This window comes from Meleagris gallopavo, chromosome 1, assembly GCF_905368555.1.
Source record: "Meleagris gallopavo chromosome 1, MGAL_WU_HG_1.1, whole genome shotgun sequence".
In the NCBI taxonomy this organism is placed as follows: domain Eukaryota; kingdom Metazoa; phylum Chordata; class Aves; order Galliformes; family Phasianidae; genus Meleagris; species Meleagris gallopavo.
This window is the reverse complement of record NC_139404.1, coordinates 110,655,479-110,727,388: the sequence shown is the minus strand read 5'-3', so window position 1 is coordinate 110,727,388 and position 71,910 is coordinate 110,655,479. Positions and strand designations below refer to the sequence as shown.

Here is a 71,910-nt window from a genome sequence, read left to right as displayed (position 1 = left end):
AATGTGAAATCTCTCTGTTTCCTTCCCTCCCCTCCCCTGGCCTCACCTTCCCTTCCCTCCCCTTCCCTTCCCTTCTCTTCCTTTCCCTTTTGCAAGAAAGCTGTTAAAATGCTAATGACAGAGCAAAAGCAGAGGAAAAACTCATCTGTGCAGCCTTCCAAGAGCCTTAAAGCCAGACATGCTGTCCCCGCCAACTGGAAGTGCTTGCCCACGGCAACATCAGGACCTGTGGTGCCAGCCCATGCTGTGAATCAGGAGAGGATGTGGGGTTACCCCAAGCCTGGGGGAATTCCCCGTCCAGTCATGAGCATTAGCTTGAGAGCTGCCCAGCTGCACAGCCCAGAAGAAGTGAGTGCCTGCCGGAAGGGAGCTGAGAGCAGCACAGCCAGGTTGCATCCCGCTCCTCTGCCCCCACATGGCCCAGCAAAGGGCCTTTCCCCAGGGAGGATGGCAAGGAGCCCAACACCTCCGTCCCCTGACCTCTGCCGCGTGCTGCCTGCTAAGCAGCGCAGAGCACAGGCAGGAGCGCAGCACCCTGGTGACTCATGCAGCGCAACCTTTTGTTTTATTAATTTTTTTTTTTTAAAGCAGGAGCGCTGATCCATCAGTCAATTACTCGAAGAGCCACTCTAATTTGGTACCCAATTGTTTCCCCAGCTGCCACCGCGTCTAATCGCCGCTGTCAGCAGCGGGAGCAGAATGCCTGCGAATGAGAAAACGCACGGGTGCTGGGTAAAGGAGGAACGTGCTCACAGAGAAAATAAGCACTGAAAACATACGCATCAAATACATCGCAGGGTCACGGGTGAGAACCAGGTAATAAAACGCTGTCAGGGGGCAGGGACCCCTCCTGGCCGTGCAGCCACAGGGATGGGCTGGCAGGGACGTGTCCTGCAGTGCAGAGCAGCCTGCTCCAGGCTTCCAGCCAGCGGTGGCTGGAGCAGCCACACGTGGCTCAGCAGTGAGCATGGTGTGGAGTTTGCTGCTTTTTCCACCAAGAGTCTCAAATCACTCCAAACCAATCCTTCATAAGGGTTGCTTAATGGCTCTGTCCCCCTCCCCTCTTCTTCTCCAACTTAATGCTTGCCTGAAATCACATGAGAAGTCAGCGGCCAAACAAGTTCCCTGACCTCTGTTTCCTGTCCTTTAGCCCCTGAGTGCTCCTTTTTTTCCAAGAAATCCAAGAATAGGAACTGTACCAAAACATCTGGTTTTGTGTCAGGGAGGAGTTTCGATTGAAAAAGAGGAGCCCTGATTTCAGCTGGTGCAATGCCAAGACACCCTTCTGCTTTCCTCCTCAGACCTTTCAAAGGCAGGATGGAGACACAGAATCGTTAAGGTTGGAAAAGACTCCTAAGACCACCGAGTCCAACCAGCAGCCCATCACACCATGCCCACTGCCCATGCCACATCCACACAATTCATGAACACCTCCAGGGACGGTGACTCCACCACTTCCTGGGCAGCCTGTTCCAATGCCTCACCACTCTTTTGGATAATAAATTTTTCCATGATGACACCAACTTCAGCCTAGAGCAAAGGAGAGGTGAGTTTGTTTGCAGTAACCCATCCGTGCTGCAGGCAGTGCAGAAGAGTGGTCTCTGAAAGAAGAGGCTGCAGCAGCTCCCCAACAGAGAGGAGCAAAGGCAGAGATGAACAGCAGAGGCTGGTCATTCTCCACCTGGACAGGCGAGAGTTTCCCGACCAGATGGAGCCAGCAGACAGCACAGTGAAGTTGTTGGCCAACTTAGGATACGATGTTGGCTTCACAGGGAAGCTACTTGGCTGCCTCTCCCTGAATCAAGATTCAGTGATGCCAGGAGACAAGCACAGCAGGGAAACAGAAAGCAAAAAATGGCAGAGTGGATGGCAACTCGACATTAATTCATTTTTACCATATGTCTGACTATTCATTACACTCCGCCATTCTGTTCTACAAGACTCCTGGGGGTCTTGATGCCATTTTATGGTTAGTGGGGTTTTTCCTAGCTCGCAGCACAGTGCTGTCGTGCCCTCCCTCCCAGGTTCATTGCTTAGAAGGTCTCACAGCAATGCAGCACCATCCCGGGCAGAACCAGTCACTGGATATCATGTGCCCCGCTCTCACTCCCACAGCCTGTCACTTCACCTGGTGCAGGGAGCCATGGCCCAGGGGCAGCACCTGCTACAAACATGCTTCGGCACCTGCCAGCAGACCCCGCTGCGCACAACGGTTTTTATGGATTTGCAAATGATTCTGTGTTTCTCTGCGGTCTCCCTCTGGAGCGTGCTGCTGGCGCGGGACCAAGCCCGGCTCGGCAGCCAGCGTGAGCCATGCTGGCACAGCGCTGCTGGAGCACAGAGCCTCCGGCTGGAAGCGAGCAGCACGGCTCCACGCACGCTGCTTGCTGCAGCAGCAGCTGTTTCTCCTTGTAGGTAGGAGGGCTGAATTAGTGGCCCCGTGCCTGCATCCAGCTGTCCAGCTCCCCCCGCCCCATCGCGGCTTCCCACCCTCGCTCCCATTACGCTCGCGTGGAGCAGCAGTGAGCTGCACACAAGGTTGAGCTCCCATCCGGAGCCGTAACAGTCCCGTGTCTCCTTCGGGCTGCGAGCCGAGCAGCCCCTCGTGGATCATCCTGAGGGACGTCTAGGGGAATCAGAGGCGGCTGCACAGAGGAGACCCCCAGATCTCAATAAGAAAGCACAAAAGTAGGTAGTATAATTATAAAGACACCTAATTACTAAGAAAATAAAGAAGAACATAGATAATGAATAATCTTTCTGTCCCTTTAGATCACAGAGCCCCATTTTCACGCAGCATTGTACAGACCTCAGGTAAACAGCCAGGACATGCTGCCCAGATGCCATCATGAAGTTCAGTCTCCCACATGTAACACGTGCCTTTTGCTTCATGCACCAAACAAAATCCTCCCTCTTCTCCTGAGGGGTGGGGATGCTCTCTCTGTAATGACATCCACCAGAATGCAACACTGACTGGCACAAGACATCTCAGCACATTCCTTTACATCACTGTGTACATGGAAAATGCAGCAGCTGCTCATGTCAACACATGGAATTCTCAAGCCCTTATTTGGGGTCCAACAGAGCAGGAAGATTTAGTTCAGAAGAAATTCTGGGAAGAAATTCTTTCCCCAGAGGGCGGTGAGGCGCTGGCACAGCTGCCCAGAGAAGTTGTGGTGCCCCATCCCTGGAGACGCTCAAAGCCAGGTTGGATGGGGCCCTGGGCAGCCTGAGCTGGTGGGGGGCAGCCCTGCCCACGGTTGAGGTTGGGGTGGGTGGGCTTTGAGCTTCCTTCCAACCCAAACCATTCTGTGATTCTGTGATTCTAGGATTCTATGACTCCTTCAACACCATTTACTCTGCAAGAGTCCCTGTTTACCTCATCCTTTGCTCTTAAGCTCGACCATGCTTTTTCTCTATGGAAGGGTAATTTTATTATGCATATTAGCAAATTGCTTAGCAATATAAGTATTACAGATGTACAGGGTGGTTGCCACAATAGTAAGCACACAGTAACTGACAGAAGGACAATGCTGGGGTATATGATCAAGTATTTAACAGCATTAGAGCTGGGACTGTTCCCTCAAAGATGTACTACCACCCAGCCTTTGCAATGCTATCTAAATATTTAGTCATTTGTGTAAGTTGTTTATTCTGATGGAGCATGCATATTTCAGTTTGATCATGTTCATGACTTCCCTCAAATAACAATTCTAAATTTAATTATAAATCACAATTGGATAACGTTTTGTATAAACTCACCTACTTCAAATCCAAGAATACTCCAAATAGGAAAAAAAAAGTGTTTATTAAATCCATACGGGCTATGTCTGAGTGCTGTGTGTAAAACGTAGTTTCCCACATTGACTACTGTCACTCTGTTTACATTCCTGAAGGACAAGGAGGGCTGCACTCCCCAGTCTCCATTCAGCAGGGAAGTATACAGGTAATACATGAGGATTTCTTCCATTTTATAAGAATTGCCACTTTTTCTTTTAATGCAAGCAACATACACATTCTTTGGTCTTGCCCTGGGCTTACATCATCACTGGGCCAGAATTTCTGGATGACCCACACCTCATTCATAGTGAGCCCAGTTGGTGCATCAAGCCAGTGAACTCACCCATGTGTAGTGACACTGACAGTACACAGCCTGACTTTTCAGCACTTGCACTATAGACTCCATGGGTAGTTCCAGCTCTGCAACATTGGTCCAGTGGTATCCATCAGAAGTGCCTGACAAAGAAAGGCTGAGGTAGTTGGTCTTGTTCCATCTGGAGAAAAAATGTCTGTGGCTCAGAAAGCAAACGGTATCCTGGGGTCCATCAGAAGAGGGTGGCCAGCAGGGAAAGGGAGATGATTGTCTCTCACTACTCTGCTCTTGTGGGGCCCCATCTGGAGTACTGTGCCCAGGTCTGGAGCCTCCAGTACAAGAAAGACAGAGAACTGCTGGAGAGGGTCCAGAGGAGAGCCACAAAGATGATCAGGGGACTGGAGTACTTCCCCTACGAAGACAGGCTGAGGGAGCTGGGCTTGTTCAGCCTGGAGAAGAGAAGGCTGCGGGGTGACCTCATTGCAGCCTTTCAGTACCTAAAGGGAGCCTACAAAAAGGAGGGGAGCCAACTCTTTGAAAGGGTAGATAACAGCAGGACAAGGGGAAATGGTTTTAAGTTGAGGGAGGGAAGATTTATGTTGGATGTCGGGGGGAAGTTCTTTACTATGAGGGCAGGAAGGTGCTGGAACAGGCTGCCAAGAGTGGTTGTGGATGCCCCGTCCCTGGAGCTGTTCCCAGCTAGATTGGATGGGGTCCTGGGCAGCCTGGTCTAGTATTAAATGGGGTGATTGGTGGCCCTGCATGTGGCAGAGGGGTTGGAGATTCATGATCCTTGAGGTCCCTTCTAATTCCAGCCATTCTATGATTCTATGATTCTATGATTCTATGATTCTATGATTCTATGATTCTATGATTCTATGATCTTATTACAGTCTTCTATGATTTTATTACAGTCTTTTAATATTTAAAGGAAGATTATAAACTAGAGAGAAATCAGCTTTTTACATGCGTAGATAGTGATAGGACAAGACAGAATGGTTTTAAACTAAAGGAGGAAGGATTTATGTTAGATGTTAAGGGGAAGTTTTTCAGAGATTGTGGTAAGATGCTGGAACAGGCAGCCCAGAGAGGTTGTTCAAGGCCAGGTTGGATGGAGCCCTGGGCAGCCTGTAGTTGTTCTTGATCTAGTGGTTGGGAACCCTTTCCATGCCAATGGGGTTAGAATCAGATGATCTTTGAGGTCTCTCCCAACACAATCCATTCTATGATTCTATGATTCTACGATTCTATAATATAGGGTAATCCCATCTTCCTTTAACATTATCAGGGCCACAAGCTCCATATTTGATATTTCATATTGATGGAACAGCTTATTCTGGATGTAGTTGTCAGGAGTAGTCAGCATGGATTCACCAAGGGAAAATCACGCTTGACCAATCTGGTAGCCTTCTTTGCTGCCATGACAGGCTGGGTAGATGAGAGGAGAGCAATGGATGTTGTGTATCTTGATTTCAACAATGCATTCGACACTGTCACCCATAACACACTCATAGAATCATAGAATGATCAAGGTTGGGAAAGACCTCCAAGATCATTCAGTCCAATCATCCGCCCATACCATTATTTTCCACTAAATCACATGCCTCAGTACAACATCTAAACATTTCTTGAATACCTCCAGGGACAGTGACTCCACCACCTCTCTTGGCAGCCTATTCCAGTACCTGATAATTCTTTTAGAGTTTTTCCTAACACGCAACCTGCTTCTCCCCTGGTGCAATGTGAGGCCATTCCCTCTTGTCCTATTTCTAGTTACATGGGAGAAGTAGCTGACCCCCACCTTGCCACAGCCTTGCTTCAGGTAGTTGTAGAGAGTGATAAGGTCTCCCCTGAGCCTCTTTCAGACTGAACAATCCCAGTTCCCTCAGCTACTCCCCAGAAGACTTGTGCTCCAGACCTCTCACCAGTTTTGTAGCCCTGGACTTACACTAGGGCTTCAGTGTCTTTCTTGTAGTGAGGGGCCCAAAACTGAACACAGTACTCAAGGTGCTACCTCACCAGTGCTGAGTAAAGAGAGATGATCACTTCCTTGTTCCTACTGGCAATACTGTTTCTGATACAAGCCACGATGCCATTGGCCTTCTTGGTCCCCTGGGCACACTGCTGGCTCATGTTCAGCCAAGCATCAACCAACAGCCCCAGGTCCATTCCTCCTACAAAGTTTTCCAGCCACTCTGCCCCAAGCCTGTAGTATTGCCTGGGGTTGTTGTGGTGAAAGCACAGGACCCAGCATTTGATCTTCTTGAACTTCATCCCCCTCAACCCAGTGATCCAGCCTGTCCAGATCCCTCTGTAGGGCCTTCCTTCCCCTAGGCAAATCAACACTTCCTGCCAGTTTGGTGTCATCGGCAAACTTACTGAGGGTGCACTCAGTGCCCTCATCCAGGTCGTCAATAAAGATACTGAACAGGACAGGCCCCAATACCAAACCCTGGGAACACCACTCATAACCAGTTGCCAGCTGGATTTAACTCCATTCACCACTCTTCTCTGGGCCCAGCCATCCAGCCAGTTCTTTACCAAGCAAAGAGTACACCTTTCCAAGCTATGAGCTGCCAGCTTCCCAAGGAGAACACTGTGGGAGACAGAGTCAAAGGCTTTACTAAAGACAAGGTAGACTACATTAACAACCTCTCCCTCATCCATCACATGAGTTACTTGATCATAGAAGATCAGATTGGTCAGACAGCACCTGCCTTTTGTGAACCCATGCTTGCTGGACCTGGTTGTCCCACACATGCCATGTTATCATCCTCCAGATGATCTGCTCCATAACCTTTCTGGCACCGAGATTAGGCTGACAGGCCTGTAGTTTCCTGTATCTTTCTTGTATATGGAAGCCTCTTTGGCAAGCCTCCAATTCTTTGGGATCTCTCTGGTTGACTGGAAATGCTGATATATTGTGGAAAGTGACTTTGCAACCACCTCTGCCAGCTCCCTCAGTACTCTCAGGTGGATCTCATCCTTCCCAATGGACTTGTGGCAGTCGAGGTAGAGTAGTAGGTGTCTAACTCTTTCCGTCTGAATCATGAGGGATTTATTCTGCTCCCTGTCCAAGATTTCCAGGTCAGGAGGCGGAGTACCCGAAGGAGTGAGTGGTCAAGCACTGGAATAGGCTGCCCAGGGAGGTGATGGTGTCACTGACCCTGGAGGTGTTCAAGGAACGTTTGGATATTGTGTTGAGGGACATGGTTTAATGAGAACTATTGTGATCAGTGGATGGTTGGACTGGGTGATCCTCTGGGTCTTTTCCAACCTCGGTGATTCTATGATTTTATGATTCTATGATAACTGGTCTGACTTGTAAAGTTAGCCTTTTCCTGATACTCAGTAGTCATGTTCCTCTATCCAGTAAAGGATGGAGATTCTCCTTAGTCCTCTTCTTACTGTTAATATATTTGTAAAAAGTTGTTTGTTCTCTTTCATGCCAATGGCCAAGCTGAGTTCAGGCTGGGCTTCTGCTTTTCTAATATTCTCGCTGCACATCCTAACAAATTCTTTGTACTTTCCCCAGGTTGTTTGTCCCTTCCTCCACAGGAGGTAGATTCTCTTTTTCTCCTGGAGCCTCAGGAAAAGCTCCCTGTTCATCCATGCCGATCTTCTTCCCCACCAGCTCATCTTGTGGCAGCCTGCTCCTGCGCCTCTAATACTTCCTTCTTGAGAAGCAATCAGCCTTCCTGGACCCCTTTACCCTTCAGGACTGAATGCCAAGGGACCCTCCCTACCAGTGACCTGAACAGTTCAGTCTGTCCTCTGCAAGTCCGAGGTAGCAGTTTTGCTATCCCCCCTGCTGACATCACCAACAATTGAGAACTCTACCCTTTCATGATCGCTCTGTCCAAGACAGCTCCCATCCTACACATCTCCCACCAGTTCTTCTCTGTCTGTGAACAGTATGTCTAGCGGGGCTCCTCCCCTGGTAGTCTCTCTTACCAGCTGTGTCAGGAATTTATCTTCCATACACTCTAGAAACCTCCTAGACTGCTTCATCTGTGTTGTATTGTATTTCCAGCATACATCAGGGAAATTGAAGTCCCCCATGAGAGCAAGGGCTGGCAATCATGCAACTTCTGCCAGCTGCTCATGGGATGCCTCATCTCTCTCTTCATCCTGGTTAGGCGATCTATAGCATACCTCCACCATGATTTCCACTTTTTTGGCCCTCCTCCTGTTCCTTACCCATAACTTAAGAAGTGTGGGATAGAAGAGTGAACATTCAGATTCACTGAGAACATGCTGAATGGCAGAGGTCAGAGTGTTGTGATCAGTGTAACACAGTCCAGCTGGAAGCCTGTAACTAATGTAACTGTAACTGTAACTACTCCAAGGGTTGCTACTGGGTCCAGTCTTGTTCAACGTCTTCATCAGTGAAGGGCTAGAGTCCCCTCTCAGCAAGTTTGCTGATGATACAAAGCTGGGAGGAGGCTGCCAGTACTGAAGGCTATGCTGCCGTTCAGCAAGACCTGGACAGGCTGGACAGAGAGGAATCTGTTGAGATTCAACAAGAGCAAGTGTAGAGTCCTATGCCTGGGGAGAAATAACTACATACATCAGTATAGGTTAGGGGACCTGCTGGAGAGAAGAACTGAAGAGAAGAACCTGGATGTCCTGGTAGACAACAGGTTGGCCATGAGCCAGCAGTGTGCCCTTGTGGCCAAAAAGGCCAATGGTATCCTGGGGTGCATTAAAAAGAGGATGGACAGCAGGTCAAGGGAGGTAATCTTCCCTCTCTACGTTGCACTGGTGAGGCCACATGTGGAATACTGTGTCCAGTTCTGGAATCCTCAGTTCAAGAAAGACAGGAAATTTCTAGAGAGAGTCTAGCAGAAGGTGATAAAGATTATTAGATGCCTGCAACATTTCCCTTATGAAGAAAGGCTGAGAGATCTGGGACTGTTAAGCCTGAAGAAAAGACTGAGAGGGGATTTTATCAATGTTTGTAAATATCTAAAGGGTGGGAGCCAAGTGGATGGGGCCAAGATCTCTTCAGCAGTGCCCAGTGACAGAGCAAGAGGCAATGGACACAAAGTGGAACCTGCTTTAGCAGGAGGGTTGGACTAGATGATCTCTGGAAGTATCTTTAAACCTCTACAATTCTGTGACTTGGACAAGCAGAAACCAATGCTAACTTCTGTGGCCCCATAGGCGCTCTGGTGGGCTGTTTTTCTGCAGCAATCCAGGTCTGCTGAACCAGCTGCTGTTGCTGTAAATCAGCTTTCTGCTATTCAGTTGTGGCAGATGCTAACCCATGAATCTCTTGGGCTGATAATTGGCCTACTGATTGCAGTCTGGTTTGCAACACCTGAAAATCTATTATATTCAGGGCAGATCTGCCCAGACCTAACATTCCTTATATGTCTACTCATCTCCAAGGAACACATGGCTTAAGATAAAGAGCAGATAAGGGATGCGTATAGGTTTGTGCATACTAATATTACAGTTCCAGAAGATAAGGTACTCTCTCAGCATTTTCCCATATAAAAATGACTACAGTTAGATGATCAAGTGCTATGGGTGTAGTAGCATTAGCTTGTTTGCATTCCCAGTTGTACCCACTGTTGGTTTGGATCTATGAAGATGTATTGCATATCATTAATCAAATATACTTGTCCATGTTTAGTACACAGATTACAAAAATAATTTAAGGGACTACAGCTACCGCAAGAGAGGTTTAATGCTATCATAATTGACCATGCCTCAGGGAATACTGTTACCATTGTGATATCATCTGCCCAGTGCTATGTGGTACCACCTTTTACTCTCCATAAAGTCCAGTCCTCTATCACCTTCACAATGCGGGCTTAAGTTTTGACCTTGAACACCTACCAGCCATCGGGTGCCACTCGTGGTTCTATGTCTGCTTAAATATTTAGTCACCACCACAGGATCCATTTTCCCAAATGACTTTCCATTCAGAGACAACATTATGCTGAGACCTAACAGAATCACAGAATTATATAGGTTGAGAGGGACTTTTGGGAGTCCGTCCGTCCCCATTGCTCAAGCGAGTCTATCTAGAGCTGCTTGTCCAGAACCATGTCCAGATATCTTTTGAAAAGAACAGTTAGTTGTCAGAAGTGGGTTGCCAGGCGGCTGTGACTTTGAACATTGGTGTAACTTACAGATCATCAACAGATGTTGTTACAGATTAATGAAGTGGTGAGACTTGTCAAATAGGACATCAGCATACAAATTTTGTTTTAAAAAAATTAAAAAAAAATATATATATATATATATATACGCACACACTTCTTTTGAAAAGAGAAGGCTGAGAGGTGACCTCATTGGTTCCTGCAACTTCCTGGGGAGGGGAAGTGGTGAGGGAAGCACCAATCTCTGCGTCCAGCTCACAAATGACAGGACATGCAGGAACTGCACAAAGCTGTGCCAAATGAGGTTTAACCAGGACATTAGTAAAAAATTATTTACTGTGCGGGTGGTCAAACATTGGCAAAGGCTTCCTAGTAAGGTGGTTGATGCCCTAAGCCTGTCATTGCTCATACATTTGGACAATGCCTTCAATAGCATGCTTTAACGTTTGGTCAGCTCTGAACTGATCAGGCAGTTGGACTTGGTGATCCCCGTAGGTCCCTTCCAACTGATCTATTCTATTCTATTCTATTCTATTCTATTCTATTCTATTCTATTCTATTCTATTCTGACATTGTAGGAAATATTTGGGGACATAAACAAACAGTTCCAAAATTAAAAAATGTAGCCCTGATGCTTGGGCTAGGTTCTTAGCGAGGACTAGTTTGCCTGATGGAGGCTGGCATTAAAAGAACTGTCTATCTTGTGCCAAAATTCATTGCTGTTCAGCTTCAGTCAAAACTCTGGTTGGCATTTCTCTGTGGCTATACCCTAACAATAAAAAGTGTATGACTGGACCCTCACCTTATTATTCAAATACATTTCTCTGTTTGTCAGCACTTGGCCAACTCTGCAATGTGTGGGCAGGAGAAAGTCTTCACAGTTATCCTTTTAGTATGGTGTTGTGTGCTCTGCTAAACCAGCTCCCCAAGGATAACAAGGTGTATGATAAATCCCTGTAACCTTGTTTTCAGTAGCCTGCTGCTGGACCATGTGTCACATGAAATGGGAATCATTATCTGATGGGACAGAAGAGGGAATACCTAACCATTGTCTTGACAAGCAAGGCCCTTTAGAGTGGCTTTCTGGTCAGACTGGGCAGAAGGCAGTACAGCCAGGTAATCAGTGCTCATATCTACCATTGCCAGCACATATTGCGTATACTAACTTTCAGGGAATAGTCCAATCTGCCAGATATGGCCTGAGGCCAGCCGTCCCTCCGTCCTTTTTTTGGACTGCTGTGGCAATTTTCTTGTTTTATTTATTTGCAGGTTTAGATTCTTTCTCCACTGAAGGAGAGGAGCAGAGGTTGCAATCATTTTATCCATCATTGTGGTTATTTACTTCCATAGTTGATTTTTCTCTTTCAGTTGCTTGCATATTTCCCATAAATGAAGATAAGTTTTCTGTCAATTCATTGGTAGTTTTTTGGGTGTTTGGGGTTTTTTTGTTTGTTTGTTTTGGGGTTGTTTTTTTTTTTGTACTCCAACCTCAAATAAAGCTATGAACATCTCCGTTTGGGTATCCTTTCTCTTTTGTATTTTATACACAGGGCACAATCTCCTGTCTTTCTTTTCGACTTGGTATTCACTTAATTGCCTCAACATTAAAATTACATCATGGACCAGTTTCCACTAGGGCAACTCCTGCAAGTGATAAAATGACTCACTCCTCTTTAGTTTTAAAGGTGTCTCTGCTAACAATCCAGATTGTATTCCTGATGTAAATAACCCTAAGTTGGTGCTAGGCAGGGCTGTAGACACTCGGTTGAATAGCCAATTGTCTCAAATATTGTCCCCTTCTATCTATATGTTTCAAGGTCACGTCTTTATCATCCCAGCCATATGGAGAGAGGCACTGTAACTTTACTGTCTCCCATAACTAATCCCAAGGAGAATAAAACACATTTTCCTGGGCCCCTTTTGGATTTGGGAAACTGTGGCTGGCCATGTCACTTCTAGATGCTTCAAGCTGTACATTATCTCTTCCTTGGTCCCACACTAGCAGTAGCCATTGCCCTTATCTTTCCCTGAGCTTTAGCAAATACAGAAGACATCCTTTCTTTTCTTTTTGACAGATACGTTCTTTTCTTCTAGTCTTTTGGTCTACTACTCTGTCCTTGGAGATGCTCAAGACCAGATTGGATGGGGCCCTGGGCAACCTGGTTTAGTGACAGATCTGGAAGTTGGTGGCCCTGCCTGTGACACGGGGTTGGAAACTTGGTGGTCCTTGGGGTTCCTTTCAACCCAAGCTATTCTATGATTCTATGATACTATTGACTAGATTGAAGCCCAAAGAGTGGAGTTGCTTTCATTGTTTCCACCAGGGGGACATACAGTTACAGTCATTAGCATTGCTCTAAATAAATAAAAGGCAGGGCAGAATTTTGCTTTCACAAAAAAATTTTATTTCATCCCTGAAATGACAGCATTAAAATCCTCTCACAGGGGAGCTGGAGAGTGTAACAATGATGATAAAAATTTGCTTTGATGTGCTATTTGTCTTTTGAAGGGAACCAGGTGGATCTGCTTGTACATGAAGTCCCGTGATTACCCATGGACACAGCACAGGCACATGCATCTCCCAGACACACTGGGGGATGCGTCTGGTGTGAATGATCACCCACCAACAACTTGCTTCTCTAGTCCTGATGCTCCCAAGACCTGGAGAAAAGCAGCTGAGCAATGTTTGGAAATCTCAGAGGCTGCACAGAGGAACCCAAATCACAGCCTTGTAGTTGCAGGCCATTCAAAGCCCTAAGCAAACACATGCAAATGTTCAAGTGGATAACTGATGCTTTTGGTACTTGTCCGTCTCTAAGGCCCCTTGGTAACCCACTTTTGGAAGGCCTCCCATATCCTGCTTCCTCTCAGCTGAAGCATCTGTTTCCTAATAACTGCTCTCCTTCATGGCCAATTTTCCAGCCAGTTGGTGTTTTGCTGCTTTCACTTAAGATCTCCATTCAAAACTGAACCAGGAACTGGAGCAGTGTTGAGGGGAGAAAACTATTTAAAGAGTAGCACTAATTTCATGCACACAGACACAGTCCTCTGTGGCGGTAGTATTAGAAAAGAAAAAGTAAAGGAGGGGAAAAGGCTGCAGAGATTCCCCGCTGCTTACCTAAAAATCCAGAGGCAGATTTCCCTTTGTGTTCTGTGTGATTTTTCTAACGCTGCCTCTACGTAGTAACAGCTTTTTCTTCTGTGGGAAGGGAAGCGTGCCTGTTGAAGTCTGCAGGAGCCTGACTGTCTTCTGTGCTTGCTTTCGCATTCACCTCCCGCACAGCTCCCAGAGGCTCCGTGCCTCGTGCTGGCAATCCATTCAGTGGCAGGCCAGAGGTACGAGCTAGCAGCACTTCCTGCGGGTTGGGAAATCACTGCTGGGGCTCGGGGGCTGCAAGCAGCACTGCTGCACTCAGCCAGGCAGAAATCTGCCCACCCTTCCCATTGGGTGCCATGTGCATTGCTGATATGCCGAGGGAATGATTAGTGATCCAGCATTCTCCCTATTGCAAAACGTCCATCAGCAGGCTGCAAGCATCTCACATTTATGTCTCCTAGCTTTTACTTCTTAATGAATGAGTTTCACCGGGAGGCACTGTGAAAATTCCACATCTGAATCAGTATTTGCGTTCGTATTGGCACATTTCCTAAGGAACCTGCAATCATTTATGCTGCTTTATTGGCTACCTGCTGTAGCTAATTAACAACATGAATTAGCAGGGAACAATCCCAAATTCAATTTCTGGAAAAGTACCTAGCTCACCTATTTTTTTCCCCGAGATTGAAAGATAGCAAATCACAAACACGGCACAATATGTCTGATGCATGCAATGTAACTGCGCGATGCACATGTACAAAATACAAAGCTAAGCATTATCACAGATAAGAGCTTACTGACATTAATCCGCTTCAAATCATTGTCCAAACTACTTCAGAGTCAAGCATGCATTCAGTGACCTTGCAGAATATGCAGTTCCTTGGCTGGCACTACATAGACATCTCCTGAAATAAATGATGAACACAGTTTTGTCAATTAGACGCGAGAAGGGTGGGTTAGAGAAGCACCCAGGTGAACCCACACAGCAAAGAATATAGGAAAGCATCATACCACTTCTTCTGGCACAGAAAGAGTAGTAAGACTAATTAGCAATTACCGAAGCAAGCCATTCGTGTCAGGGCTGCTCCTGAGGAAGGTCCTGCAGCTGAGGGAGCCATGAGGAGAAGCCCGGGGAACAGAGGTCACAGTCAGAGGCACGCTCAGCTGAGCAGGAGGGAGCCCCATGGCCCTGGGGGAGCTAAGTACCCAGGGGATGGCCAGAGGGTGGGATGCCGTGACCAGCATGTCACGGTCCTGGGTAGACTCTGTGTTAAAAGCATCTCTGCCAGCGCCTTGGAAACGACCGAGGATTGAAAGCATCAAAGAAATAAAGCTGTTGCCAGCTGGAGGAACAATAGGCAAGCGGAGCTCTCTTTAGCCCAGGGGATTAAATTCAAATTGCAAATGTGAAGGCTGCCCTGCAAGGAAAGGCCTCACTGTGTATGGAGCACTAAGCACAGCCCAGCACCCGGAGACCTGGCTCATCCCCTGCTTCTGTAGGGAGGGAAGAGGAAAGGAAGGAAGGGAGGAAGAGAGGGAGGAAGGAAGGAAGGGAGGGAGGGAGGAAGAGAGAGTATATCCTAAAATAATGCCACAGCCCTCACACAGACCTCTGAATTGACCATGCTGATTTCAAAAGCCACTGAACTTGTGATCCCTTTGGTAGCAGCCAGTGCAGCAGGCCTGGAGGAAAGTGTGTGCTGCCATTGCCCCTAGGCCTGTCTGGGTGCTGCCCCCAAAAAGGGCACAATACCCAGTTCAATAAGATATGATAATAAGCTTTAAACCCTGCTCCTGCGAGCATCACACTGGTAGAAGTAACCCGCTGTGCTGAGAGAACTGGAAGTTAGGGACTGCAGGCACAGCAAAAGGAGAGCATACGCGACTTTCTCCTGATAACTTGCTTAATGAATTGCAGACTTCTAAGCTGATTTGTTCAGCTGGGGAAATCCCACAAACATCTCACACCCGAGCGCTCGGAAATTGGTTTAATAGTCTCAGTGCCCGTAATGAAACGCCGCCACGGAGCAGAGGTCCCAGGGCTCGCCCCACGTGCGGCTGCATGCCATAGCAGCCAGCATCCCTCTGATTTCACCGCGTGCTTGGAGGAGGCTTTTTTAGAGTCCCAATAACCATTTTTAACGGCAGCATAAATAATGGCTGCAGATCAGCTGTGCAGCCGTCCGGTGTGCAAGGCTTGCCAGTAGTGCTTTGATTTTTAACTCTGCGCTGCAGTCATCTGTGCTTTTATGTTTGCTGTTTCATTTTTAAGCAGCCATTTAGCAGTATCTGGAGGGCATTTGCTCTTCTAATACTCAGCCCGAATACACGTGAAGGGAAGAGCTTTCATAAGCGACTGAGCTCTTTTAGGAAACGGGAGAAAATCCTGCTCCATCGCTGTGGGATGCGAGGAGAGAGGTGCTGCAGCCCCCTGCCGCTGCCGCCCTCTGAGGGTCAGGGCAGGAGTGCTGACACACAGGGGGTTAATGGGAAGTTACAACTGCAGCTGTTAAAATTCACGAGGTGTAAAATACAAATTGCACGTCGTAGATGAGCTGCCTTTAAAGTTTATGTGTTATTTTCCCCCTCGCCCCGCTTCAAAGTGCTGTTGGCCCACGAGATGATGAGGGCTTATAGAAGGGGACGAGCAGCCTTCATGGGACACAGATTACACGGGGGGGCGAGGGGGGCATCCGGACTGCAGTTACAGATGTTGGGCTGCAGGAAGCTGGGGAGCCCACATCATGTGCATGCATGGGCAATCACAGAGCAGAATTAATGGCTCGCGCTCACTTCTTCCTCTCCTCAGCCTCCTCAATTTTAAGGATATGAAGTACTGCCTTTGAAGTTTATGCTCTTTTGTTTGATTATTCCCACAGCTCAATGTAAGTAATTTTCCTATCAACAAAAGAAAAACAACAGCAAAACATTTTTAATAGCTCCCAAGGCAATAAAGGTTTTGTGCTTTTTTTTATGACTAACTCCGATCCCATCTTTTATGTGCACCTTATGACTTGGCACACCAACATCTCCCAGAACCAAGCTGTTTGCAGTTTTGCTCATGCTGCTCCCTTTCCCCTCAATACCACTCCTTTCTCCACGCTAGGGAGATAAGGAGTAAGTGAGAATCCAACCTTATGGAATCAGCACTCCCATCTGCAAGGGTTTTTCCACATCCTAGCCGACCCTGTGTGTTCTCGCCCAGAAGTCACTCCCTGAGGGGATTTTCTTTACACAATTATTCATGCACCCAAGAAGGAGCTGGGATCTGAGATTCGATACAGAAAAAAATATATGTAAATATCCAGAGCAACTAGAATGAGCATCGGCTTATACATATCTGGATGGATTGAACACAGACAATGATTGAGAATAGGTTGGGCTGAGAGAGAAAATTTAAATTTCTATCCTAAACACTTTCTTTGCATTTCTTGAAATAAATTATTCCCAGCAATTGCAGGCAGAGATTGTTGATTAATTCCAGCAAAGGCAGAGAGATGGGAAAAATTACCGCATATCATCTGTTCCTGAGTTTCAAATGTGGGGCTTTTCATTTTTCTTTGCTGTCTCCGCGACTGGGCTTTTCGGCTCCAGAGTGATCTGTGGGTGGTTTGCAGGGGAGTGTGCTGCTCACGTCATGTGGACAGATATAGACAGCAAAGCACCGTCACGTGTACCAGATGAGTAGGAAGCGCTTTTCACCCAGAAGAGTTGAAATGCAGGCTGCGACCCGGCCAGCAGGCACTGAGGCAGCAGCACAGATGCCCTGGAGACTGCCACCTCCCAGAGCCCCTACAGAGAGGGACTGGTGCCAGGGCCGCTTGCACCCAGAGCCCTCTGAGCCTCTGGCAACAGCAGCAAGCACCGGGAGGAGCGGCTGCAGGGAGGATGCCGTCACGGCTGGTTGAGCCCTGGCTGACAGAAAAGCCCCAGGGCCACTGGCAGCTGGGCATAAATTAGAGCTGCGGTGAAGTCACTTTTGCTTCTCCGTGGGCACCGGTCCAGCTCCAGCTGTCTCAGAACAGAGAAAGGCCTTGGAGCAGCTCCACAGCAGTTCTCCTCACCTAGCACCACCTCAGCCCTCCTCCTGCCAGCTGAAGCAGGCCCCACTGTCCTGCTGGAGCAAACTGCAGCGGGCTGTGCCAGTGTTCCCTTGGATTGGAGGGGCCGCAGCATCACACAGGGTCTCGAGTTCAAGTGAGGCACCGCTGTTCTCTCAGTATGAGCTCGGTGAGGGAGTTATGGAAACTGTCCACGCAGCGATGGAGAAAGGTGCTTTGTAATTCTCTTTCAAGCCTCAGGACTGGGAGCTGAGCCTTGCATGCCCTCTGAAGCTCTGCAAGCAGCTGTGCTGCAACGCACATTAAGAAAGAATGCAATGGCTGAAAAAAAGCTGTCATGCAGGCTAATCCCTCTGATGCCCAGAGAAAGTCTGCACTGGGCCTCATGTGGCCGTTGCCTGCGTGCCCTGTGCCCTGAGGCATCCAGCTGAGACACACCGCAGCTGCAGTGCACTGCCCACTCCCTCTGCTAGGGGATTTTCTCACATGCCAGCCCAAGCCCAAATTAGCCTTGTGTGGTCCAGGCAGGCCCTCAGTCCTCAGCGTGAAGCCAAGCATGCCAAACTATGCCTTCCAAGGGCAGCCAAAAGCCACACGCCTCGCTGGGGGATGTATCCTGCTGGAGAAGCACACTGAGGCTGCCTGCATCACAGCTCAACCCAGCAGCACACCGAGGCAGCTCTTCAAATTGCTTCCAGGCACAAGTGACAGCCACACCGAGGCTTTGCAATACAAGGGTTTCTCCCTTCAGAGTGACCTCCGTCATCAGGACAGCACAGGGCTCCCACACTTCACGCAGCAGAGGGTACTCAGCAGCAGTCAACTGCCTCCCCAGCATCAGCAGGGTCAAACACTATCAGCACTGGGTTTAAGAAAAACTATTAAAACACTAGTGAGCCTATAGGGAAAGAGCCTTACTGGTTCAGGATACACAGGGGGGTTTTAAACCAGGCTTAGGAATAAAAAGCAAAAAGAGGTTGCTGGGAGGCAATGCCTTTCTAGCAACCTGCAATGGTGTGACCACCTGAGGTTAATCCAGGCAGAGTGGGTGGCAGGCATATGGATTGCTTGATTGAGGGGGACGGACCAGCTGAATAAGGGATTTATTTGTGAGAAGGGCAGAAAAGGAGGGCTGGAGGAGCAGGCAACTTGGTGGCAAGCCTTTTCACGGCAAGTGATTAACTGCAGTTTCTAATAAGCAGAGGGAGACTAAAGCTGGCTGCCTTTTTAAAGTCATTTTGATAACGCTGGCCTTGATGCAGTAAGCTATTTGTTTGTGCCTGCCGGCAGGGACAGCAAACCACAGCAAGCGTAATCCTGCAGCTCCACACATCAGCCCCTCCGGACGTGTCAGCCGCAGCGTCTGAGGGGCTCGGATCGTGCCGCAGCATCACTGTTGACACGCCTGGTGTTCTTTTGTGCTCTTTCTCTCACCCTGCCCTTTTCTCACCCCGTTGCCCCCTCAGGCCGGGGGCAGGCTGCCCGCCTGTCGCTCGCGGCCAGGAATCCCCAGATGACCTCCGCCTCGCCTCTCTGCCAGTTCACTGAGCTGCCCGTCCCGATGAACATCACCGCCAGCCGACAGATCAGGCAGGGAGGCTGAGTGCCAAGGGCCACAGGGACGAGTGGTGGGCTAGACCCCCCGCCCTAGATATTTTAGGAGCTTGCCTGATCCTTGGCAGCAAGGGAGGCTGCTGGGAATGCCTGCTTCTCTGATGGCTTTGCCGAGTGCACACTCTGACCTAAAATAGCATGAAAGCACCACACTGCAGCGCAATTAAATGCAGCCCGGAGAACAGCCCTGAACTCTCCGCCCCAGCTGAGCCCTCTCGACCAGAAACACAGTGTTCTGCTAAAGCCGCACATTCACAAAGCAGCTCCGCTTCCCTCCAGCCCTCTCGTGAGCTCCTTCGATGCTGAATCATTCTTTTTCTATTGGTGCTGCAGATCGCTCACGATCTCAGAAATCCCACGGCCCCGTCGCATTTCTCAGCGTGTCAGAGCCGTGACTGCCAGCATCACCAGGAAGCTACTGGAAGGACTGGGGTGCCCGCAGGCAGGGAGACACTACCTGTCCCTCCTCAAAGCCACAGATGACAAGGCTGCTAGTGTTTGCCAGAAACCCCGATGCTGGATCACGGAGTTGCAGTAGGCTATTTTTATTAGATAATTTTACTAATTATTATTTATATTGCCAGAATTCCTTCTCCCAGGAGTTTCTGCAGCCCTCACCTTTGGGTACGAGCCATCTTCTTTCATGAATTGATACCCACATTCCATGATGCAAAACAGAAAGTATACTGCTTGCATGCTTCTTGATTCCAAATCTGCTGAAAGCATGCAAATACACACCACACCTCTCTCTTTGAATGCACAATGCATGATCTGCCTGGAGACGCAGGCATACACAACCACAAGTGATCTCTGTGCAGAGTGCCCACATGTCCCTCTCTTGCTCTGGCTGTCAGATAGCTCCTCTTATACCCCCACCGTGACAAGGGGTGGATCCAAATGGGTCTGCTGAGGGCTGCTACCTTGAGGCAAGGTGACAGTGTCTACCCCACAGGTTTAAGGCAGGTGGAACATCAGAGCTCTGGGAAATTTATGCTGTCAAAAGCAACTAAAAAGTAGTTTTGGGTTCAGCACCACTCGATGCCATCTGTGGCTGGGAGCAAAGCTCAGCTGATGCTGTGCTGGGTGTGAGACCTTGCAGTGGAATTACCAACGTCACCGAGCTCCCACAACGTGGATATAAATAAATCTGCCCGACAGCTGCTGGGCCCCCACCCTTTTCCCTTGCGTGAACTCGTGGTTCCTGCTAACGTCCCTGGATTATTGGAGGCCTGGCTGGAAGGGAGCAGCTGTTCCACAAGCAGCAGCAAAAACTCTTCGCCATCCCATCTAAGGAGCTCCCAGGGCCACTGCTGGCTGACAGCAGGGGTCAGGTGAGGAACAGACATCCCCCACCCAAGAAAAATGCTCCCCTCCCAACTCTCATTAACAACGTCCCACTCTTATGGTTATTAAAATGAAGCAGAAAAATACAGGCTGAAGTAACATGTTTATCCATATAGCTGTGGAGAACAACATCGTAAAAATAACAAGCAAGCTTGTTCCTCCAGTCGTGCCTCCCTTCCTCTCAGTGAAAGATCCTCACTTCAAAGGGAAAATGCAAGTCCCACCCCCCCTTTCTGCATTATTTTTTCCCCTGAAAATGTTTTTCCTCCACATTTCCAAAGCATTGCCCAATTAATTACTTCTAGACAGCATCTCGCAGCACGGCTGAGCAATAACGTACAGATCCTTGTGGCTCACATGCTGGTGGCTTAAAAAAAAATGACTTTTAATCAGCTGAATGAGCACAGGGGCAAAGCCTATTGAACTCCAGCAAAGCAGAAAGCTGGGAGCAGCACCAGGAGCAGCATGCGGTTTCTGTGTGCTCAGCCTGGCTGAGGCAGGATCCTTCTCCCCAGCAGACTCCTGGCTCAGAATCTGGAGGGAGCTGCCTCTCACACACTGCATCCCATCCCTGGCTGCTCATCGCGCAGCAAAACGTTTGTGAAACATCACGGCTCGCTCCCTCGCCCACTCTCTCCTTTTTAAAGCCGTGTTCTTCAAGCCGAGTGATTCCAATGAAAGTAATTGTCGTGTGCTCCCCCTCCCCCACCAGCACAAGGAAAGGTGCAGCAGAACTTCAGCTTTACCCACAAATACACAAAGCAGAAGTTGTGCTTGCCCTCCAGCGTCCCTACTGTTTTTTTATTACGAGCATTTTAGCACCAGAGCTTTTACTCCCTGTACAACATGCATATCAGCATGCTTGCTATTTGCTATTGCAACCTCAGTAACACAGGAGTAATAACAATTCCCACTCCATTTTCTGGTCCTGTTTCTAAACAGGATTGATGGAGTCTTCTATGCAGCACACAGCAGTCTGTGCCCACCTTCCCTTGAGGTCTCACACATTAAGCTCATTTAACATCACCTTGCGACACGCTTTGGTACCTTTTCTCCTAACCAGAACCTGCCATCAGCAGCCATCTTCCACCTCTGTATTCCTGTCTTGCTCTTGTTAGAGAGCTTTGCTTTTTACAGATACTTAAGTTCAGGCCTAATTTACTAATATTCTGGCAATTAGTAACACACCTCTCACTCAGGAAATGCCTTAGAGCACTTTACAATTTTACTTACAGATTGCATTGTCTTTAATCTGACCAGTGAAATATTTATTGTACAGAGTTGGTAGAAATTCTATACTTGGAGTGAATACTCCAGATCCTTTCACAAAAAAATTACCCTTTCCTTGCTAAAATTTCAAAGCAAGCATTGATCTGCGCATAGGTTGAAGATGACCAGCTTGTGAAGACATCATTATGTTTTCCTCCTCCCAAAATCTTAAGTAAACTTTCCAAGCAGCTTCAGAAAAAAATTCAGCCAGATCCTCTGATTGCCAGAGAATCACCTGGCCCACACATCAAGCATTGCCTCCAGGGTGTAATGCAGCGTGTTATGCAAAATTAATTGGTATTGCACAGGTTGATTAAAAGCACTTCCTAGCACTTCCTAGGGCACCAGGCTGCTTCTGCCTTTCCTTTTTTTTTTTTTTTTTTTTTTTAAATACAGAAAAAGAAAGGAAGAGATGACAAGGTTCCCTCAAAACTGATAACTACAAAGCAAACAGGTGACTTTGGTGAGAGATTTGTACCAGCCGCTGCTAAAGTTTGTCTCCACCTGAGAAATGATAACTCTCCTGAAAACCTTAGCCATTTTACTCCAAGAACAAGCTGTGATCTTTCCCATGTTTCTTGTACTAGCTAGGCACGGCAATGCTAAGTCTTGGACTTCCAGTTTGAGAAATTGCTCACATTGTCTGTGAATGTCACAATCACATTATCACCCGTAACTGGCTGTGTATGGGGGAACTTCTTGGGGCCCTGCTAGCTCACCACGCTCTGTCCCTTCTGCTTTGACCATGCTTGATGCAATACAGGGAGTACAAATGTGGCTTGATTGGATTAAGGCCTTTATTTCTGTGAGGTCTGCTACTATTCACAGAGGTTTAATTAAATTTGTGACCTCCAAGTGGTCAGGGAATGTGTGTCAAGGCAGACACATTGGAAAACTGATTCATTCTACAAAAGCTTTGGAGGTGGACAATGCCATTTGAATCTTTCATGATACCGATACCAAGAGAAGGGCCGCAGCATTGTGAAGTGTCAGGGTACTGCTGAGCCTCTGAGACAAAGGCTTGAGCTGGGAAGGTTCAGGAGTCCAGGTGAAGGCCAGAGATTCTCCCTTCATCACTGCCTGATTCCTACTGCTTTGTTTGTTCATTTACATACACTAAGACAGTGAAACCCTTCCTGAGAGACTGCACCTGAAGCTGAAACTATAGAGGGCTTGGTACAGCCTCTCTCACCCCTCACATCCTAACTCACAGACGCTAGCAACACCCTTCCTCAGGGCAACCCCCTCCCTAATCCCCTCTCAGACTCCTGCCCACCCCACACACAGCAATGCTGTCCTGCTCCACTGCTCATTGGAGAAAAAGCCACATGTGGACCCCTCCATATGGATAAGGTTTCCCTGTTGCTAGAGACAGAGAGAGGGAAAACATAACATGGCCTGCAGTGGAGAGATGCCAGGAGGGCACAGGATGAGTCTTGTGGACTTTGTGGCTTTGGTACCCAGTCACTTTTGTAGCAATGGGTAGGGCAGACCTCTCAGACTGCAACACTACCTTGGTCTAAGTGCATTGACCATCACAACATCAAAATCTGTGGGATCACTAGTATGAGTTTGTCAGTAATATTCCAACCCATTGCTTTGGAAAATAGGTCTGGTTTTCTAAGAAGCTGGTCTTCTGTCGTTGTTCATGACAGCCTGGTAGGGACTCTTCCAGAAATATGGATTTCAATGAAAGCATAGACAGGACAAGGATGTTGCCTCCAAAGAGAACGCAAGAAGCCTCCCCTCTCTGTGAAAACATCAATTCAAACATGAGAGAGGAGAGTAAGCAGATGAGTCTCAGCAATTAAGGGAAGGAGATGGTACCTCAGCCTGGAAGTGTGGTTAAGTTTCAGGAAGAAGCAGTATCTTGAATTAAACAAAGAAGTACAGATGAGAAAACAGTCCAGATTTTGGGAATGCAAGCCCTTCATCAGGCCTGAAATACAATCAACAATCTATCCAAGCTAACATGGGTGAGAAGAACTGGGTTTGTTCTAGTTCATCGGACGATCTGAAAGAAATGATAGCTGATATCTGCAGAGCAGGCTTGGGCAAGGAGAGAGAAGAGGAACATTAGCAAGGAGGAGGTGATAAAAGTGAGAGGAAGAAGTCCATCTCTCGCCCTTTTGCCTTTTTGAAAGGGATAGAGTAGATGGGCCCAAGGTGGGAAGGCCTTTCCTCATGCTGAGTAGGGACAGGGCTGAATCCTACTCCTAGACTGCAGCTCACACATAGAGGAGAGTGAGGATGTTGGATGGCCTAGCCTTCAATCCAAAGCAAAAATAGGCATTTATGCTGTGTCAGGACAAGACCTGAACAGCCATATAGTAGTGAGTCAATTAGTAGCAGGACATACCATAGCATGGAGGGTAAATGTGGACAAAGAGGAACATCTGGTATAAACAAGGGGTGTTGTGATGATGGTGAAGGGAAAAAGAAGATGAGGAAATAGAAAAATAGAGCTGGGAAGAAAAGGAGTAACTGACAAAAGCACAACGGAGGGGGATGAGAGAAGACAGACAGGGAGTTGTAAATGGTTGACAGACTGGGAAATGCTCTGTAGGTGGCAAAAGGAAATTATAGAAAAGAGGACACACTTTTCTAGAAATAAGAGAAAGACACTGCAGCTAAAAAATAGCTTGTAAATACTGCAGGGGTTGAGGGGAAAAAAACCCAAGCAAGAATCTATCCAAAACGAAGCCCCCGTCCTTTCTGCCAGACAAGTGCTTTTTCTGACAAAACAAGTTTGGGGGCCCCAAAGGAGCAGCTCAATCGTCTAGAATAAGTAAGAAACATTTAAGATGCCACCAACATTTTTAATATATAAATAAATGGCAAGAGAATCCTGAAAAGAAGCCCTGAGAGGTTCAGACTTGCAGTGTTTCCAATCTGGACAAACAAGAGGACTTTTTTCCAAATGTAAAAAAATACGCTGCAAATAAACACAATCCCAAACGCATCCCAAATAAACACAAAGCAGCAAAGGATATTGTACGTTTTCAGTCTTTTATCTGCAGACAGACCCTCTGCATATTTCTTGTTCCAGCTACTGCGAACTGCTATGGAATTGCAGGGAAAGAACTTGGACAAATGTCATCTTATTAGAAGACATTTAGAATGTGCGCCTGTCATTTAGGATGAATTAAAGCCTTGGAAATGAAATTGCTTGCTGTCCTGAGGCAGCCACTCAGGAACATCTCAGCTTATTTTCGCTATGGTGCTGTATGATAGCACCATTGTGTTGTTCAGAGCATCAAAAAAATTGGTCTTAACAATGGCAAAATTGTAAAATAACCGTATTTTGTGTATTTGTTGTGGCATGCATGACTCTTCTCAAGCTTTGACTTTGTGTCTCTATTGGGTTGGAGGTTTTTCTTAACTATGACCCTAATCTTACTGTCCTTAACCCTTCAATGAAATAATCCCACTTAATGGGAAGAAGGACACTCAGCAAATGGTCCTAGAGCTTTAAGATTTCTCTTCAAGGGCGTTATCAATAGTCTCTTGGCAAAAGAGCTCATGGCTTCCTTCTGTCTGATGGTGCCCAAGTGATTGTAGTTTAAGCAAATAGCTTAGCAAATATACTTCTAGGCAATCATCTTCTACACCAATCTCTGTGCACCAATGTCAGGGTAAGCACAGTGAGTGCTCGACTGCTCAATGGATCCAATATATCCTCCTCTGTCCTCCAAAGCCTGCAGTTTGCAGTAAATAGCCAGCGCTATCAAGTCAGTACCTTTTTCCCCCTCTACGTATTGCCAAGATCTTCACAACGAAGCTTGGGGAATGATAATCCAGTCTTGGAAAAAAAAGACATTTGTACATAGCAGGGAGCCCGGCATCACCTACTTCAGTTAAGCAGGGAAAGCATTTCCATAACTTAAAACAGTCAGATAGTGAGTTCTGTAGCTCACTTTAGCAGCTATCCTGTCTTTGGGTCACAAAAAGAAGAAAGGCCGAGATCATGCTTGGTCCTCTGACAGCGTTCTGCTCAATTCACAAAGCTCCTCAGCTGGTTCACCTGTGCACATTCCATGGGCACAGGAAAAACTCATCGCACAAGCACAATGTTTCATCTAACAGCCACTGTCTCCTGGGGCCTGTGTTGAACCTGCAGGTCTTCCGCACTGTTTAAAGAGTTAGCCGGCCATCAGCTGGTTTGCCAGTCAAGCTTCAGCATAGCTACCCCGCATCTGAGGCAGATGGCCAGATCCACAAAATGCTTGGTAGCTGCCAGCACCTTCCCCATGAGCAGATCAGGTGGACTCTTGCACATAGCTCTTTCTGGCACTGACTCACATTGGATCCTTCAAGGTCAAGGATGATTGAACAGAAGTCATCTCCTTTTGAGGCCACAGAAGTGACTGTCTTCTGAGCAGGTTGCTATGGTCTTTTCTTGTCCTGTCTCAGGAACAATCCCCTGTCAAACAACAGATACTATGTTGGGAAAAGTAAGAATGAAAAGTAAGAAAATGGATGTTCTCAAGATGAAGCCAACTCTCCTCTTCTTTCCAGTGCCTTCCACGTATTCCTATTGTCATTGCCTGTTACTATTTGCCTGAATGAGAAGCTCATGTGCCCAGGTAGGCAGGAAATGACCTGGTTCCCAAAGATGTGGAAAATGTACCTCTCATCAACTCCTTCTCTCTGCACAGTGCAATCAGGGCAGCTCTTGGGGAATGATACATGTGGTTTGGGACATGTTGGTTTGAGTTCATTATCTTTGTTGGCTGAATCTAAATAGGGGGATTAATTTTATAGTAATTCATTGTTTTAATTTCTTGTTACATCCAGTGGCACCAGCAAAGGAGATCTCATTTCTGGCTGCATTTCTTTATGCACTTTACAGGCTTTTGGAGCTAGCAATGGCTTTAGGAGAGGGTTTCTCCAACCTGTAAATGTCCTTGTTGTACTTTTTTATCTTCCAGTTCATAGACTCTGTCAACCATTCTATGTACGAAACCATAAAAGATCCCTTTGTCTTGTTCAAGAGATTGGTTCTTCAATACATCCTAACACTAAAATCTTCATAGTAACAGATGAGAGGGTCATCAGTTTGAGCGTCATCTCTGGTTGCTGACGTTACAGGATATAATCCTGTTGTGTAATCTATTTGCCTGAGCGAGACTTAGAGTACAAGAGTCTACGGGACATATACAATATCACTTTGCATGAGGCTTGTATACACAAGTTTTTTCATCACTGTTGCCAGATAGCATTAAGATAGAGGTTAATGTGTTGCTTATCTGAGGTTTCTGAAGGCCTATTTGACCTTCAGCAAGGAAAGGGCTCCCTGTGCCTCTCTCACATTGTGAAACATGGGAGATGAGGGTTACCTCTTTCTTCCTCAGCGCTCTTCTCATCTGACCCACGCAGAGGAAGTAAACTTCAATGTCTTTCGTTTTCTGGTTTTGATTCTGAAAAAGGTGAGAGGTTACATTTTTCTTAGCAACTGACTGAAGTCTGAGGCCTTCAGTTGATGCTTGCTTATTCTGAACTTGAAAAGGCCTTGACCAAGTAAAACCAAAATAAATACTGATCAGAGTCTTTAGAAATTACTTCCTTCTTTCTAGCCATCCAACGATTGTGTGTGTAATTTCCCTTTTGACATATTTTCCATCTGTTGGGTGCTAGAAGAACTTCCATATTCTTCCTACAACATGTCCACGCCAGAGGCCAAGTGAAGCCCTAAGAATTCTGGTGTTGTTCACTTTCAGCTTCTTTTGAGGCCTCTTGTATTCTCATGGCTAAAGCCTTGAACCCAGAAATACTGAGGTTAGCTTAGAGATGGGGACTCGGCCTCTTCACCCCCTGCAAGATCACCCCACAGCAGTGAGCTGGGCCAGTGTGAGCAAGACATCTTCTCTCTGCATTACCAGCGCTCCCCTTCAGCACAGCTAGTCCTTTGTGAGCTGACACTAGAAGTATCAGCTCCTGCAGAGGGAGAATGCTAAAATGGGAACTGCAACATCACTCTGCTGACTGTCCCTTATCCTCATGAAATGAGCCGTGCACGTGGCTGCCTGCAGTGCAGCAGGTTCTGCTCAGCTGGGAGGTGAGTGTTGCACCCCAGCATGACTGACAGCAGTCCCAAGGCCCTCACTGCTGATGGATACTGGCAGTGCCCCCCATACCATGATAACTTATCTCTTCCTGGATTGGAGAAGAGGAGGCCTGCAAAAAGCACCATCGCTTATAAGTAACTGCTCCTTTCAACTTCAATGACATGTCACATCCATCCTCAAGCTCTTCCAAAAACTCCCTCCTGGGACTTTGCTTTCCCCATAACTTGGAGTGACATGCATTGACAAGAGGCAAATGAGGGTCTCACTTGGAATCTTCTGTGCCGCCTGTAAATGAAAAGGCTGGAGTGGGAGCAAGGAGGGGGCTCTGGCAGAGAAAATAAATGGTGCCCTGCATGTATGATGCCAGCAAAGCTCAAGAGTGGCTCTACGGGCTTTTGCTAGCAGGAGTTCCTATCCTCCCGTTAGCCATCATTCAGGGCCATGTTGTCAAATAGCATTGCTTGGTGTGTGCCTCATCCAGTGGCCTCAAGTATTTTCTGAGCCACCCCACTCCAATCTACTCTCACAAAATCATTTTTTCCTTTTGGGGGAGGAGAGAAAATAGGGAGAAATCCAACCCAAGAAACACATTGAAAAGCCCACCTGAGGGCTGTAGGAGCAGAGGGGAGACAGCAGGGCAGGGATCAAGGATTGGCTGAGCACACCAAGGGCTCTCATGACACAGGAATCCAGTGTCTCCCCCCATGCGTCCTTGTTTGAATTTAGCATGCATTCTCCTATGGTGTCATAATTACTAAGATTACCAAATGAATCTTTTGTTTCTGTACACACCGGGCATTCAGCGGAGCTCTAATAGTTGTCATTAAGTTTTCAGGGAGGTGGGAGAAGATAGATTGAATGCATGCACTCCGGCACTGCGCAGAGCCCATTGATGGCTGCTGAGTAATGATTTTTTTCTAATTGGTGGAGAGCAGCGGCCGTAATGGATGGAGCTTCTCTGTGCATTTACACTGTCTCCTCAATCAATAACCCTCGCTGTGCCTGGCACGGAGGAGTTCCTGAAAGCCCCTTTGCAATAATGGATTGCTGGAGGTTACACAAACCGCTCCCTGCCGCTGAGTCAGCCCTCTACCAGACACCTTGCATGGGTGGGATGGGCAGGGATGTTCCATGGCCATGGGCATCCTGCAAGCAGCACAAAAGGTATTCGTTGTCTGCACTGGCCTGTGAGAGTGGGGACAGCTGGGAGGCTTTTTATTGGTTTTGCCTTGGGAAGTTTGGCTTTTTTATAGGAGGCTTTGTGGTTTTGTTCCTTCTCATCTTCTGAAAGAAAAACCCGCAGGTGAGATCCCAAGTCTTTAGTGAGGCCAAAATCACTGAGAGGTCAGGCACAGGGCCTAGGCTGTGCAGAGCATGGCCCCAGCTAAAGGAAAGCAAGCCTCAACCCTCTTTAGCCATCATCCTGCACTGCATGTGCATGGGCTGCTTGTTTCTTAGCCCTCAGCATCCCCTGTTTTCTGCTTTCCTCTTTGAGAGATGATAAGCAGGTAACAGGCACAAGGTGACTCTTGAAATTCAGCCTCACTGGTGCGTTTTCAAGAGGCATAAAGATCTGGCAGGTCAAGGGGAGACATGATAAAAGAGACATTATAAGACATCTTAAAAGGGAGGCTTCAGCAGTGCGCCAGCACAGCATTCCCTTCCCCACACACCAGTCCTTTACTGACAAAAAGGAGGGGATTTCCATGACTTGTTGAGGTATACAGGCAGCTGGCACTCACTGTCATTCAGTTTCTGGGAGGACCGTGCCTGGGAGGACCAGCACATTTTCACTGTAAACGTCAAGCCCTCCAGAAAGGTGCTCCTAGCTGGGCCCTTTTAGAAGTGAACCTGCCCTGGCTGTGTGGTCTGGACCCCAAAAACTCAGAGTTAAGACACAGGACTTTTGTATTTGGAGAATCTGGTGAGGAAGATCTGGCCTAAAAACTCGAGGCCAAGCCCCAGCCCTAGGCCCTGGCAAGTGGACTGGCTGCGAAGTGCTCTGCTGTGAGAGCGTCTACGAAGCAGGATCTGTTGGCTGAGCACAGAGCTGGTCCCAACATCCTCACATCACTCCGTGGACACATGGCTGGGGACAGAGAGTCAGCTGGGGCTCTGCAGCCACACACACACAACCTCACTCAGCACGTTGCCACTGGCAAGCATCCCTCAAGAGGGAGGGCAGCAGGGGTTGTTTCTGTACACACCATAGTTTCAGCTGAAGGCGTGGTAGGTGAAAGGGCTGTAGAAGAATATTTTTCTTTGTTCTTGCTATCATGAGGGAAAGACTACTGATTTGCTTTGGGAGGTGGAAATCTGATTCATGCTCACTGTCACTCCTGACTTCACAGGGGGAATCAGTCATACATAAGCCAGTTTCTCACTGAGCAAGGAATGTCAGAGGGAAGCAGGTGGCTTTGGTCCCCTGTTTTTCAGCAGCATCTCTCTGCAAGGTGGACCAAAGACTTGCAGAATCCATGCCAGAGCCCTGAGATCCTCCTGCTCCCTTATGTCTAAGATCACCTCTGAGACCCACAAGGTCACCACGTCACAGGATGAAGAAGACTGTTTCAGGGGCATGGGAATGCTCTTTGCCTACACCAGAAACAGCCCATGTGTCCCAGAGGTGCACATCAATGTATATCAAGAGGACAGGATGGCAGAAATCCGGTCAGAGTTGCGTTATCTCATCAGTGCTGCAGGAGTTAAAATAAATACATTGGTTTTCAGAGCAAAACACTGCTTTGCCCGTCATACAGCCTGTGCGTAGGTCAAAGCAAGTCTGGACCCCGCATCTCATCACAGCAGCAGAGATCCTTGCAGTGGGGCTCACTGGTGGTCTCACAGCACAACTTTGGGAGAGCAGAGCATGAGATCAAGAGAGCCACAGGCAGCCTGAAGGAATCCAGCCGTTAACTTGTGCTTCTGCTGCTGCTCCACAGTCTGCTTCCTAGCAGGTGGCTCAGATAAATCAAACTGCAAACACTTCCATAAACTATACTTCCAGCATGGTTTTTGGAACCAGAGAAAACTTGTGGACACCATCCAGGTGCTGAAGCAAGGGGGATTACGACAGTTAAGTCAAAAATGCTCACATTCCCCTTTCCCTGCCCCTGTTTTCCAGCAGTACACCTGCCAGCCTATTTGAGAAACCAGTAGCACTCTGAGATAACACAAGATGCCCTCTCTCACTCATGGCAATGAACTTTTATTCTTTGTTTGCAGCCCTCCTTAATTTAGAGGCAATAATCTCCACCTGAGAAACGTGGCTTGCTCTTTGTTTAGGAGAAACACAGCCTCCTCACCTGCATTTGTGAATTCTCCCCTGCCTTGACAGCTCCTTAGGGACTCCAGACCTGTCCTCTGCAGCTTCTTTCCTCACTAAGCTTGTGCTTTAGGAAAACAACGTCTGCTTTGGACTTCATTACCAGGCAAATCAGACAAACGGGACCTTTCCAAACTATCCCTGAGAACAAGTCCTAAATCCCATAATTTCAATAAAAGAGCTAACAGTGAATAATGTGAGGATATCCATTTCTATTATAGGAAAAAAGGAAGAAAAAAAAAAAAAAAAGAAGAAAAAAAAAAAGACAGGAGCTGTCTGAAAGAAAATTGCCACAAAAGAAAGGAGTGAGGGCTCAGTTTCTTTGACAATCACAGTGACATGGCTTGCATGAGAATTTCTTTCAGTGTGCTTCTTCAGCACACACCAGACTCCCAGGAGGGTGTTTCAGATCTCATTTCCTAACTTTCCTGATTGGAACTGAGGATTGCATTTACTTGGCTCTTTCTTTTCACACTATCGTTTGGGGTCTTGCTCAGTTTCTCACAACCTCTCTGCCCTATGTGTCTCACCTCTTCCCCAGCCCCATTACAGTTGGGAGAGATAAGGAACTTCTGAACCCGTGCCAGTGAACCGCAGTTCCAGAGAACTGTGCTTCATTCTGCCCCTGTCCCAGCAGGAAGCACTCCCTTCTCAGCCATTATCCCGCCCGTGGCTATTTACAGCAGTCAAGAGTTCAGCATTTTTTCCCCAAAGCATGTTCTGACTGCAGCTCAGGGTAAAAGCTCCCCAGGAAAGCAGAAACATCTCTTCTATAATTTTCAGCTGCTGCTTCAGCTCAATCTCTCTTCTTTCAGGCTTTTTTCCATCCGACTTTGGGATAACACCTGTTCCAAGCAGGAAATCCCCATGTTTCGTTACACACCTTAGGGCAGAAGGCCAAAGTGCTACGTGATAAACCGTCACCTCTGCCAAAAGCAGCAACATTAAATCCCGTGAAATGGCCGATTGCTGCAGCGGAGCTAGCTGGAGGTGGTGCGCTGGCAGGGTGACAGCCCATTGCCTCTTGGCAACTGCTAAGCCAGGCTCAAGAGCTTAAACGTGGCTTTGAGGTCCGGCAATGAGTTCCAGAGGCACCTCCTGCCCCAGCATCCTGAGGGCAGTGAGCCCCTTACATCCATGCCTGTCACCCCATCCGGGTAGTGGCACTGCGTCAGCTCCAAGAGCAAGCGGGGAAAGAGAGAGATGTTCACTCAAACTGGCAGCTGCCTTTTGTTTCGCGATGGCAGCTGCCAGCAAGAGGCAGGCAGGGCAAGGGAAAAACGCACCAGAGCAACATGCTAGATGCAAAGCATATTACACGCTAGATTTAAAATAAAATAGCATGCATAAGGAGTAAATATTCAGCATAACGCATGACAATTCGGCCCCGCAACTCTCCTCCCGGTTCCTAAGAACCATGGCACTGGGCTGTGCTGTCCTGAAGAAAATTTTATGGGAAGTGACTGCCTGGATAATGACTTCCTTCATCCACTTGAGGCAGGTGAAAGAAGAAATATCACAGCAGTGGAGAAGGGAGGTCTGTGGCTGATCCTGTAAAGCAGACTCCTTGTTTTTCTCTTCTGGCAGCACGCTTGCCTCCTTTTCTCACAGGAGTGCATTTCAGTCAGCTTAATTCTTTTGTGAGGGCAACAGCTCTGGAGCCTGTCTCCCTCTCTTAGTGTGAGCAGTGCTGGCCACAGTGAAGTGCCTCCCACTCCTTCATACCACGCTGCTGCATGGGAAGCTGGAGATGAGCCAGCAATGTGCCCTCGCAGCCCAGAAAATCAATCGTATCCTGAGCTGCATCCAAAGAAGCGTGACCAGCAGGGAGAGGGAGGTGATCCTGTCCCTCTGCTCTGCTCTGATGAGACCTCACCTGGAGTTCTGAGCCCAGATATGGAGTCCTCAGTAGAAATGTGGACTTGTTGGAGCATATCCAGAGGAGGGCCACAAAAATGATGTGAGGGATGGAATACCTCCCCTGTGAGATCAGGCTGAGAGAGCTGGAGAAGGGAAGGGAAGGGAAGGGAAGGGAAGGGAAGGGAAGGGAAGGGAAGGGAAGGGAAGGGAAGGGAAGGGAAGGGAAGGGAAGGGAAGGGAAGGGAAGGGAAGGGAAGGGAAGGGAAGGGAAGGGAAGGGAAGGGAAGGGAAGGGAAGGGAAGGGAAGGGAAGGGAAGGGAAGGGAAGGGAAGGGAAGGGAAGGGAAGGGAAGGGAAGGGGAAGGGAAGGGAGGGGAGGGAAGGGAGGGGAGGGGAGGGGAGGAGGGGGGAGGGGAGGAGGGGGGAGGGAGGAGGAGAGAAGAGAAGAGAAGAGAAGAGAAGAGAAGAGAAGAGAAGAGAAGAGAAGAGAAGAGAAGAGAAGAGAAGAGAAGAGAAGAGAAGAGAAGAGAAGAGAAGAGAAGAGAAGAGAAGAGAAGAGAAGAGAAGAGAAGAGAAGAGAAGAGAAGAGAAGAGAAGAGAAGAGAAGAGAAGAGAAGAGAAGAGAAGAGAAGAGAAGGCTCTAGTGAGACCTGAAAGGGTCTGTGGTAATAGGACATGGGGAAATGGTTTCAAACTAAAAAAGGAAAGATTTAGATCAGGTATAAGGAAGTTGTTTATTATAAGGGTGGTGAGACACTGGAACAGACTGCCCAGAGAGGTGGTGGATGCCTTATCCCTGGAGATGTTCAAGGTCAGGCTGGATGGAGCTCTGAGCAACCTGATCTTGCTGTAGGTGTTCATTGCGGGGGAGTTGGTAACCTTTAAAGGTCCCTTCCAACTCAAACAATTCTGATTCTATGGGTAGTGCTAGACAAGGTCCCTATCTGCATTGCTGAGCATCCCCAACCCTTCACCACCCTCTCTGTACCAGTGCCTTCCCTCCAAGAGGCATACCAGTTAGGAAGGTCACACATTTCCCTCTCCTTTCCTGAGCACTGGGTTTGGCAATGTGGGAAATCTGGCTCTGGGTCGCTTGGTAACCACAGCAAAAGTGCCTTTAGACACACGGCTCTCACTCTGCCGGCTGGAGTTGGTTTTAATGACTCTGACAGGCCAGCTTTGTACCAGCAGCTTCTTCTGCCAGCTCAGATATTGTTTACCCACCCCAATTTAACTTCACGCCATGTTCAATGTTGTATCTTTGCACAAAGCTCACTTTGTGCCAGATCAGGTATCATTTGTCTTCTCAGCCACTGCCAAGCACTCACCAGAAAGGTGATGGCACACCTGAACCTGGTCCAGACTGCATTCCTTGTGCTGAGCAAGCTGGTGCTCCTGATGCTTGTTAAGAGAGCACCTGCTGTATTGGGCACCTCAATGCTGCAAGAACCAGTGCCCCAGTGCCCCAGCAGTACTGCCTGATGGCTGCAAAAGAAACCGAAAAAACAGATGACTGTGTTTTTCCCATGGCCTCCACCTTCCAGAGCTACCTGAAGCTAGTCAAACCACACTACCAAAACTCCTTTCCTTTATTTACTTGTACTGATCCGGGAGTGTAAACACACCTGCAGTGAGTCTGAACTCCCTTATGATGCAAGGAAACGTTTCAGAGGAATTCAAGGAACCGGGATTTTTTTAAATACGTGGTAGAGAAGAAACATATTGTGTGCAAGTAAAGTGACGCTGAATGTGGCCATGGAGATAAAATGGGTTTTTCAGCTCCTGCATGCAAGAGCAGCATTTCTCAAAGACAGCTTTTCTCTGTTTCATCTTCTTTCTGTTTATTTTAAGTGAAACCCTTTTTTATGTCCTTTTTTTAGGTTTTAATCTTTGTATAGAACATACTCCGTGACCCTGACAGAGGAAAAGAAGCAAAGTCCTAGATCTATGGATGTGTTTAGAAGCACCAAATGATCAAAGTTAACACTGCGCAGCAGCGACTGAGTTACCCCTATTATCTCACGTTCCTGGGTTTGACAGACCACATCACTCAGCGCGTGGATGTATCGGTATTTGATACGTGATGAATATTCAGGGTGCATATTAAATTAACCAGGTGAGAACACTCAGGTTTGTTTTGCATGTTAACTCCGTGTTAACGCTGCCCCTAAGTGGTTAAGTCGGTTTATTGCAAGTTAATTAGCCCTCATTTCGGGCAGTTATTTATTTATATGCCGAAGACTGCCATGTATTTTTCTATTCCAGCTCCATGACTAGGCCTCGCCTCTCTTTCTGCTTTGTGTTTGCATCCCGCTCCCTGTGTGGGTTTCACATTACCGCAACATTTACAGTCAACTCAGCTTGGAAAATAAGCATACGGGGGAAACATGGATGCCTACTACATGTCTATTGCTCGATCCAAGAGAGGCTGTGATCTCGTTAGCAGGCTCCTTTCCCCAAGCTCGTTTTAATTAGCATTTCAAGGGAGGCTTGGTACAGCAAAATGGTGAAGTTTGAAGCTCTGATGGGCTGTTTTTTGTATCTTCGCTCCTGAATTAATGGGCTGCCTTGCAATCGTTTATCACCTGGGCACAGCCTGCCCTCTTCCAAGGTGTTTGGGTAGCCGTGAGGCTGGGAGCTTCCCTTCTCCAAGTGTGTCCTTCAGCTGCCCCCAGGACAGGCAGATGAGGAAGGGAGGGTGCTACATGTAGTTCAATGTCTCTGAAGGGTTTCGTGATGAACCTGGAACCAAAGAGCTGCAGAATTGGTGACATGATGGGCTCCGAGGTGCCTTTTAAAATCACCCATCCATCCATCCATCCATCCATCCATTGCAGTCATCACACCTCCTTGCTTTAGCTGCTTCTGGGCTGTGACTGGGGAGTCTGGGGCCACAGTACCCTTTCAGAAATTAAACTGTCCCACCAAAAGGGTTGGTTAGGTGACCACCACAACCCTTCAAAGTCCAAGCAGGTGAATTCTGCAGCTCCTCATTTAATGGAGAGTTGAATCTTGCAAGTTAAAGCAGATTTTCATCTCTGAAGAGCTCCTACTTCCTTTGGGATGCTGCGCAGCAGAAATGCATCTTGGTGCTCATCCTGCTTTATCCTCCTTGGTGGGATCAGGGTCCAAGCAGGCAAAGCTGTGTGGGCACACTGGGCTTGCAAAGCTGAAGACCTGGAGACAAACTCACAGTCAAGTCTCTAGATGAGCCAAGGAAACCTGGTGAATAATGCAGTGCCTGCACTGCACCACGCAGCATAGCCATCCATCCCTGCTCAGGCTGTGTCTGCAGCATAGGGGGAGAAAGGTGAGGAAGAGCAGAGATAGTACAGCTGAGGACACCTGGATACGTTGGCAGGCTCTCTCTTGATTAACCCTGCACATTTATCAGCCTCTTGTTTTCACAAGCTCTGAAATTCCCATCTAAGACATCATTAAAAATGAAAAGCAGTGAATTTTCAGGAAGGTCTCCTGGCTTCAGCACAGAGCACAGGCTACTTTTCCTTCATGCCACCGCTGCCCTTCACCTTGAAGGAGCCGCATTTGTCTCCTATCCCCTTTGCTCATGAGCATGCAGACAGGAGTCCGGGGAGGCGTCTCGCTGCCTTGAGCTCCGTGCATCCATACATTACCTCCTTGCAGCACGTCCCAGCACCAGGGCCAGGAGGGAGGTGTCCGGCCCTGCAAAGCAGGTGCTGGGGAGCTGGGAGGGGTGAGCAGGCATCCTTCCTTCCACCATGCCCAGCCTGAGCGGCTCAGGGAGGAGCAAGGGCTGCCTTCATCCTGGCCCTGCGCAGCACGGTTGGACGCAGTGTTAAGGAGTCCAGAAGCTGGGATGTGAAAAGGGATGCAACGGGCAGCGGGAGATGAGCTCGCTCATCTGAAAGAGGCTTTTAGGAGGATGTTGCTGAGGGCACTCTTGCAGAATCTCTGCGTCTCCACATCCTAAAAATCTGCCTCCACGTCTCTGCGGTGCTGCACTTCTAATCACAGCTGAGAAGGTCTACATAAAAGCTCAGGGACTACCTTAAATAGCCCTAGCCAAGCCTTCTTAAAACTCCTATTAAAATACAAACGCTACAGTCAAGACAGCAGGCTGGAGATCTGCCCAGTGGCCAAATAAATCAAAATATTACACTATTTGCAAGCACCCATTAAAATCTGACAAGAGGCAGCGTGGATCCAAAAGATAGAAACAACGTGACCCTTCGTGCAAAACAGCCCAGGTTTACTGCCTGCCCTTTCAGAGCAGGGCTCGTAATGCCGTCCTTTTCCCAGGGGCTGCGGAAAGGGATTGCTGGTGTTTACGGCTCCTCACATCCACACAGTCAGCACCAGCCACCCACCAGCCCCTGCCAGGATGCCCCGTGCCCAGAATCACAGCTCAAAGCCTCGTGCAAGGATTCGGGCCAGCAAGAAAAAAACAGCCATTTACCTGCATTCGCTACCTTGGTGATGTTTCTGTGCTCTTGATATGTTTTCCTAAACGAATTAATAAATAAAGGACAGAGAGGCTGGGGGAAAAAAAAAGAAGAAAAAAAAACAGGGGAAAAAAAAAAAAGGACAGAGAAAACGAGGAGATTTTGATCTAGTAAGCAATTTAAATCTGGGCTGGCAAGCTGCATTCGTGCATTCATTAATTCCATCGTGTGCTCAGAAAACCCCAGCAGGACTCCCTTCCAGCGCAAGAACTTCCGACTGTGAAATAAACCCCGCGTAACCAGATTAACTATGAGGTATGTATCAGCAAGGTCTTAGGCATTAATTCAAGTATTTTTGCCGTGCACTGCACATTGCCAGAGCCTGATTTCTGGACCAAGTGCTGCTCGCTGGCAGGCATAAACTCTCTAAAGTTTCCTGCCTTCTACCTCCCTCTGCATTGCTGCTCCTTGCTCAATAAATAAAAAAATATTATTATAGGTGCTGTCAAGGAGTCTTGATTCTGCTGTTAATAGCAACATTATCAATACCTTGTCTTTCAGTCTTACATAACTCAAAAGTGCCTGAACAGTTTTATTCTGGCATTACGGAAATGAATCATTTTTGGGTTGAGCCCAAGCATAGAAAATCTCACCTTAAAACTTCAGCATTCGTAAATTCAGAATATATTTAGCATGCAGAAACTGATGAGCAAGATAGAAGTCTCCGCATAAGCTTAGCGCAGCCTTCCACCTAGCAAGTCTGTGCTGTACTGAATCACCAGATGATTACTGCCTGTATGAATGACTTCAATTATAGCATTATTATGTTATTTATCATTTGACAAATGAAGCAGGACGACGGCCTGTTTGCATCAGGTGCTGTACAAACATTTGGATGTGCTCAGACAAGATCCCGAGGACTATCCATAAAGTCAATGGGACTTGAGTGGGAATCTTCAGACAAGGGCCGCTTTCTGTGAGCAGCCTGATCTACGACCACCATAGCAAATGCTGCAGTCTGCTTTGCCAGCGAGCAGCTTCTTCAAACTTCTGGTTTTCTCTGCATGCTCCCCTGCAAACTGAACACAGAGGGAAAAAGTCAGCATTAAGTCTGTTGGTACAGACAGAAGCTGTGCATGCTTTTGCTTAAAAAGTGGAGAGTGAGAGGGCTTGGGTTGTTTGGGATTTTTTTGGAAAATGACGAAATCTTGAGCTGTCCTGGCTTTCAAACATTTTTATTGTTATAGCCACCTAAAATATATTTTATGACACAGTTTAAAGTCATGTATAGCCTCTACTGCAATTTCAATACTTTATTACAGTTCCAATTCTTTATTTGCTATGGGGGAATCTAATGCATGATAACAACAAATTTCAGTTGGTGGTAAGCTGGGACCATCCCGTTGTCAGTGAGTGTTTACTTCTCTCCTCACAGAGGCAAATGTCAGTAATTGATCACTGTGTTCTGCACTACACAGGCAAGTTCATGCTGCCAACGGCCTTCGTCATACCTGCTCTGCAGATCAAAGAATCATAGAATCATTAAGGTCAAAAAAGGCCTCTAAGATCACTTAGTCCCATGTCAGCCCATCACACCATGCCTACTGCCCATGTCCCTCAGTGCCACATCCACATGGTTCCTGAACGCCTCCAGGGACAGTGACTGCACTTGGGCAGCCTGTGCCACTGCCTCACTGCTCTCTTCCTGAGAAGAAGATGAAAGTCTTTACTTCCCATTTATACCAGTCTGGCACCTTTCAGGCATATTAGCTCAACTTTATGTTTTTCAGGAAGGGCCTTTGCACACAGCGTGCATGTATCTACTATCACTCTGAAATATGGAAAAGGTCACTTACCAACTGGCCCAATTAATTCCCAAGCTTTCACTGAACTGAAATTTGAAAATGCAATGCATTATTTCAGTGTGGCCTGCAAATCCCACTCTTGAGATCTATCCACACAAAGTCCTTGCTAAGTCATTGTTTTTCTGGTGACATTCAGCCATTTCAGAGCCACAAGAGATGGCAGGGATGAAAACGTGCAAAAATTACTTTTGTCCTTTCTCTCAGACTCTGTCAGGAACGAAGGGCTCACAGCTTGGAGAATTCATGTCCATCAGAGCCCTCCGGTGCCATCTATCCCATTTTATTCCAAATGATATCTATGAAGACGTTCAGCTTGTTAGCAATGAAAATGCTTAGCTGACATTGATTCCGGAGCAACACGGTGCTGAATAAAAGCCAGTGCTTTTGCTCGTGAGCCATTGGATATAATGCAAGAGCATGCTCAGACACTGGCCGAGATGAGAGCCTCCAAAGTGCATGTGTTAATGCTGCAGTGAAAAAGCTTCTCATCCCACAGAGAATATCTGTGGCTTTTTTGGTTCTTAGAGATCTGTGAGCAACATCTTTTCTCATGCTAGTATAGCATGCTTTCTATTTTCACAAGACTTTGAGGGACAGTGGAATCATTTCAAGCCAATTCTATCATGTGAAAAAACTATTAACAGTGTTTCCAGAAGAGGAAAACTTTAGGTCTTCATCACAGATTCTGCAGTCACAAGCAGACCACATGCACTTTTCCTTCCGACAACAGTATCTGGAATGGTATAATATTCTGTATTGTAACTTTTATTTGTTAATTCCATGGGCGAAGGATGCACAGCGGCTTTTAGCTCTGGAATACATACATATGTGATAGATAAAAGACAAAGGGCCCACTAGTCTCAGAAATATGTTCCCCCTGCCTGTGCTGAAGTCAAGTCATACTTTAAATATTTTTTTTCTTAAGCTTCATAGAACGAGTTTCTTCAGATTCTCCTTACAGAGCAGGTTTGACAGATTGCAAATCATTATTCCAGACATTTTTAAATCCTTTCTGCTTTTGCAATAGCCTTTGGAAAGCAGACAAAGAGGAGAGAAGGAGCAAAACCCTTCTGTTGTCTACCTTATCTCCTCCCATGAGCACTGCCCAGAGCAGCATATCAGCTCCCACTTGCGCTTACATACAGCTTCCTGCACTGATGGCATGGCTCTGCTCACATTATGAGCAGATGCAGGAGTTCATTTGCTCTCATTCACACTAGAATAACTGTTGGAGCTGGTGCACAGTTACAACCCTTTTTGAAGTCACAGTCCACGTGCCCCCTCAGAGCTGCTACTTTCAAAAATACTCCCTACTCTAGAAATGGGACTAGATTCTTTACTTTCCACCTCACTGTATCAGAAGCACCCAGGCTCTAAGCTCACTTCACCAAGTGATGCAGACTCTGTAGAATTTACTCATATCATCTCCATTCACTGCACCAGCTGCAAACTGCAGCACAGTAGTATTTTCCCCAATACACAAGCCCACATCCAGTGACTTCAGTGGTCAGACTGGTGCAAAAAAGAGCAGAATATGACCTTATTCTGCAAGCAGATGAAAATGACAAGGTCTCTTGCTTTTTCTGCCACAAGGCTTCCTCTGCTGCAAGGGCAATGTGTCTCTCACGGTCCAAGTCCACCAGCTCAGCTCTGCAGCACCCTAGATTTCAATCTTCAGATTCAAACACAGCGGTGGAGATCCAGCCTACAACTTCCGTTCTGACTCCTCTCCAGAGTATGGCTTCAATGGCAGACACAGCATGAGAGCAGCTGATCAAATGCCTTTTTCATTATTCAGGCTGATTTCTTGAGTTCCTCACCAAAACCTTGAGTGTAATGGATAAGATCTCTGACAGTGCATGACACAAACCCAGTCTCCCATTTCAGCTCATACCTGAAGATAAGGTTAACTCAAATCTGTGTCTCAACGCTGCTAACACATCCCACAGATGGAAGAAGTCATCACCACCCCCCCGTCTTAAGAAAGGCTGTGTGTGTCATTTCCTTAAAGGGTAGGTGGAGACAAAGTGCGTATGGTGCATCCAGACAGTACCAGCTTCACCGTGACTGTGCAACAGCAGGAACTGCCACAGAGCCATTAGTGTATTTCAAAATACATTAGAAATCACAGAATAGAGATCAAATATTTTTTTCCACAGGATCAAAACAATGAAAAATGGGTATTGCAGTTGCCTATACAGATTAAAATGAAGAAAACTTAGCCTAAGTTTACACACCACTGTGCTTTATCCATAAAGCATTATAACACTGCAAGATCTGAAGAACTTCAGAAAATCCAGGTAGAGCTCATCTTTTGATATATGGGTTTGCTTTTGAAAACTTCACTTTGGAGGCAGGAGAGATAGCCAGACATGTCCTGCATCCCAGGCTAATTGTACAAGAATATTTATTCCATTCAGTAAGTGTGCATCTGGTAGCAATGATTGCAAAGCCTATAAGAAGGCTGATACTTCCTAGCAAGTGACATTTTTATGGTTAATAGAAACTGTCATAGAAACCACTTGGAGGGGGATATGTACAGGCTTGATTTTCAACTTAACAGTAAATCACTTCAGATTAGAATTAGATATCATGATAAAATCCTTCATCCTGTAAATTTCCAGAATGCAAGCAGCAGAGGTTCTGGGAGAAACTGTGATAAAACTAGAAGAAAAGTTTCTCATTTGGTTTTGTCATCCACTGTGCCTGAGATCATGTCTTCTGCATAAATGATACCACATACAAATGTGCCTGCCCTTTCATTTCTTGCTATTGTGTTAATAATAGGAGATAGTCCTTCTAGCAGGCCAGGGCTCCTTGAGCAAGAGATTGTTCAAACACAAAAGGCAAAGATGGGCATCTTGCCAGAGACATCACAGGCAGCATCAGATCTACGGTGCTGTAAGAATGTGAGTCATCCTCTGGGTTCCTACAAACATGAATGAGTACAAGCCCAGGGACCTAGCAGGGCACACACCATCAGCCTGCAGAAATGAGGATGCAAGGGATGATGCCAAGGGTGATGGAGTCAGGCTGGGTCTTGCACCACTTCAAAGGAGCCCATTGCCCCCTAGCAAGTGCTGGGGCACTCCCAGAGCCCTATGGCGGTTGTATGTCCAAACTGTGGGCCTCCACTCCTGTCCCCTCCTATATATGTACTCCTGGTCTCTCTGACTTCACTCTCCCTTGCTCTTTTTTGGACCTCACCCATGTACAACATGGAGATAAGGCCTCCCTCTTCCACAGCTTTTTTATTGTCACAGAGATGGAAAAGCTCCACAGGAATGTGGGCAGCTCCTCAGAAAAATACCTATACTTATGTATATATGTGCTCTATGGGACAGTGGGACTTCTGCGGTGCTAGCAACGGCACTCTAGCATCAAAGACGCAGGGATATTTCACCAGGAAAACCCAAATTCTCTGCAGCTGGGAGGAAGTTCCATGAGAAAATTCAGCATGAAACCAATGGAAGATAGAAACCTAGGTGTAAAAACGTTTGGGATGGAGCGTAGCTGCAGAGCCAGATTATATTCCAACTAACAAGGGTCCCGGTACACTCCTCTCATGGCCAAGAGACATTCCTCAGCTGCCTTCTTTCAGCCGGGACCTGCATCCAGCAGAGACAACAAATAACCATTTCAGTAGAAGTTCCACTGTGCTGTACAGCTTCTCTGCAGCCTTCGCCAAAGCAGCAGTCACACGCTATTTACCACAAGCTGGAGAATTCACTAAATCTGTCCTATTTTAAGTCAAACGAGGACAGCTTCAGCCCTCACAAGGACAGCCCTGCCAGCTGCCCTCCCTTTTGCAGAACAGGAAGAGGAAGGGGACATCCATCTCCAGCACCCAGGCTGAGAGCAGACAAGGAAGCACACGCAAGGAGACAGGTGGCTGATAAGGAGCTACAGTGGAAAGGCAATTGCATTGCACCTCTCACGGAGTACAGGCACGTGCAAAAGGCTGCTAGCAGTCTGAGCCAATTAATTTCCATATTCCCTTTCAGTCAGATCTGGAAACTAAGTGCGTTGTGTTCAACGCGGGATGCTTAGTACGAGGTGGGGGAAGAAAAGGGGGGAAAAGATGAATCAGCAATCAGTAAACTCAGAGGAGTGGCAGGATGAATCAGCATTGGCTTCAGGTGATGGAGGGAAAGAGGCATTTCTGCTCCACTGATTTGTGCATCCTGATTGAAGTGAGCCTGGCACTGCACGGGAATGGGAACTCTGATAGGCTGTGAATGCTATGAGGGGAAAAATCCAGCAGTCGTGCAGACTACATCTTCATTAAGCACATTTTGTCACCTCCCAGATGATTGGACATTTTTTGACTGACTTGTAGTAACGTTATAGATGTTTGGGGTTTCTTGTTAGATTTTTTTTTTTTAAGTGTATGGTGACAGTGTGTGGGGTAGTGAATTTTAAGCAAGGCTGCATGAAATTCAATCACTTAATCTTAAATTACAAGCCACTGGTTGCCAAAGCAATTTTTGAGATGGAAATTCTTCTGATTCACAGATTCCTTTGCCTCTTTTAAGGAACAAATGAGTAAACAAACTATGAAAATGTTATTTGCTTTTTCAGAATTTGCTAGCAGGGAAAGATTAAATTTCTTCAGTGGTATTTGACAGTGCCTGCTTTCACCTCTGTAGCAGGTAGCTGGGAGAATATGATTCATGATGAATAGATATTGTTTCCAACACTCCTCTGTTGTATAGCCAAGAGATGAACCTATTGTCTAAAATGTTGAAGGAATGTTAATTAAGGTAAACCTCCTCTTGTACCCTTGAAAGTCCCTGAGGAAGCAATGGGCCAAATATGTTTTTGGAACATATATCGAAGGGTTTGGTGATATTTGGAGAGTCCTTAGTCAAACAGGTAAATCCTCTCGGGATTACTCAGGGATTACTCACACAAGTAATTGTTGTAGACTCAAACTCTTCTGTGCCCACTCTCCAGCACTCAAGTTGTTGTAGGAAGAGCACACTTAAAAGGAGATAAATAGCAAAGCAGGAATGATCAAGTGGGTACATAGGGGAATTAGGCCTTCTGAAAACCTGGCCCTGAGTATTATGCCCCCCACAAGACAACCAAGATAAGTAGATAGCTTTGCAGATCCTGTCTTTCTTTAATTCTGATTCTGGTCTCATTCCAGCACAAACCGGAGGCCTGTGGTACTAGTTTCATACATATGCAAGTGACCTTTGCCCTGCCTGCAGCCCTCCTACCCCTTGTACTCAGCAGCCCTCCAAGGGACAAAGATCCAGAAACAAGGAAGAGACCCCAGCTCCCCTCTGGGGAGTTGTGCTCTGGGAGTAGCACATCTTCCCACCTCACCTCATGAGGTGGCAGTGAGGGTGACCAACGCAGCAAGGACTGTTTGGCTCTCTGATGATGGGGCACAGTGAGTGTCACTGTGCCAGGTGATATTTCACAGTAGCACATACGGAGGAAAAGAGAGAAGGCACTATAAACACAAAATAGTGTTTTGAGGAATAAACATCACAAACGAATTCATTGCAGGGAATTTTTGCTCGTTTGTTTATTTTTGAGATACATCAGGCCCGCCTGAGACAGTCCTACGTGGTCACTGAGGCGTAAAATTATTCTCCCAAAGAAATAATTACCAAGTAGGTAATTTTCTCTTAATAAATGATATGTATGTGATCACGTACATCCCTAAATTTTATTCAACCCAGAAAAAAGGCTACAAAACAAACATGGCTTTCTTATTTTCCCCTCTCCTCCTTTATTTCATGAATCAGGGCATCCATGCATTATTGAGGCCTCGTCAACACGGAGCTGCCTTTCGAGCACTCTCTGTACTGAGGATTACGTGTGGATTATTGCCGAGAGATCATTCAGAATCAGAGCTAAGCGTTTACCCAGAAATCATTTGTAATTCCAGTTGCCCCTTATTTTGGCTAATAATGGATGTAAGGACAATTGGATCAGCACTGTGTACCTGTCAGCCGCGCCGAAATTCCCAGTGCAGTCCCGAATTGTGTGCTGTACGATTACTGAGGGAAGCTCAGCGCTACGCCTTATCTTTTTTGTAAATCCTCTTAATGCAGTTGCTGCCGGATCCCCCACACACTACTGAATCAGCACCTTCTGTCAATCACAGGGAGGGGAGCCCTGCCTGTGGAAGAACTGATTCAGCAGGGCTGGGGACCACCACGCACTGCCATCCTGAGGAAAGGGGGTCGGTGAATGTGGATGCGGACACAGGAAAAACAACAAGGAGGAATGAGGGAGAAGGAGAAGAGCCTGAGGGAGAGACTGCAGGAGAAGGGAACGGTGTGGGGAGCAGAGTGCCTAAGAGAGCTGTGACTGCAATGTAATGCTGCCAATGCGACGTCAGACATCCACTGCAGGAGCACCCCTCGCCAGGAGCAGGCCACACACGCTGAGCCCGCTCTTTGACAAGTCAACCTTTCCCAAGCCCAACCAGAAGGATTCCTAAAACCTCACCACCACAGCAGTGCTTTTTTAAACAAATCCTCGCCTGACTGGCAGTAGGGGAAAAGAAAAAGAAAAAAAAAGTTCCTTGGGTGTTATCCATTTTGCATGCACATAAAAGATGAACTTCCCTTTGGAAACAGAATGTGCAGAGTTACGGCTTGAAAGGGGCCTCAATTTGGCTTCGACCGGGTGCAACTAATTGCAGTTGCAAGCGGTGGCAGGTGCGAGCAGGCAGCTGGGCACCCCCTGCCCCCACACAGCCTCCCCTGGGGAGGCAGCAGGGAAATGGCGGAGGGCAGGGTGACAAGCGGCCTGGTTGTGGGGGCACTGTGGGTGTGGGGTCAGCTTGGCTGCTCTGTGTCTAAGCATGGTGCTCTCAGCACGGGCAGGGCCTGACGGCCTTGTGACCTGCATCTCCTCATGGCCTCAGAAGGCCCTAGAAAGCTTAGGAAGGTTCTGGGAGTCCCCAGTAGGCTGAGGAAGGCTGTAGGCTGTTACCAGGTCTCTCCCCTGGATGACTTCACTCCCGGAGGAGGCCGTTTCTTCCCCTGGGAATTTGTAGGCTGCTCCGTTCCCCAGCCAAACCCAGTGTATCGCAGCCAGGTTGTTCTGTCACTGCCCTTCCTGAAAGCTGCTTTTGCTCACAATGCTTTTAGCAGGACAGACAATTGCATTTGCCATCTTAATTCTTTCATTCTTTTCATGTCTTTTGAGAAGTAACTGAATCACAGAGATAATGCATAGGCTTTCACAAAGGTGGATCTACAATCCCAACACCTATAACTTTCCTTCCCATTCCTATCCATCCATCCTCTTTTTTAGCAGTGCAGAGGTGGGACAGAGGATGAGCCCATTGGGCTGGCAGTATGGGCTCCCTGTGCAGTGTTGTGACCAAAGGGCTGACTCGAGCCAGGCCCAAGCTCTTGTAAAACACAAGCAGTGAAGGACATCTCCAAAGTCATTCCTGAAGGAGCTAGAGCCAGGCTCTGAGCAACCTGATGTAGCTGTAGGTGTCCCTGTTCATTGCAGGAGAGTTGAATTAGATGGCGTTTAAGGGTCCCTTCCAACTCAAACGATTCTATGATCTTTCAGGGGGAAAAAAAAGAAAAAAAGAAAACAAAAAAAAAAAAAAAAGAAAAAAAAAACCCTAATCCTGATTTAAAGTCGGTGTTTGTCCCCACAGTTCTTGATAATTAGTTCCACTGGTTAATTACCCTCACTGTTAAACATCTGCACCTTATTTATAGTCAAAATTTTGTCTGGCTTCCAGCTTCCAGTTGGATCATATTACAGTTGCATCAGCTTAACTGAAAAGCCTTCTATTATCACATTTCTGCTCGCTATGTCAGTACTCAGAGACTGCGATCAAGTCATCCTCTCTCTCAACTTTGTCTTCGTTAAGCTAAACAGATGGAGTGTCTCCACCAGTCTGTCACTACACGCCACATTCTCCAATACTCAGTCATTTTGTTCTGTGGACTTTCTTGGGTTCCTCCTCACCCCAGCCACAACCTTCCTGAACTGTTAGACACACTGATCTTTTATAGGGTCTTTCTAGATAGGAAGTCTAGGATTCCAGGTAGGATTACAGCCTATATTCTGTTTCTGAATGTAAGTCTTTAAGTTTGACTGTACAGAACAACACATTTGTGGTTTGCATCTATCTCATTAATCCATCCCACACTGCCTTGGTGACATATCCGTTTTACTCTTTAGCCAGTATTCTCAGCCTTACAGAGTTTTCTGGGACTGGGGGCTCAGGCATCACTTTCCTCTGCTGAAGTTCCTCTTGCATGAATGGATGGAGGCAAGGAACAGGAACTGCAGTGAAGGTGGGGGGGGCAGCACTAAGCTTTTGCTTCTGACTTATGTTGAAGGCCTAATCTTTTCCACTGCAGTCCATAACGCTGAATGGTTCATTCTGATTATAAAATAAGTTATCCTTATGGATGAATAGTGTCTAGATAGCCAGTAGTTTTTGGTTTTCCTTCACCACAGTGTATGACAGAGATATCCTGCCTAGCTGTAAATAACCTGGGTATCTAAAGCACCACTGCATCACAGAGTCTAGCCAGGGCACATGATGCTGTTTCTCACCACTTCCCATGGGAATCACTGCCTCCCATTGATTCCCAGATAGCAGCAAGTATGCCACTAACGGTTCACAAACTGCTTCATGGAGGGCCACCAAAAATCCAAGCTGGTGTTGCTTGTACTGTTTCTCTAAGGGAGACACGAAGCAGCTTTCCCTATGCCTGCACATGACACAGAACAGGGACTGCAGCTCTACGGCACAAGCTACTTTTGTTTGCATAACCACACGCACAGCGTGGGAGCACATGCAGCTCTGAAGCACAGAAATGCATCTCGCCCGGAGGCCTATCTCCCAGCTCAGGAGCAGAACTGTAGCCTTATTTCCCCATGGTTCCCAGAACTGTGTGCTGAACCCTGAGCCTGCACTGCTGGTGAAACCCCAAATAGCAGGATCAATGTTTCTAGGTTGTCAGTCCCCAGGTATCTGGCAGCCGGCCAGGAGTAAGCCAAAAGGTGGTAGTGTTCCTGGATAGCAACAGAGCATTGCTGTCCAATGACTATTGGCAGAAGGGTTTCGGAGGCAATTGCCCTGTTGGATTTGCCCACTATGTGAAAATGCCCAAGGATGCCGGTGAATTGCTGGTTACAAACACTGTGAACACTGCTGCTTTTTGATCACCGTGTTGGGAAAAGCAGCCATCTTGCAACTGGGGGTGACCTGTGTTTTGGGTAATGCACATGGAGCTGAAATTGTGCTGCACAAAGCCTTGTGACTCTTTACATGAATGGGAGCTTTGCCAGTGACCTCACTGGATCTATGATTTCATCATGACATCTGTCATGCATTAGCTACCTCAGTATCAATGTAACAGGCTGAAAACCAAGACCTGGCTTGTGCTAGTTCAGAGGCAGTGGAGGAAAACTGGATATCAGGATTTGGGGCACAGCCAGACCCAGATACAGCATTTTCATCACTGATATAACTGCATCAGGCTTGGGACAGTGGAGCTTTTATTGTACTAACAAAAATGATCCCAAGTGAAAATACATTGGTGCAAAACCACTGGGGAGAGAGGCTTGGTTTTCATGTCAGTGCAATTGGGATGCACTGCCAAATTCACAAGTGCACCCTAGCATTCATTTCACTAACTCTTAGAAAACACTATGACTAAAATAAAAGTACGACATTGTTTCACTACCACATGGACTAAAACTTTTTTTTATAGCATGAGATATAATTTTCAGTTGTAGAATAACGTTTAAAAAAGCAGTGTAAACAACTGATCACAGAGATGTAAGTAAAATTAACCACAGATGCACACACACACACAAAAAAAAAACCAAAAGTCTCCTCACAACTCTAAGAAATACCCCAAATATTGGTACTTAGCAGCACAAGCCTGATAAACATTTCAGTTTTGAGATAGGAAAAAAGTCCTGGCTTGAAAACAGCTTTGCCTTTCTGCATTTTTTTTTTCTCACAGTCCAAATAACAGTGAAGAAGAACCCAATCCAATTCCCATAGGTCTCATTAATGAACCTGTAAAGGGAATGTTTTAGAATTGCTGAGGGCTCTCACTCCATTTAAAGCGTGTAACGAAACCAAGAATGACTTATCCTCGCTGTTTTGAGAGCGTATAAAGTTTGCACTCAGAAAGATGCAGCTGGAAAACTCTGGCACAGACAACATGCTACATCTCCTGGGCTTCCCAAACTCTTGGTGCAAAGCCAGAGTGCCTGCCCACAGAAAGTGGAGAACCTCCTCTGCCACCAGTCCCATTCATTCCAGCAGGATGATTTCCAGCCCAAGGGGTTCAACTTCCCAGCTGTTCCCATGCTTCTTTGTATCCCCACATTGGGCTTGCTTTTCTGAGTTGCACTGATGAAGTTTTGCACACCCCTGCTTAAGCTGAACAAGAATCAAATGGTGTGACACAGCGGTTGCTCTGTCCAGGGACTGGCAGGAGGTTTTGGGCCTGAAGCACACTTTGCTTCTCCCCCTGCTGAGGCTCCTCCTCCTGGGATGCAGTTCCCAGATGCAGCAATGGTACTCAATGCTTAGGGAACTGCAGCCATTCATTCCCAGGTGTGTGAAATGAAGATCCCGTTAACCCACCCACGAACCAGCCTCACCTTTCCTTGCAGCACTTTGAAAAGATGCAGCCTAAGCTACAGTCTGGTTCTCCATGCTATTGCATTTTTCTATCTCTGTCCACGTGGTTCTTATGTGCCAGGCAATACCAGCGTAGCTGATCCAAAAGGAGCTCTCTGCACTGGGGATCCCAGCTCAGCACAACGCAAATAAAGGGCCAGATGCAAACCTTTATTTTGGGCTCTCGCCATCTCCAATTGACATGAGGAGAGCTAATTTTGTTCCAAGGAAAATGAAGACTGTGTTTTACCTCCCACGTCCTTCACATAGTCTGTTTTTGTTTTCTGAGACTGGGGTTACTCAGGCTTTTATCTAGGTCTTATTTAGGAAGGCTGAATTGCTCAGTGTCTCCTGCTTCTTCAAATCCAGTCCTTGCTCTTCTCGGCAATCACGTCTTTTAATGCCATTTATAAACTGATCGAGTGCTGTCTAAAAACTGTTTCTATTTTTCTGTTGTTTCCACTGCTCATGCTGAAAAGATGCTTCAGAATCTCTTATTTCAGTTACGCTTTTTTTGCTTAGCACGATGGCAACTCCAAATAAGGGAAGGCAGTCCGAAAGGAATAAATAATATTGTGTGGAGAAGAAAAGCAACTAACCTACACATTATCATTAAACAACAGGACGTGACAGGCAGTGTAATGTTTCTGGTTTTGTTGTGAGTCAGGAAGATGAAGGTCATGTGATATCAGCTCTCTCTGCAGCACAATAAACCTTATTAACATTATAAGATAAAAATAAATATTCAACAATTATGGGAAAAAGGGTCACACGTTTGCATCTGCTAGGGATTATTGACAGCAGTCTGACATTACCGTCGGCTGAACCCACTACTCTGTTTTGTCCAGAGTTTCTAAAGCCATTATATAATGATCGGTCTAATAAAGTCTAGATTAGAGGCATTTCTCTTGTGTACAAAGAGACTGGCTTTTGGGCTGCCTTGTGGAGAAGCAATATTATCCTTAGGGAGAGAAAGGGTTAGTTGTCTCTAGCAGTGATGAAAAATGTAAACTGTCTGAGGCCATTTCAGACCTCTGGCAATATTTTATGCTAACAGGTTTATGTCTGAATTAACAAAGTTCTCTAACCACTTAGTCTGTTACAACACAGTTATTTTCCAACCCCTTCCTAGGAAAGCGTGTGCAAACCTAAATTTGGATTGTGTTTATTACCATTTGCAATCACCTGGTGTCAGAGGCCACGTGAATCCTGCGAGTTTACCTGATTTGAGTCTGCTGCATCTAAATGTACCTTCCAACTTGTTTCTTCATGCTGTGCATGTCCGGAGTGTTTTGCAGTAATACCATAAGCCCCTACAAGTGCATAGAGTGATAGAAAGGAGCAGAGTAAGATACTGTCCCTTGGGTACTACGTAGCTAGGAGGAAGGTGCTGAATTTGAATCATCCTGCATCCACTGACCCAGCATCAGAATGCAAGCTGCCTTCTTTTTCTTCTTTTGTCCTTAAAAAGGGACAAAGGAGCGCTAGGGCAGAGGGAAGGTCACGGAACTAAAAGATGCTATTAAGGCAGGTAGCACTGAGGTGTAAGTCCTCTCGCACACCACTTTACAGCAGGCGTGAAGATTCAGCACGTCTACCAGCTACTGCCTGCCATAAGAAGGCAAAGTGCCTTGCCTTCTGCTGCTGCAAAGCCTGGGATCACAGACCGAGGAGTGAAAGACCTCAGCCCAGCTTCAGCTGTCCTGAATGAGGCCCATGAGTTGTTCACAGCAGGGGGGTGCCCAGCAGCCTGTGGAGTCCCCAGAGGCAGGAGTTACTAGCAGATACGGGCACTGCGCAGGCACAGCCAGGCTTCCCCACACCGAGCTGGCCCAGCACGGTGCATCACCTCGTGTCTTCTATGGCTCATTGCCAGTTAATTAAAATCTGAAAACTTTAGTCAGCTGGAACACCCATCTTATTTTCGCTCTGTTTCAAGAAACATAGAGCTGATTTCAACCCTGGGGGGATCTATCTGTGTTGGCCTCAGAAACTGTTTTCAATTTAAAAAAAAAAAAAAACTTTGCCTACAAACACTTTTTTTTTAACCTGAGAGGCAATAGCAGTTTCATTCGGCTACCAGAGGCAGGGCTCAACTGTTCTTTGAAGCCGGTTTGTACAAGGCAGTTTTGCAAACCATTTCAAAGAGAAGCTAAGGCCCCATTTACATTAGCATCTTTGTCAAAGAGGTTGTGTTTAGCTTCAGATCATTAGGGAAATTATAAGGCATTTTTCCTCTTGCCTGCTCAAGCCAGACCTGAGATCTGCGCTATAGATTTGGGGCAGAAGGACAATACTGCGGTGCTGCAGTCTTGAAAGCAGCTTCCTCAGCTGTGTCAGGGCCTGCACAGAAGAGGAGGCCAGCCCTTGCAAGAGGTGAGGAAAGACAGTTTGGCTGATAGAGGCTTCCAGATAAAGACATGATGTTGATGGGTTGGACTAGATGATCTTTTCCAACCTTAATCATTCTATGATTCTATGACATATCCAGCTGTGTTACAGGCAGCTGGTGAATCACAGTCCCAGCTGCATTTTATCCAAAAGCAACACGCACACTCGGGACACCTTGCAAACAATACTGCTGACCCCAGGTAGCAGGGCTGTAACTCCTGTGAGTACTGCTGTAGAGTCGCTCCCCTGATGGGGACTGGATGCCGTCAGTACTACTTGTTGCCCAAGGCCAGATGGGTCTGAACTGAACACCCGATATTGTTTTAAATTCTTTGTCAACCAGATGGGGACACAGGCAGGATAGTGTGCCTCAGCTTTTAGAACAGCCCTGTACCTGTAGCTTCTCCTTAGGATTCCTGCTTTCATTGAGATTAATGCAACTTGATAACCCGGGATTCAAATAAAAGCAAATTTTGTGAAGTTATGCAGAATAGGTATGGTCCAAATGAGCTTTGGCCTATCTACATTAGCAAAGAAGTGACTTAACTGGCCACCCACGTGAGCAGTTTTTTTGTGTCTGCCCACAGATGTCCCAGTATTCGCTGCTTTAGTCTGCAATGGCATCAGTTTCCAGGAGTAATTCACCACAACAGGGTTACAGCAAGAAAGATCTCCAGGTAGGGGCACAGATCCTGCCCAGTCTTAAATGAATAACATCTATCTGTAAGCTTCTGTATCATATGGAAGTTCAGAAGCAGAAACATGGAAGCACGTGGACCTCAGTTTGGAGCATGTATTGCATAGGGTTGCACAATTGCTTAGGATTGTCACATCCCTTATGAAAAGAGAGCATTTGTTTTATTTTCCTTGGAGGAAGAAAACATATTTGTCTTGACATTATTAAAGAATCAAATCCTCCATTGTGTCCTACTGACTATTAGCTTTTACTGCGTTTAGACTCTGCCTGAGTAACACTTTTCTACAGTGCTTCTAAATCCATGAATAGATATGGGTTGAGCTTATGTCTGGAGACATAAGGATTCTTCCACACAACTCTGACACTATTCTCATTCCTTTGCCTAACACAGTTTAGTCCATATGCAAAGTACTAGCCACCAGCAATCCATACTGCAGTCCCAAGGGGCTTCAGAGGAGAGAGAGAAAGGGTATACTTCTCGGGCAAAAGCTTGCTTTTTGCTGTCTTGTGCAAAATTCTTATGAGAATTCAGCATTCAAGAGTGCCTTTTTCTTATTTGCTGTATGTCAGAGTGGTCCCCTAGCCAATGCTAGTCAGTGGAAAAGACATCATCCTCTCCAGACCCTTCTGATACTTACTCTCAGCCTGAGCTAGCCTGCTTTAGAAGGACACGGTCTCTTAATTTTAGATCAACGTTTTGCTCTTAGCCATTTACCTTGAAATCACTCTTACATCAGGTGAAAATAAAATACAAATGTAAATATTAATATGCAACTCCCGAAGCAGACCACACAGTTTAAAAAGATGCACACATGGAAAGGCTTCAGTCTTTCTGTAGCCATTCTGGTAGGTCCAGAGAGACTCAAAGCTTTCCATCAAAATGCATTCACTTCTTCTCCAAAAGCTTAATTACCTTAAATGTTTCAAAAGGCAGTCTTGCTGTTCCTCCAATGAAAACAAGCACTCTCACTCAGAGATGCAAATGTCAATGCTCTAGACCAAAGCATCGCATCCTGTTCTTGTCTTGACTAAATCAGCAACTCCTTCACTTAGTGAGGGTCAAATCCTCCTTCCCCTGAAAAAAAAAAAAAAAAAAAGTCATGCAGTGTGACTCATCTTCAGTGCAAGTGCCTCTGCCTGTTACGTGCTGTATTTTATTTCGCTCCAAACATTAGCCAACACACTTACTACAAGCATCTGCTAGGGACAAACACATATCGTTCATTAATCATTCTTGACTGAGACCAGACATCACAGTTGTTGTCTAGTTGTGCAAGGTGACAGTAGGACGGAGGGGTTCTACCCTAACATTCTCTTTCCAAGACTACAAGAACAGTCTTATTTCCTACTTGCCCCAGACTCCAACCCCTGGGATATGTGTTCCCACTCCCTAGCAGCAAGGGAAGAATGAGTAAGTAAATAGGAAAGCTGCACTGAGACACTGTTGTCCATTTGTAGGGCGGATGTTGGCTACCAGCAATGTAGCCAGTGCATATAGAAAGGGAAAAAGAGGAGAGTAGAAAGTACTCTCCTAGCTAAGCCTGCATCTAAGCTGGTCTCTTTGGTTTATGGCTGTCTGTGAGTTCTGAACACCACTGTATTCCACCTTTCCTCTGTTTCAGAAAGATGCATGTAGTGTTGTGAAGCAGATACTCCCAAGCCCTCTCTCAGAGAGCCGATTCATTTATTTTCATGCAGAGATGGGAAAAAAAAACACTTAGCATTAAACAGAGTGTTCTCAAACATGATGTTTAGCAGTGCGCCTGGCAGAAGAAGGGCTAGACAAAGCTACTTGGTTACCGTGACAAGATGATTAAGGGAAAATGATGAATGTCCGCAATTGGCTGAACTTGGTCCTCTGAAGACCCTCTCTAGACCTGTGTTGGGCACGAAAGCACTCCAGCTGCTAATCCTCTGCCCAGCATTGTGAAGATTTCTCCACAAAATTTTCTTCCACTCACCAAAATCATTCTTCCACTCATTCAACCAATCCCTGTTCTATCAGGGCCTACAGCTGCCTTTACAAGCATAATAGGGATGCCTTGCCAACCTTCCTCTCCATGGGCCACAATTTATCCTGTCTTTCAAGAGGCATATCCTTTTTTAAATCCTTCTCAAGTCCAATGGAAGAGTCAGAAGCTCTCTGCACAGTCTAGGGCATTTGTCAGGGCAGGGCTGTCCAGCCAACATGCATAAAATTGCAAGAGGCTCTGCAAAAACCCTCATCAGAGTCAAATTAAATTGCTGTATCTTTCTTCAAGGTCATTTTTAAAACTGCCTTCTGCAGGGAGACCTTTCTAGGAGGTTACTCTCATCTCCTGCCAGAATCAGAGATCCATATTTCCCTTTAGCACTCTCTCACTGATTGCTCTCCCTGTAGAAATTACTCTCCTTTATTTGAGGCTAATACACTCAGCTTTCTCAAGCCCAAGTCAAGGCAAGCTTGTGGGCCCTGCATAGATCCCCTGTGGAATCAGAAGGGCAGCATGCAGATACAGGAGCTTCTCTGCATGCAGCTCAGATCCAGCTTAGTGTTCCCATCTCTTCCCCAGTCAGATGGATTAGAAGAGAACCAGCTATCTGCTACAATTCTGCGAGGAGGAGAAGTTCAGGATGAGTTTCCTGTCTTGGATAAAACTCACATCTGGCCTTTCCTTACATAAAAAGCTGTTTTGAAAGACAAATTATTGATTTTGAGTGATGAGGTGGCATCAAACAGCGCATTCATGTACTGCTGAATGATTTCTCAGTGAAAGATGCACCTCATCGGGACCATCTGCTTCATGGTACAGTGTGATCTATTCATTCTGTTGTCCTCAGTCTCTTCACTCTTAGGCTGGTTCTCCATTTATGTTCCCACAGTGACTGTAACAATTCCCCCTCGTTTGTACCTAGAAGAGAAGACACAGAGGTTTAGTTTTCAAAAATAAAGGAAGAGCCTTTCCAGCAGAATGTAGCACAACATGGTCTTTTATCCCACAGGGACAACTGTAAGGGAGCCCTCTTTAGGTGCGCAGTGTTCCTCACATTACAGCTTTCTTTTCTAAATAGGGCAATGAGGGACTGAAGCAAATTTTTAAGTTTCCTGGTGCTATCTCTGCCCCTATGGCATCTCTATAAAGAAAGGACAGTGGATTAACCACAGACTAAGAGGAGAAGAACTAGTTTAGCAAGCCATGGCCAATTTTTCCATCTCCTGGTGCAGCATAGCGTGTTGGAATTCAATCCAATCTGCGCACTGAATTCCATGCCCTTGGCCTCTTTGCTTTTCATTTATGCCTCTGTCACAGTTAACCAGATACCATCAGATAGGCCAGAAGTGAGCTGTTCCACTGTAGGTGTGCTTCAGGAGGAGCCAGCTCTGACCAGTGAGAGCTGTTGGGAAGAAACACCTAACAGTAGGAAAAAAAAAAAGCCAAGTCTAAGCATGAGAAGAAAGCTGAGACAAAATTCCCCATAAAAGGCCATCTACTGCTTACACCCACCTCTCCTTAGACAGGAAAACCTCTTAAAAGACCTCTGCTGATTTTGACTCTTTGAGGCTCCCTAGATGTACGTCTATACGTGTGAAGCAGAGAGAGGGAGAGGCATGTCAAAGCATTGCTTTCTCTCTACTAACGGTTGCAAACAGACCCAGCACCTAGAGCATGAGATAGCATCGTGCCTGATTTACATCAAAGCTACTGCTACCTCTTCTTCACAAAGAAAAAAAATCCAGCATGCATTTCAGTTATTTAATTCTCAGCTCTAGGTACAGCACAAAGCAGCATTCAAACCATGGATAATCACATAGAAGAACACCCATCGAGTGATCAGGTGCTACTTATCGTTCAAAAAAATCCTCCATTTCATGATCTCCCATTACCCAACAGGGCCCTTGGACCTTTTACTGATAGCAGGTGCTAAGTATTTACAGCCTTCTGCACTTTCCTTCTACACACTGACTGTATTGCTGTACAATTTCTAAGCCTCCCTGAGATTGCTAAGCACTAGCAAAGATCAAGCCCCATCCAAGGGTAGAAGATGGTGAACATTCCACGTGTGCTCCTGTTACAGCACTGATGCTACATTGCCAGCATTAATCCTCAAGTAGAGGGAGGATCCAGGCGCACTGCATTGTATGTGCATGCCCTTACATTTGACATCTTCTGAGCTCACACAAAGTTAACCTGTCCATTCCTGTGCCTTCACTGTTGTTGTAACATCGGCACTAATTTTTCTAGGCCATAGGGGGAGAGTGCAATTTTCTCTTCTTCAAAAAAAGTGGTTTTTCATGGTTTGTTTCCATAAAGCCCAATGCATTATGCATTATCTCATTCAAAGGTAAATAGTGGATACACACATGGATGAAAGATTAAATCCTGGAAATTCTAAACAATTGGCAGGAGGCATAACCATGGCAAATTGATTCTGCTACCCTTCTGCAAAAAAGAAATGAAAGATATTTGTGCATTTTTTTAAATGACATGTAAGATTTAAAGACATGTTGGGTTTGGTTTCTTTGATTCTTTTTTTTTTTTTTTTAAATGAAAGTATACACAATGATTATCGGAAAGTTCCTTGAGTTCAAAAGATTATTTAAAAAGAAAACCTGTGCCAACTTCCCTTACTGCCCATCTGCAGCATTATCAGTCTAAGTACCTGAATAACAATGACTGTATCTATCACAGCAATGATGCAGAGAGGCAAACAGTGGGGCAAAGAGCTCCATGCAAAAACAGAAAATAGTCCTTAAAGAAAATTGTATTGCTGCAAAGAAAAAGGTTAATTTGAATACGTAGGTGGTCTTGCTTGATTGGTTGGTTTTGTGTCAACCCTGACCCTACAGTAACCCCAGTCTTGCTGATCAAAGGGATTATGCTGCAGGCTCCAGGGGTGTGTTTGTGGTCTCTGAGCATTTCCTCTCACAGTGTGGTAGTTTGCTGTCTGAGGACATCAACACCCTTGCTGCCCTTCATCTGGACTCAAAGAGCTTTAAGGTGTTGATGTTCAGCCTGATGACATAAGATGTTATTGTTTGTCCCGTGTCCCAGCCTGGCAGCAGGAAAACCAGTCAGTGACAGCACCGTCCACAGAGAAGGTAAGGAGCTCTGAACTCACCAGGTATCAACACTGCTCCACCTGCACAAATCTGATGTCAAGTTGATCAAACAGGCAATTTTGATGACTCTCTGCTTCTTCTCTACCCAAACATTGACTGCACCCAGTACACAGCACTAAGAACAGACACAATAAAGAAAAGCTCTGCTGCTGCCCATGTTAGCCAGTACAGTAGCAATTCCATTTCATGGCCACTGGGGCCAGGCAAGCCTTTTTATTCTGTCACCATTCACTACACCAGACTGCGTGTAAGCATGCATATGTGTATAGGTGTGTACCCGAGCTCATGTTGGCTGGAGGAAGGTGTGGATCCACTACCCTTTGCTAAGGGCCACCTTGCTTCCCCATAGGCAGATATGCACTCTTGCATATGGCCTGGCCATGTGCAGTCTAATTCACCCTGCATCTCACCTGATGCCATCCCTCCTTTCCCTAAATAAAGGAGCTGGGAAGCAGCATGGCATTGAGAACCAGCTCTAGTAGCAGATCAGAGGAGCCTGAGCTCACATGGTCACAGATGTAAAGCAGGCTTATTCCCCCTGTGCTCTCCCATGCCATCCCATCTGCATAGGCTGGTATCTGCACCCTTGCTTCCTGTTGATCACATACACTTCAGTGACCTCACTGATGGCATCCATCAACCAGTCAAGGCTTTACATGTTTCTAGACAGCCCTTATTCCAATTCCACATTGTTCCTGGAAAAAAATTCCTGGAAAAAAATTCTCAGTTCCTCTCTAGATAGGGGTGGTAATCAAAACATTCACAGCAATATAAGGCCACTGCTAATAAAGTAACTTTACTGAGGATGGATTCATGCCTATCTTTACCCTATGCCCTTTCAGTTTGCCTGAAGAGGGCATGTGGCTCCTCTGTTCCTGTCTAACACAGGAAACCAGCCAGCTGCATGATCTGACGTTCTAAATCTGAGCAGCATCTCCACCGCTTCATCCTGCCTCTGCAGAGCAGGCAGCGAGCAAGCACCTGCAGCTCCGGTTTTGCCTCTTGCTGAGGTCACCAGTTTGTCATCCGCAGCCCTGACTGCTGCGCAGCAAGGAGGAGCACGTCTGCGAGTGCATTCCTGCAGACGAGGGGAAATGCAGGGTGGAGCAATAACCAGCAGCTGACACTGTTTGCCACGCTCTTGCTCACCACGATGCTCAGGACGCTGCCCGCTCCTTGAATGTTTCCTTGATTACTTATTCCCAGCATACTCACACACACAAACACACACTCACCCACTTCTGCCAGAAGACTAGAAGGACGGGCTACCAGGGAAACAATAGCATTTCTCCTACTCACAGCTGTGTGACATTTGTTTTTGTTTCTCCAGCTGGCTTTTCTGTGCTAGCAGAACATCTCACTCCTCAGATTTTTACTTCTCTTGGCTCTTCTTGGCAGTGTTAGACATGGCCATCAGTAGACACAGTTCTGAGCAATCACCAAGGAAGGTCAGGGAAATGCCCCTTTTCCCTCTGCTTTCTTTTTCAGCCTGGAAGCTGTCAGCAAGGCCTCATACATCACTCTCTTTGAATTCCTACAAAGATGGAGTTTGAACCTTTTCAGACCTTTAGTAGCTAATAATAACTGGGACACTGGTCACATCTCAGCCCTCAGAGTGGGTCTGTTCTTTGCAGCTTTTTCTTATGCACTGTGGCAATTGTGTCAGAACTCAAGGCAGTCCCACCGGTGCTCAGGTTTCATCTGCCATTCCCAGGGGATTTCATTACTCCCGCACAACCCTTTTTTCCTAGCAAGATTTCACACTGCCAGATAAGTTCCTCCGTTGTCTGCAAGTATGAGAGTCACCTGTCCCACAGCTGCTGGATATAAAGTGGCAGAGTGATGGGGTCTGTCTGGTTGTTCTACTGTCACTACAGTCAAGAGAATGTGCTTTTTTTTCATTGAAAAATGTGTTGTTTTTTTTTTTCCCATTGTCCCAAAATGATTGTTGAATTCAGTGTGGACTTACCAAATGGCTTCCCCGGAAAAAAATATCATGATTATATTCACAAAGCTGAGAGGAAGACAGCCACTTTTTATTCACTCATAAAGGATGTGGGAGTCCTGGGTTTAATTTCCTCCTCTGCCTGGGGGAACTACAACCAGCATCACTTATCTCCCAAGAGAATGCCATAAGGTTGCTGTGCTGCATACTAAGGTGGGTTGTTCTTACTTCTCACCACTGATGTGTCCTGATCTGTGCAGGTCTTTCCAGACCCTAGTAAAGACACTCATGGACACGATTCACCCGGCTTCCCCAGTTTGTGCTAATGAGTATTGCACTATTAAGGACTATGAAAGTGCCATTGATGGCAGAGCCTCTCCCAGGGTACCCCGCTCTCATGACTGTAGCATTCTCCTGGAAAAGAAGAGAGGTAGACAGGGAAGCAGAAGAGGGCATTGTACACCCTACACAAGCACATCAGGCAAACCCATGTGCTAAAGTTCACAGAGGTAAGAAAGTGCAGCTCAGTCTGCTGGAGAAAATTACTTGGAAAAGTCAGCACAAGTTCAAGATAGGAACACCAAATTAGTTCAATCAGAAAGTCTTCCTAATATTAACCGAGGACTGTGCTAAGGTCAGGCCTGATGTACAAGATAAATGCCAAAATCAATGGACCAAAACTCATGTGCCAGGAGCTAAAGCCAACTGATGACTGGTGGCATGTACATCATCCTCTGGGGTACATCCATTTTGATACTGATCCTACGATAGGTAGACAGAAAGGAGAAATGCTGACAGTTGTCATTGTCAACTTCATAGAATTATAGAATCATAGAATCACAAGGTTGGAAAGGACCTACAAGATCATCTAGTCCAACAGTCCTCCCACTACCATTGCTACCACAAGATACTAAACCATATCTCATAGCTCCTCATCCACACGCCTCTTGAACACTGCCAGGGATGGCGACTGCACCACCTCCCTGGGCAGGCCATTCCAGTGCCTGACCACTCTGAGAGAAAAAGTTTTTCCTTATGTTTAAACTATTTACTTACTCGATCTGGTCAGACCATCTGGTAAGTTTCTGGTGAGGAGATACAAAGAAGTCATCGCTATGTCCACCAATTTCAGCGCAGTCCTGGAAACCCACTTGGAAGGGAAGACTAGGGGTCCTGAAGTCATCCTTCTCTCAGTAGCTCTTGTAGTCTTTTCACATGCTTCTTTTACTTTCCTTTTAATCAAACTATCCTAGATAGGAGGGTACAGGTTGTACAACACAGCTGTGAACTGCAATCAGGAGACAACTAAAAGCAATGTCTAAATGAGACAGACACTGGTATAAATACCCTTGATCGGAGAGGGGCTGATAAGTCTCTGTGTGTTGTGTTTGTCTTTTTCTAGCAGTGAGGCTGCGAGTAAAAGCACCTGAAGAGGAAGTAATAATTTTTGTCTTTGCTCTCCTTTTCTCTCCCCTCTTGTGTACGTGTGTCTCCAAGTGAGCAGAGCAGAATCCCAAAATGTGTACCAACAGCAGATTCAGTCTATCTCAGTGAGTGGCTCTCTTTCCCCAAAAACAGTGAGTGCTGCTGTGGACTTAAATAAAGGGAGGGAAGCTAAAAAACTGTTGACAGCTAAAGGAAGAGGAATAATGGACACTTTTAAAGCATAAAGTCTTATTTTTCAAGCGCTTAAACTGTTTTTCCTCTTTTTTTGTGTATCTTTAATTAAAGTTAAAAGACTTCTATCGGTGATTGTTTGCCATGGTAACCAAATAGGCCGAGGTCTCCGTATTCAAAACCCCAGACCTTTTTAAGTGCTTAATGTTGCAGAGCGTTTGGGTCATGTTCACATCTTTCACTCATTGAGCCCACTCCTTTCCCAGAACTGAACAGGACTGTGCCTTGTGGGCCAGGCCGCTGGACTAGAGGGACAGCCTCTCAGCTCCACCATCCCCCTGTGAATGGAATCCCTTCTTCTCGCTTCTCTTTTGAGTGCGTGAATGTTTCACTTTGAATTAAATGCAATTTTCATTATGAAATATGGCTATTCCTTCGCAGTTTTTCTGCAAGAGAAATAAAACCTAACCAGACTTATCTGTTCCTACTGAGGTATGTTTTCTTCTTTCCTGCTGAACCAAACAGCACTTATTCATACCTTGCTGCTATTTTTAAGAGTGGGGCCCAGCTGTATGGCATTCAGAGGCACCACTAAGACTTCAACAGCAGAGTACACATCATAGTACATTCTGGTTAGAGAAATGACTGGCAGTCATTTTTGCAATGAGTGCTGTCTGTATCAATGCATGTGTGCGTATTTATTACATTAGTCACCTCCGCTACTAGAATGACTTGCAATTAAGATTGCTGTAGTACCTGAAATGTCACATTGCTTGCCTTCGTTCTGAAAGGGGCACTGCTTTAACTGGATAAAGCAAGGAGAGACATATGAGGGCATGACCAGACTTACCCTTATAACCACATTAGAATGGCTGGAAACGTTACCACTTCTCAGCAGAGAAGTGTCTTTTAGTTGAGACACAGTCACTGGACACATGTAAGCTCTCAGTCTCTTGTACTGCCAAGCAAGATGAGTTTCAGACGTGAAAGGAACTAACCCATTTCATTTTGCATTTGCCATACATGCCCATACGGTTCTCACATCTTTGCTGAGAGACAACGATCTCCAACCACAGTGGCACACGTTTCCTAAGTTCTTGTAGTGTGACACAAAGAACATAAGCTGATATGCAAACAAAGCAATTAGCAAAGGAGTACCCACCTGGCTGATGTGTTGCATCCGTTTTCTTGTGCTCAGAGGTTGGTATGAGCTTACATTTTATCTCATGTGAAGTGTGGAGCCAGGACCTGCCCTTCCAGCAGGTTTTGGCATGTGGTCGGTGCTTGGGCCTCCTAGGAACTCCAGCAGGTCACTAAGGATCACAGCGCAGGGCACCAACAGTCTTGGTCTGTAGTCACAGGGCCCTTTCCTGCATACAACATAGAAAAACAATTAGATCACTTACTGTCAGTGGGCAGCATTGAAACCTGAATATTGGGATGGCTACATGGCGTAGACAAGCCATTCAACTTACTCTTTTGCTCTTCTGAACTAGTCATCACAGATGGCAAACTGGCACAAAAATACAACATTTGTATGTGTGTGTGTGTGTTTCCCCCACAGGACTTGTTTGCTTATGTCAATCAGCTTGAAACAAAATCAAAAACAAGTTTCTGTGTATGTGGGTCTCCGGGAGAGGAAAAGGTAGTGAGCATGTTTGCTGCTATCCTTTTTCCTTTCAAATGTTTGTATTTCATGAATTACTCTTGCCACAAATGTGTTCATAGTAAATGCAGAGGAAAGAACAAGATTATCTGCCTTGAACGCCATCAGATTTACCCATTTGGACAGGATCTCATCTACCAGATGCTGGAAGAATTTCTGAACAACCACACTGGAGCACCCAAGCCAAAGATTTGGAATATTTATCTAACAAGTAGTATTTAGAGTGACTTATGTGCTAGTTCAGGCTGCTATCCTGGTTTTGGGTTAGACAAAACACTCTTTTTTTCTTTTTTTCCAAAAACACTGTCAGTTCCTTACAGGCCTGCTCTGCATGGCTCTATGGCCAGTTTCCCTATCGTTTTAAAACAACCCTCCAAACACTTGCTATCTTTCAAACACATTTTATTTTGTATGCCGTAGTACGAAGTTTTTTTGTGGTTGTGGAAGTCCTTAGTGAATGTCAGTGGTACTCTCTGAAAACACCTGACTAAGTAGGAACCATCTAACCCTTGGGAGCTATTGACTGCTGCCTCCAAGGGCGTAATTAGCAAGTGGCAGAACTTGCCATGCAGGTCATGTTTTACAAGATCTCACAGTATTGGTATTGATTATGATTAGATTAGATTGGGTTGATGGTAAATGCTTATTTATGAGATTTTCAGGCAAATAGTGAATATCTTGTCATGAGCATCACCAAGTATGCTTTTCACACAACTCTAGAATGAGTTATAAACTTCATATATGCATGTGCATGTGTATAATAGGAGAGAGAGGGCAAGCCACAGAAAGGCCAGGATTCTGTATTTAACACCTTACAAGCTGAAGGCAGAAACGAGTTCAACACACTAAGAAGGAATTTTACATTAGAAAGAGCAGCTTATGGAAACTCCTATTCTGTATATGCCTGCCAGCTGATGGCACATATATGGAAGATGGCAGCAAATACAATCAGGCTGGCACACCATGTGTTACTGCCTTGACACTGATTCCAAGGAGATTTTCACAAACTTGCACAAGGGAGAATGTTATTTTTCAGTCCTTCAAAATATGTCGGTGGTTTTCTGAATCCTTAAAACTCCATGCATCTGTTAGAAAATTTCTGTTTTATTCCAAGATGGTTTTGCTGCTCAAACCAGGGTGCCTGCAGCCTGCTAGATGTGCTGGAGCATCCACAGCATCTGCACACAGCTGCGGACATGACGGAGGACATAACAGATACCATGCCTTTGTAAAGCTGCCGCTGAAGGGAATCCTGAAGTATCTCATATATCTCTTCTTGCCTACGGTTAGGCAGCGGAATCCTACCCATTTTTTATTTTCATTTCCACTTGGATTTCCTAATGCCTTCTTTACCCTCCCCTTTCTTATTCCTGCTTCTTCAGCAACAAAGCGGGGAAGATCTATAAGGAGGAGAGAGAAAAAACTTTAAAAAAATAAAATAAAATAAAAGGAACATTTCTTAATTTTAGAAGGAATCAGAATTGTAAAAAGTCTTACCACAAAATAATTTCTTTGGTGTAAAGAGACTTGCACTTTTGTGTTTTATCCTCTTTTTCTGTTCTCTCAACACCAGTGTAGCTTGGAGCCTCCTCAGCGATCTGGAAGACAAGTCAGAGGGCCACAAGCATTGATCTTGCTGCTGACCTCCTGCATGTCCTTGGTTGCCCCACTTTGTCTTCAGTGGGATAGCAGAACAAACCCCCTGTACAGTTCCGTGAAAATTTGAGATATTTTAAGTACATGTCCTCTTGCCTGCCTGTAAGAATTATTTCAAAACCTCATGTAAGAGAAGAACTGGTTTTACTGGAAAATGAGCATAGAAAATGAGAGTAGAAATTGCCCTTCTAGCAAGAAAGACAGCAGATCTTCAGACTGCGAAGTCTGTGGGTGTTTGTGTGTGTATGTGTGCAGCAGGGGATGAAGCAATAATTTACTGCTTTCCAAAAAGCAGCAGATGGATCTAACTGTCTTGGTATTGGAAGTACTTGATCCTGGAGTCATTGATTTGGCTAAGCCCTCTTTCCAGCCATGGCTCAATGCAAAATGATGGCCACAGCCAGACCTGCCCCTGGAGGTAGCTCTGGGGAGCAGTGAGGCTCTGTGGCAGAGGATCTGGGGCTCACCACTGGCCAAGGGCTATGCATGCCTCCCTAGGAAAGCTCCAATAGAAGTTACCATCCTGTCTTGAGAAATCAGGCCATGGAAAGAGAAAGAAGCTGGGTTCCTACCAGCTTTTCAAACCCATGAAGTATTATAGGCTCTGGAAAGCAGATTTATGCAGCTCACTCTGATAAGAAAAGCTCCATTGTGAAACTTCTGTTGCTGCTTTCATATTTTAACACCTTTAGTTTTCTTTTCCTCTGAGGTTTTATCTTCTCATTGGCATGAGGCAGTGCCAATTCTCAGGTGCTCTGCCATTAGGGAGGCCAGGCCTTGATGGAAACACCTCGCCCAGATAAAGCTGATGCTGAGGGCCCTCCAATGCCCTTCAGGCAGAACACAGTGGCCCTCAATTTGCCACGTAGTTGGCAACAGAAGCAGTCCTGGTCATGGGAGAGGCTAGCAAGGAAAGGAGTGGCCCAGCTGCAGATGACAGGCCAACTGTTTCTTGCCACCTGCTGCTTCACCTACTATAAAGATCTGGGCAGGTGTGAAACAGCAGGGAGCTGGGCACTCATCTCTATGCCCACTGCCTCTGCTTGCAAGCCTACCAGTGACTCTCCAGTACTGTTGCCCAGCCCTTATAGACTCATGGATCCAGGCAGAGAAGAGTGAGCAGCCATTTTTCTTCCCCAGCATGGGAGCTTCAACCAGTGTGGTCTGCCAGGCTGCTGTAATCCCACCTCCACCAGTGCCCTCTTGCAGTGTGCAGCTTGGGATGGAGCAGGTGAAACCAAGACCCAGCTGTGCTGTGATCTGCACAGCTGCAGCCAGCCAGGGGCTGCTGATCCCATGCAGGAGGAAAGAAACTGGCACAGCCTCTCTTCAGCAGCACCTTTGTGCCGTCGCCCGTAATCCTCCACACACATGCTACCAGGCGAATTATCAAAGCAGAGCTGTGAATGGCAGGGAGGACTCTCCTTGGGTGCTAATGTTTCATTGTTTTTACAGACTCTCCTCTAGCCAAGTTTATGAAAGGAGGCCGAGAGCTGTCCAAAAGTGAGCTCAGGAGGAAAACAGAAACTGGAGGGAACAGACGGAATGTCTCACTCAGCCGGCAGGCTGCACGGGACGCAGTGTACATTTACTCTGGCTGTTCCCTGTGAAGTCCCTCCGCTTCCAATCCCCTAACACACTTCTTTCTCCTCAGTCACAGTAGGTTTTTGACTGTCTGCCATTGCAACCTCTTGGCTCCAATTGTGTTCCGTCACCAAAAGGCACCAGATCCGCCACTGGGACTTGCTCTGTGCAGTGTGAGGGCTCCCAGTGCCAGGCCTGGAAGTTCATTGCTCTGGCAGCACCGGGCAGGATGGGGTGAAGCAGGGACCGGTGCCTCACTGCCCCTTCTGGCACTCCCCAGACAGAAATGTTTATTAATAACAACCATACAACTGAGGGAGCCAAAAAGAGCCAACCCTGCGAAACGGTGCAACAGTTACCTGCCAACTGAACCCTAGCAGCAGCAACAATAAACACGATGCAAGTAGAAATTATCAAAGACAACTTGGGAGGAAACCACAAGAAATGGCAGTTGAGCCTTATTAGTGCCATAAATCATAGAACGGGTTTCAGTTCCTGCAGCTCCTCGCGAGCCGTGTGACGCTGCCTCTTGCACAGCAAGCCATAGGGGTCTGCACAGCCTGGAGGCACAAAACAAAGCAGGCAGGAGGAAAGCGCTGCTTTTTACCAAAGTAAATCTTAATTTAATTGTAAATCAAAGGAGGAGGGCTTCTGCTGCTATCTGCGAGCAACGGAGGGCAGAGTGAAACGTGTAAGGTGGGAGCAACGTGGACTTTCTGGGGTTTGGAAACTTCTTTGAGAGCATCTTCCAGGCACTCTAACAAGATTTGTTTACTTATTCATGTAAAGATTTACCACCGCTGCACTCTGCATTTCCTTGGTTGTCCTTAAGTCCCTCCTGGGTCCCAAGGTATTTTTTCCCGCCAAAGGTAATTCTGACATCAGGAGCTGCAGCATTCGATTCCTCCTCTGACTCTGGAGTGGAGGGAGCAGAGGAAGGGTTAGTTCCCCTCACTTCTGATTTTAACAGTATTTGAAGCTTCATGAAGGGCACGATCGTTTTGTAGATGGGATGCTCCCATCCCCAGCCATTGATGTGAGTCATTGATTATCCTTCTTTTCCTTCAAAGGAAATTCATTTCGTACTGAATTCCTCACGGAATGCTCTCAGCAGGACTTCAGACTCACCAATAACCACTGTTATCTACCTGAGCCAGTGAAGCAACAAACCTAGGAATTAATAATAATCACTACTTCTTTTTAGCATTATTTAAGGGACAGCAATGTGCTCAGCATGGTAAGAGACCACCAGGACAGTGTGGGCTGATTACAGGACACCCATGTGGCAATGAAATACGCTGGAGCTTGCTTGTGCCCTATGGATGTGTGCAAGGTCTAACAAAAGGAGATGGGGTAAATACCAGGCGGTATTTTCACCTTATCCTGTGTTATTTCCTAGAATCATTGAATGATTTGAGTTAGAAGGAACCCCCAAAGGCTGTCTGGTTCAACTCCCTCACAATGAACAGGGACACCTAGAGCTACATCAGGGTACTCACAGCCCCTCCAGCCTGACACCGTTTGGCCCTTGATGCCATCACCTCAGCTAGAGATATCCTGAAGAGGCCGAACGTAACCCACTCTTCCAGTCAGACAGGGAACCAAACCATAGGCTCTGCATTGCCAGCAGTGCCCAGAGGGAAAGGCATGGCCCAGGTGGACCATTTCCAGACCACAGGAACCGCAACTGGGGCAGAATCAGAAAGCTTCTGAGCATTAAGCTCGTGCTTCAGAGCGTTAAGCACCCAGCAGCAACTGGCTCATGCAGAGACACTTCTCTGCACTTGCTGAGCTGCAGAAGCCCATTCAATATACAGGCTTGCACGAGGCTGGGAAGCGGAAGACCTGCAGCCCGGCCCTGGCAGGGGCACCGCAGTTTGGTGATTGTACACTGAGCAGCCTCCTGGCAGACCGAGATGTCCCAGCCTGTCCCCCTCTTGCCACCAGCTCTCACCCTGAGGTCATCTCCCTCTTTGGCCTCACGAGAACTGATCCCACACACACATACCGTTTTGGTTTTTTTTTTCTTGGTTAATTTTAATCCAGACTAATTCCCTCATTCAGGTCACTGTGTGGCCTCGCATGCTCCTGCATTCAGCAAGCGAGAGCTGGGAGGCAGGAGAGGGCAGCCAGCAGGAGAGCTTTCTTCTGCTTACCACAGCAACTGTGTACTGCTGCTGTGGCTTTGGGGTTTTGTTGGGGTTTTTCAAAGGGGAACTCTCAAAAGAGGGCAGAATGCTCAAGTTCTGGCTCTGCTCTTAGGACTCCAAAATATTCTCAGTGATCTTGTTCTCCAGACTCAGGAAAACTCATGTGAGCTTGTCTCAGACATGGAATAACTGCAGGCTCAGCTTTTCTGCTACACCGTAGAAAATGTAGGGCATATGATAGGAACCCACAGTCTTGCTGGGCACACATCCTGTGCTGACTGGTGCCTTGCCAACTTTCTGGGCGTAAAGAAAATCTACCCTTTTGACTTTGGTACAGGACAGCCTGGATTCCTTGCAGCTGTGCTGCAGGACAGCCTACAGCAGTGCACTGGTTGCTAAAACATAGCTGCTGTTGCTAGCATCTAGCGAAGCAATGAGTGATAGGATACTTGGCTTTGTTCTGACTCAGTCTGTTGTTTTTTTGCATGTGGGACCACTTCTTTCAGTAGTGGTACCCATACATGCCTGCTTGAAATGACTGTCTCAGGCTTGATCTGTTGCCGTCTTGCTCAGGGAACAGTGCAGTTTCTGAAAGTAAGCATATCACACCTAGAGTTACGCAAAAGCATTCTGCTTCCTTTTATCAGCCAACCCTGAAATTTAGCTGCTTCTTCCAACACCTTCTGATTCCTGCAGCACCAAGCCCAAAGCCTGGAGGAAGCTGAGTGTCAGGCCAGCTGCCTGCCTATAGGGATGCTTTAGCACTGACAGCATCCAGGTATTGTGGGTTTGCAGGGACCAAGCAGTGGGTGATGCAGGGAGCATCATGAGAAGCTGCTGCTCCTGGCCTGACCCATTGCTCAGCACAAGAAATCTCTCTCAAGGTATTTCTGGTGGGGTGGCAGGGCTAGTGCATCACCTGATCACACACAGATTTTAGCCTACTGCCAGGGCTTGCTTCACTTACCTGGGGATGAACCAGACTATAGGAAGTGAGGAGAAGCATACGTGGGTGAAAGAGGAGGGTGTTGATCCTTTCAGAGAGGGCGGTTGCAGGGAGGAAGGATAAGGATGTGATTATTCAGTAGCTAAGGATCAAGTACAAGGTTGGTCTACAATCCCCATAGCCTCTCTGTTCTTCAGGCAGTACGAGGAAAATACTTACAATCAACTCCCAACCACTGTTTCTGCTTTCCTGCCTTCCTCCATCACTGCATTCCCTTCTGCAGGGAAGCAGGCTGCAGATTTTGACACTGCTCCGTTACAAGGAACCAGGATGTGATTAGACCCTCCGAGTAGCTTTATCTTCCCACCTCTCTTATTACACAGAGCTACTGTGAAGACAATAGATGATCAGATGTGCCCAGGGAAACAGCTGGGGTAAGCACAAGGATAGGAAAGCTAACTTAGGAGAAAAGGCACTGAGAGAAAAACACTGAACCGCACTTTCAAGTTTTGCCAGCATAGCAAAGAGTGTGGGAACAAATTACAACCGTCAGAGAGATACCTCTGGCAATGAAAGCCCCAGTTTCTTTCGGAAACTGGTGTAACTTACACTGGCAAAAGCTGTATCCCCAGGAGGAGTTTGTCAGAAAACCCCTCCCGGGCAGGGAGACCCAGCAATATTAAAAGGCAATAATATAGCCCAGCTCTAGGAAGCCTCTTTTCACGGGGAGAAATGTTTTCCTGTGACAAGTCTCAAGCAGTTAAGCTCCAGAGAGCTTCACAGTTCAGGCAGAAGCTTTATACGTGTTCTATATGAATATGTATTTAATTATGGCTCCAACGCAGAACACATTAACATAAATAAAGAGGAGAAATAGAAAGCAGGAAAGGAGAGGGTAAAGGTCTAGCTTTCACCTGTCTCTATTAGCACTAGTTCTTATTCTCTGCCATTCTGAGGAGGAGCTGTGTTTGGACGGTGCAGCATTCCCATTTGCTCTGGGGAGATGGAATCAATCTCCTCAGCCCTGCTGGTCTTGCTTAGGGCACAGTACACACGGGACTGTGCTCAGATAACTGGGAACCAGCATGACAGAAAAGCTAAACATTGTGGGGAAGAGGGTGTTTTTCTCTTCTTTTGAGGCTGCCGTAGACCCACAGAAGAGGACCTCGAGGACACTGCCCTAACACCAGGCTGTCCTTCACCTTGCCTGCCCTGAGCTGCAGCCTCCCACTGCCGTAGGAATCCTCCCTCTCTTGCTACCCATGAATAAGGGATATAGTAGGTACCCCTGTATTCCAGCTCTCCTCCTGTTTCTCTATCCCCTGCCTGGCACACAGTCCTCTCCATAACATGAGCCCCTCACTTTGCTACATGGGGGCAAAAGGATAGACAAATGACAACAGTGGTGCAGGGAGAAGGAAAGCTTAGCCTGAAGATCAAAGCAGAACTCTCCCTTCACTCTGCCCTCATCCTGCAGGACATCCCCTCATATCTGCATGAGCATCAGTCACCATGTCAGCACCTGTCAGTGACTGGCAGCCCATCAGCATTCTGAAGTAAGTATGTAATGTCATTGTGGATGACAGCAAGAGATTCCTTCAACTGAGACTCTGCCCTGACTGCTTTAGACCAGAAATGAAGACCTCACATTAATTACCTTTCCTTCTTTATCTACTTTTCCTTCCTTCCTTCCTTTGTTGCTTGCTTCCTTCCTTCCACCATCCCTTCCTCCCTTCCTCTCTTCCTTTTTAAAGTGGAAGTCTTTGTCAGAGACCAAATATTCTCTTCTCTCTGCACCAACACCCTCTTGTGCCCATCTTCAATGGTACTTCACAACAACATCCTCAAGGGTATGATGAAATCCCAAAATGCGCAACACCATTTAATCTTTTGCTATTATGCTTCAAAAACACACTCTAAGAAAAAATACAAATCTGAGCCTTTGGGAGAAGCCCCTCCCTTTTGTTTGTACTAACTTTGTTTTGTAATCCTGTCCCAGCATTGCTAGCAGCAGTTGAATTCTACCTGAGTGCTCAAAGGCCAAGCAGAAACCAGCTGTGCCTGGTTTGTTTCTAGGAAGCACCCCCACATGAAACTCTGCTCAAAGCAGGTGAAATCCAAACAAATCCTTTAGTGCATGTCGCTGCCTGGTGTCACAGGATCACAGGGTCACAGAGTGAGCTGAGATCCCTACATATGGATGTCATCGGGTCCAACTGCTGCTCCAGAAGGAACACCCAGAGCAGGGTGCTGGGACCACCTCCGGGTGGCTTTGGAAGCTCTCCAAGGAGGAGACTCCACAGCCTCTTTGGGCAAGTGTTCCATTGGCTGGAAAGGTCTTCTTTCACCAGTGGAGTTGAAAGGGTTAATAGTAAAA

At 46.6% G+C, this 71,910-nt stretch overlaps 1 long non-coding RNA gene across 3 annotated transcripts; it reads right to left on the bottom strand.

The window, feature by feature from the left end:
- Nucleotides 1–33,291: 33,291 nt before the first annotated feature.
- Nucleotides 33,292–61,383, bottom strand: LOC104914651 (uncharacterized). 3 transcript variants are annotated; one of them, XR_014879848.1, is made up of 5 exons: nt 60,971–61,253; nt 55,631–55,759; nt 53,782–53,943; nt 41,027–51,093; nt 33,292–38,346 (listed from the first exon to the last, which is right to left on the bottom strand). It is a non-coding gene; the product is annotated as an uncharacterized LOC104914651 (long non-coding RNA). The 3 variants fall into 3 exon arrangements; XR_014879849.1 differs by lacking the exon at nt 33,292–38,346 and adding an exon at nt 61,262–61,383 and having other exon boundaries at nt 38,377–51,093; nt 60,971–61,163; XR_004162097.2 differs by lacking the exon at nt 33,292–38,346 and having other exon boundaries at nt 38,377–51,093.
- Between the last annotated feature and the right edge of the window lie 10,527 nt (nt 61,384–71,910).